This window comes from Heterodontus francisci, unplaced genomic scaffold, assembly GCF_036365525.1.
Source record: "Heterodontus francisci isolate sHetFra1 unplaced genomic scaffold, sHetFra1.hap1 HAP1_SCAFFOLD_43, whole genome shotgun sequence".
Classification (NCBI taxonomy): Eukaryota; Metazoa; Chordata; class Chondrichthyes; order Heterodontiformes; family Heterodontidae; genus Heterodontus; species Heterodontus francisci.
Window position 1 is genome coordinate 21,749,457 of NW_027141852.1, and position 72,089 is coordinate 21,821,545.

Below are 72,089 nucleotides of genomic sequence, written 5' to 3' on the forward strand. Positions count from 1 at the left end.
TCCCGTACGTAGGCGATCGTATCCTTGAGTAGCGGGAGACTATCAGAGATCTTCCTGCCGGGTACAGTACAGGTCTGATCGGGGTGAATCACCAACTCCAGAGCAGACTTGACTCGACTGGCTATGACTTTGGACAGAATCTTGTAATCAACATTAAGCAGTGAGATGGGCCGCCAATTTCTGATTTCTGCCCTGTCCCCCTTCTGCTTGTAAATGAGGGTGATGATGCCTTTTCTCATGGATTCTGACATGCTGCCGGCCAGGAACATACTCTCGTATACTTCCAGCAGGTCCGGGCCGACCCAGTCCCACAGGGCCGAGTGCAACTCGACCGGTAAGCCGTCGCTCCCGGGAGTTTTACTCGTCTCGAAAGACTCGACGGCCTTTGTCAGCTCGTCCAGAGTTAGCGGCTTGTCCAGTCTCTCCCTCCTGCTGTCATCTAAGACCTCTGTGATAGATGACAGGAAGGACTGGGAGGCTCTGCTGTCTGTGGGCTTCGCGTCATGCAGCCCAGCATAAAAGGATTTGCTGATCCTTAGTAAATCGGACTGCGAAGACGTTACCGAGCCATCTTCTTCCTTCAGGCTGCTGATAACAGAGCTCTCTCTGTGTACCTTTTGGAAGAAGTAACACGAGCACGTCTCATCCTGCTCGATGGAGCGGACTCTGGACCGGAAGATGATCTTGGAGGCCTCCTTGGCAAAGAACGAGGCCTGCTGGCTCTTCACCTCTTGGAGGTCCTCCTTGACCTCGACCCCCATTGACTGCAACCGGAGTAGATATTGCATAATTTTCTGGAGTCGGGACACTTCCCTCTGTCTCTCTCTCGCCTTCTGAACACCTTTGTGGATGAAGAACCTCTTGATGTTCTCCTTAATCGCTTCCCACCAGTGAACTGGAGACTCAAAGAGGGGTTTCACGGTCCTCCAACCATTGTAATCCCTTTTGAGTTCCTCAACGTTCTCTGGGGTCAGCAGTGTCGCATTGAGCTTCCACGTCCCTCTGCCAACCCGCTGGTCGTCCTGCAAGTGACAGTCGGCCAGTAAGAGGCAGTGGTCGGAGAAGAACACCGGCTTGACGTCGGTGGATCCGACCGTGACAGCACGGGACACAAACAGGAAGTCAATCCTGGAACGGGCAGACCCGTCCGATCTTGACCATGTGTCTCTGCGCTGCGCTCCGTCTGCAGGTTTGCTGAAGACGTCGTGCAGTTTGGCATCTTTAACTGTTTCTATTAGGAATCTGGACGTAGCGTCCAGTTTGCTGTCGTCACTGCCGGATCGTCCAGCCGCATCGATGATGCAGTTGAAGTCACCGCCTAGGATGACCGGCCTGGACGTCGCCAGCAGCAGTGGGAGCTGCTGGAAGACGGTCAGCCGCTCGCTGCGTTGTACCGGGGCGTACACGTTGATCAACCGGAGCGGAGCGTTGTTGTACATCACGTCTGCTACGAGGAGGCGGCCGCCCACCACCTCCTTAACTTCGGAGATGGTGAAGTTACCTCCCCGCAGCAGAATACCCAGGCCGGAGGAACGGCAGTCATTACCCCCCGACCAGATCGATGGCCCATGGGACCACCATCGCGACCACTGCCTGTAGGTGCTGAGGTGTGGTATTCCACACTCCTGCAGAAACAGTAGGTCAGCTTTGACCTTGGCAAGGCAATCCAAGGTTGAAACACATCGCGTAGTAGATTTAATGCTACGCACATTAATGGAAGCAATTCGTACACCCATTTTTTACTAAAAATTAGTTGTTGCTTCCCATACCATTTGTCCTCGCTAGTCCCAGTCCTTCGGGATGTTCCTGCATACCCATCGTGTGCGCAAGCAGTTTCACGTTGGTTGGGCTCAGAAACCCCTCCTGATTTTTCATGCAGGGTTTGTGCCGCTCGGGTGACATCGGGTGGGGGGGGTCTTGTAGGCAGAGAGGATTGGGTTGTCCTCAGCTGCTTCCATCTGTTCCTCCTCGAAAACATCACAGCTCCCGGTCACCAGGAGCTCAGGTGCGCCAGACGTGTCTTTGCTCCCGGTGTCCCGGAGCTGAGATGCGTTGGCCACGTCGTTACGTGTGGGGCATTGGGGTTGGGGCACGCTGGGCCCATCACAGCTTCCAGTGCCCGGGGGCTGGGATGCTCTATCATGCATCAAGGAGTTCTGCCGCCTCTTTTGAAGGGGTTGTCGCTCCAGCATTTCCCCGTCCAGTGAAGAGGAATTGTTGCAGTCTGATTCAGCAGAGAGCCTCCTCTTGCCACTGGTTTGGGTGGTGGCTTTGGGATGTTTTTTCTTTGTGGTTTTCCTCTGGACCACTTGCCACTGACCTGTTTGTCCATCTGTTGCCTCCTCCTCCATTGATTCTGTCTGTGGAGGAGGGGTTTCCGGGCGCTGGATAGGTGCTGGGTCGTTGGTTTCAGCTGCCTCCCCTTCCTTCTCAGGTTGAAGTTCCTCTCTGCGGAGAAGGTTGCTGGTCTCCTTCCGAACAGCGGACGCCTTCGTCGAACCTTCTCCCGGCCTTTCCTTGGACCTTGCCGCCTGAGCATAGCTGAGGCAACGTTTGGGGCAGGTCTTGTAGAGATGGCCTGCCGCACCGCACAAGTTGCAACACTTAGTCTGCTTACAGTCCTTGGTCTGATGGCCTTCCTCCTTGAAGTTCTTGCAAACAACCGTGCTGCAGTTGGCTGCCATGTGACCAGATTTGCCACAGGTGCGGCAAACTCTGGGCTGCCCAGCGTAGACCAAGAAGCCTCGACTTCCCCCGATAGCGAAGCTGGAGGGAGGGTGGATGATGGCTCCACTGGGATCTACCTTCAAGGTCACCTTGACCTGCCGCTTGCTGGTCCAGATCCCAAAGGGGTCCTTGACATCAGTGCTGCTGCCGGCCACCTCGACGTACCTGGCGAGAAAGGTGAGTACATCCACCACCGGAACATGGGGGTTGTAGAGGTGAATCGTCACCACCCGGTACCGTTGTGACGGAAGCGTGAAGAGCGGCTCCGCTGTGAGGATCGACAGTGGCGCCCGGTCCCCTTTCACCTTGAACGCCTTCAGAAACTTGATGCATCCCGCCACGTTCCGGAACGTCACGTCGAAGTATCCACTGCTGGGGAAATCCTGCAGGCAGAAGACGTCCGTCGCTTGAAATCCGCAGCAATCGAAGAGAAATTTCTTGATGAAGAAGGTGCGATCGACCGGTGCATCTCCTTCCTTGTCCTTCACGACCACCCGAACAGTGTTGCGCACTCCCTGGCCCGAAACTCGAAAATTGGTTATAGCCATTTTACTCAAAGTTCCCCCAGGATCAAAAGGCAATGATCATGGTCTCTTCTCAATCAAATAAGCACTGATAAGAACAGATACTGCACTTGCTGCAGATGTGTTTGCTCTGGATCACACTGGCATCCAGGAGCTCCCACATGCTGCAGCTGTGACACATCACCTGTCCTGTCATCCTTAACGTGTTTCAATTAACTACTTAATTATTTTATTCAATTGTTTATTTTATTGTATATTTTATTAAGCTTACTACTAGTTTGTTTACTATTTTAAACATTAGGACTAAAATGGACCTTAATCACTTACCAGATACTCATCAAACATGCAGCTTTTTCCAAACCAATCAACTACCTGCTTGCCTGTGATGTCACAGCTTACCAGATCCTCACCAAACAGCTCCTTCCACTGCACCGAAGCAAGAACCAAATCCTGGAAACTCACCCCAGCGGCTCTCTGTTTCCCTGCTCTCACTCTCCATTGTGATGTCACCCCTTGATTTTTTTACCCCTGCTCCGCTCCTGCCGTGCTCCTCTCTCTCTCGCTCTGTCTCTGAGTCGGTGCTTTTGACACACTTGTTAACTCTGTTCCGTTGTGCTCTTCTGTCTCTGGTCCAAAATCTGACTCTGGTGGGATTTGAATCCACAACCTTTGAATGCCTTCTTTATCATTATTTAGAAGCCCAACACGCTATCCATTGCGCCACAGAGCCACACATATTTTGAATGACATCACCAAGGCCTTTGATCTTGTCAGCAGAGACTGACTCTTCAAACGGCGATGGAAACTCGGCTGCCCTCCAGAACTCTTGGGCATCATCTCTTCTTTCCACGAGAACATGCACAGTTCAATCAGTTACAATGGAGCAACATCAGACACTTTCAAGATCAGCAGTGGGGTAAAGCAGGGCTGCACGCTGGCGCCAACTCTCTTAGGAAAAGAGGAACATAGGAGTAGGCCATTCAGCCCATCGAGCCTGATGATCATGGCTGATCATCTACCTCTATCTGCCCCTTTCCCGTGCTATCCCCATATCCCTTGATGTCATGAGTATCAAGATTTCTAACAATTTCTGTCTTGAACATGCTCAATGATTGAACTGCCACAGCTCTCTGGGGTAGAGAATTCCAATGATTCACCACCGTCTGAGTGTAGAAATTCAACCCTATCTCAGTTTTAAATGGCCTACTCCTTATTCTGAGACTTGGTCCCCTGATTTTAGACTCACCAACCAGGGCAAACATCCTATCTACATCCACACTGTCACACCCTGTAAGAATTTTATCAGTTTCAATGAGATCACCTCTCATTCTTCGAAACTTTAAGGAATACAGGCCCAGTTTCAGTCCCACCATCCCAGGGATTAGTCTGGTGACCCTCTGTTTCACTCCCTCTATGGCAAGTATATCCTTCCTTAGATGAGGATACCAAACTCTACACAATACTCCAGCGCGGTTTCACCAAGGCTCTATACAATTGCAACAAGACATCATTACTCCCGTACTCAAGACCCCTCGTGTGAAGGCCAACATACCATTTGCATTCCTAATTGATTGCTGCACCTGCACAAGAGCTTTTAGTGTCTCATGAACAAGGACACCCAGGTCCCTTTGGACATCAACACTTCCCAACCTCTCACCATTTAAGAAATACTCTGTCTTTCTGTTTATTCCACCAAAGTGGAAGTGGAGGGGTTTCCGGTATCGAGGCTTCTTGGTCTACGCTGGGCAGCCCAGAGTTTGCCGCACCTGTGGCAAATCTGGTCACATGGCAGCCAACTGCACTTATTCACACTTATTCACATTATATTCCATCTGCCATGTTCTTTCCCATTCACTTAGCCTCTCCAGGTTCCCTGGAAGCCTCTCTGCATCCTTCTCACAGCTCACACTTCACCTAGCTTTGTGTCATCTGCAAACTTGGAAATATTACATTTAATCCCCACATCCAAATCATTTATTTCGGTTGTTAACAGCTGTGGCTCCAACACTGATCCTTGCAGTACCCCAATAGTAACAGCCTGCCATCCTGAGGAGGACCCGTTATTCCTGCTCTCTGTTTTCGGTCTGTTAACCAATTCTCAATCCACACCAGTATATTATCCCCAATCCTATGTGCTCTAATTTTGTTTACTCACCTCCTGTGTGGGACATTACCAAAGCATCCATTGGTTCTCCTTTATCTGTTCTCCAGGTAACATCCTCAAAAAACTCAACGGGTTTTTTCAAACCTGTTTTCCTTTTCATAAATCTATGTTGACTCTGCCCAATCATATCATTATTTTCTAACTGTCTAGTTATCACATCCTTTATAATTGGTGTATTCTTCTCCATGCTGCTATTGTACACTTTCAGTGACTCAGATGGGGGTGTTCACCTGCATATCAGAGCTGACGACAAGCTGTTCATCTTGGCAAGACTCCACTTGGACGTAGAGACTTGGACGTAGAGACTCCACTTTCCATCAACATTGACAACCTCACTTTGGAGGTTGTCAACAGTTCACATACCTTGGATCAACAATCACCAGCAATCTGTCCCTTGATGCTGAAATCAGCACCAGGATTGCCAATGCTGCAGCTGTCATGTCAAAGTTGAGAAGACGGGTGTGAACCGACAGCAAACTGACCGAAAATACAAAACTCCATGTGTACCAGGCTTGTGTTCTCAGCACCCTCCTTTATAGTAGAGAAGCATCAACAACTTATACAAGCCAAGAAAAGCAGCTGAACAGCTTCCACCTCCACTGCCTCAGATGGATATTGGACATCTCCTGGCAGGACAGAGTGCCGAATGAGGAAGTACACCAGCGTGCAGGGATCCGCAGCATGTTTGCCCTCTTGAGTCAGAGGCGGCTCTGTTGACTGGGCCTAATGAATGACAGTCACATTGCCAAATACATGCTCTGTGGTGAGCTTGCTATAAGCACAAGACCAACAGGTCAGGGAAAAAATCAAGTCATTTGGAGAGGTTTGAGTTAATTAAGGAGAGTGGGCATGGATTTATAAATGGAAGTTCATGCTTGATGAATCTAACTGCATTTTTTGATAAACTATCTGAGAAAGTTGATGAAGGGAATGCAGTGGATGTTGTTTATGTGGATTTTACAAAAGCATTTTCTAAAGTACCACATAAAAGGGTGGTTAACAAAATTGAGGTTCATGGATTAGGAGGGTCAGTGTCCATTTGGATAGGAAATTGGTTTAAGGACAGAAAACAGCGAGTCATATGAAATGGTTCTTGGTCAGACCGGAGGATAGTCGACAGTGGTGTTCCCCAAGGGTCAGTGCTAGAACCATTGCTTTTTTTTGCTACAGATTAATGACTTGGATCTTGGAATATCGAGTAGAATCTCAAAATATGCCGATGACACCAAACTTGGAGGAGTGGCAAACAGTGAGGATGATATGAACTGCCTGAAACAGGATCGTTATCGGCTAGTAGGTTGGGCAGACAGGTGGCAGATGGAATTTAATAGTGACAAGTGTGAGGTGATGCATTTTAGCAGAAGAAATAGGGAGAGGCAATATATACTCAATGCTACAGTTCTGAAGAGTGTGCTGGAATAGAGGGACCTGGAGTACATGTCCATCATTCTTTGAAGTTGGCAAGACATATTGCGAGAGTGGTTAGCAAAGCATGTGGGATCTTGGGCTTTATAAATAGAGGCATTGAGTACAAAAGCAGGGTTGTTATGCTGAACTCTGGTTAGGCCCCAATTGGAGTGTTGCATCCAGATCTGCTCACCAATCTTTCGAAAGGATGTGCGGATTCTTGAGAGGATGCAGAGGAGATTTACCAGAATAGTTCCAGGGATGGAGGGTTTTAGTTTCAAGGTTAGGTTAGAAAAACAGGGTTTTTTCTGCCTGTATCAAAGGAGATTGAGGGGAGAATGGATGGAGGTGTCGAAGGCTCTGACAGTTTTAGATAAGTTGGCAAGGAAACATTGTTCCCATTAACTATTGGCACAAGGACTAGGGGATTCAGATTGAAGGTTTTGGACAAGAGACGCAGGGGGAATGTGCGGAAGAGCTTTTTTACACAGTGATTGGTAATGATCTGTAACTCGCTGCCCCCGAGGGCGGAGGAAGTGGAGACAATCGTTGGTTACAAAAGAAATTTCGATGGGCATTTGAAGGAAATAAATTTACAGGGCTAGGGGGATCGAGCAGATGAGTGGGACTGACTGGATCGCTCCATGGAGAGCTGGCCTGTACTCGATGGGGCGAATGGCCTCCTTCTATACCACAAATGACCCAATGACTCGATGAGTCTATGTCACTCTCAGATTCAAGACAACAGAGTGACAGATTTAACACAACATTATAACATATGTTTGGTTTGACAAATTCAATAATAACTCGTCTCCACTCCTAGTATTTCTAAATCCCACACATTCACTATAATGTGAACAATTATTTCCTGTTGTGTCTCTCTCACATTTGTAAACTTCACTATATTGGAGTGAGGTGACATCTACTGGCGGGAAGCAAGAACTGCAATCAAGCAGCAGAAACTCCACAGTCTGTCAGGGTTAAAGAAACATTGCAATATGAGGAAATAGTGAAGGGGTTTGATCGGGTTGATGGAAACAAGATTCCACTTGTGGTATCGTATGAAGCAAGGGCCGGAAATATAAAATTGTCATTAATAAAAGAAATGAGGAATTCATGAAAAATGCATTTGCTTAGAGAATGGTTATCGAGATATACAGCACTGATATAGGCCCTTTGGCCCACTGAGTCTGCACTGACCATCAACCACCCATTTATACTAATCCTATGTTGACCCAGAATTCCCTAACACATCCCCACATTTCTCCTATCACCTACCCTGGGGCCAATTTACAACAGTCAATTTATCTATCAACCCACAAGTCTTTCGTTGTGGGAGGAAACCAGAGTACCTTGTGGAAGCCCACATAAACAACTTGCAAACTCCACACAGGCAGTATACAGAACTGAATCGGGGTCATTGAAGTTGTGAAGCTACAGTGCTCACCACTGCACCACCCTTAGAATATGGATAGAGTAAAAAGTGAGATTGGATGGACAGAAGCAGTCTGAAAAGATGGCTCAAACAAAAGGTGAAAACCCTGAAATGTTAACTCTGTTTCTCTCTCCACAGATGCTGTCAGAGGTGCTGAGTATTTCCAGCACTTTCTGTTTTTATTTCAGCTTTGTAGGATATTGTTTTGATCTGAAAAAAATGCATGATCGGCTGTGGGTGCCAGTGAAATTCCACAGGAGCGAATAAAAACCATGCCAACAGTGGCTCGTTGGTCTAGGGGTATGATTCTCGCTTTGGGTATATAAGTGATTAATATGTGAGAGGTCCTGGGTTCAAATCGCAGATGAGCCCTTCTCTGTTGCCATTTTTAGTTTAAGGTCATCGATTGCTTTCAGCCTTCCAGAAAGCGGAATCGATTTGCAAACTGAGCCTGCTTGAGGACCGGGGAACTGGATTCAAAGAGCTTGTCGACAAAATTGAAATGAACAAAATATACAGATTGTCAAGTGGGAATATAAGGTTGCAACAGTAACTAAAGGCCTGCTCGTGTCAGCAAATGAAACCCGACCCAAGCCTGACAGCACCACATCTGACCTGGTCCGAGTCCTTTCATTTTTTTCCCGTGCCCGAACTGACCACCAGAATGTTCAGTTAAACTTGCTTCCGTTTTTCACTTTTTAAGCTTGTGCAGGGAAGGCAACAAAAACTGTAACTGGACTTGAAAGGTTGTTTAAATGTGCATTAAGATTAGAGCTACGTACCGGAGGTGATGAGCTGAAGATTGTTACCATTGACTTTAGTGATTGTGAGATCACTAGTTAAAGAGAAAGTCATGGAGTTGTGCCCAGACAGGTTGTCCCACACTGTACTGATTAAAATATTGCCCGAAGGCTAGAAAATATCATTATACATTCCCTGGACTCCTGCTTTACAGGTTGAAATACTTTCTGCAAGTTTATCCAGAGAGCAGGTGAGATGCAGAGACCAGGAAAGTCTTGAGTGATTAATTATTATAAAATATACATTCTTATATTAAAGAGATTGTGCTCTACCTTCGATGGAATCGCTCACTGCAGACTAGTGCGGAGTGTTTCCCGCCTTGACGTCCTGGCTGTCACTGGATCTTGAGTCCAGGCCTCTGGATTACTGGTCCAGTAGTCTTTGAAATTTCTCCCTTGATCTAATATTTTAATCTGGTAAGTCAGATTTTACAAAAAAAAATTAAATGATTTAAGACTGCTTCGTGTTCAACAGTGCCAAATGAATAAAGAAATTCAAATATATTCAAAATTATATATCAACTATTAAATACTAATGCCCAGCTTTGAATACAAAAAATGCCTCTAATTGTGTTCTGGTCTGGAATGGAATTCTTCAGTGTTTCTGTTTAGCTTGGATTGACTCATTGATTTTCGTGTTTTTCACTTTGTCGATGCCTTTGAATAATTGTGGATCCTTCTTCAGGGTGTCTTCTTTCACCAGGTAGTTCTGACCTCTGATGATGTTGATCGTAATCAGCTTCAATTTGCTGATAGTTTTGGAAGTGAGCAGATTTCCTTTGCTTCAGTTTACAACATGGAACTTAGTCTGACGTGTGGACCCATGGGAGGATTTGAAAGCTGCCCTTGCATACAGTTGCCTCCATCCAAACAGAGGTACAGTAGAAGTGACATATTCAGTTCAGTCTGTCGATCATGGGACTTTTAATCTCAGGGTTGTGAGTTTGAGCGCCATTTAGTTTTTCAATTTTTAGGCTTCATTAGCAGAGAGTACAAGGAGTGTTAGAAATGAAATTCAACAACAGTATGAGAAACGCTCTCTTTCATTCGGGACTCTTAACTCTCTGCAGCATCTCGCTGTGAAAGATTGAACTTTATCTCATTTCTTTTTCAGCTGGGAGTCAGTGCGGCTCAGTGGGACTTCTGGCTGTCTCCCACCTCACAATCCATCAGTGCTGAGAAAGCAATGGGAAATATTACTCATGGCTGAGTAAGCAGAGGACACCGATTTAAGGTGAATGGGAAAAGAACCAAAGGCAACATGAGGAAAAACCTTTTTTATGCAGCAAATGGTTAAGATCTGATATGTACTGCCTGAGAGTGTGACGGAGGAAGATTCAACCACAGCTTTCAAAAGGATATATGATAATTATCTGAAGGGAAAAAAAATTCAGGTTTTCATGGAATACATGAGGATGTGGCATGAGCTGAGTTGCTTGTGCAGAGAGGCAGCACAAGCACGATGAGCTGAAACCTCCTTTTGTACTGTAAGTATTCTGTGATCTATGATTCTACACAAAGTGAAACCAACACTCACATCTGAGAAACTGACAGGTACAGTGTAAACCCCACACTAACAAACCAGCAAATGCCAGGGACAGAGTAAAACCAACAGTCCTAGACAACAAACTGACAGATACTGTGTGAAACCCAAAAATCACTTATCAGGATTTGGCAGTTAATGTGTAAAAACCTCTCTTCAATATCCATACTGCAAGGTACAAAGAAAATTAGGTCCAAACCCAGGCTCATCCTTCGAAGACTGAGAGATAAAGAGCAAATCACAGACTCACCTACAAGAGGCTGACAAGTACAGAGAATAAAATAGACGGGGTGCAGATTAAAAACACATGCATGTAACGGATACTGATAGGGATAGAATCAAACCCTTTCTCACACATGACACGAAAATTGGTGGTGTCGTAAATAGTGAGGAGGAAAGCCTTAGATTGCAGGCCAATATAGATCGTCCGAGGCAGAGAATATAAGAGCAGGGAGGTTATGACGGAGCTGTATAAAATGCTAGTTAGGCCACAGCTGGAGTACTGTGTACTGTTCTGGGCACCACACGATAGGAAGGATGTGATTGCACTGGAGAGGGTGCAGAAGAGAGTCACCAGGATGTTGCCTGGGCTGGAGCATTTCAGCTATGAAGAGAGACTGAAAAGGCTAGGGTTGTTTTCCTTAGAGCAGAGAAGGCTGAGGGGAGATAAGATTGAGGTTTACAAAATTATGAGGGGCATTGATGGGTTAGATAGGAAGAAACATTTTACCTTAGCGGAGGGGTCAATAACCAGGTGGCATAGATTTAAGGTAAGGGGCAGGAGGTTTAGATGGGATTTGAGGAAAAAAATTTTACCCAGAGGGTGGTTGGAATCTGGAACGCACTCCCTGAAGAGGTGGTAGAGGCCGGAACCCTCACAACATTTAAGAAGTATTTACATGAGCACTTGAAATGCTATAGCATACAAGGCTACGGGCCAAATACTGGAAAATGGGATTAGAATAGTTAGGTGCTTGATGGCCAGCACAGACACAATGGGCTGAAGGGCCTGTTTCTGTGCTGTATAACTCTATGACTCTATATCAGAAACTGATAGATCTGGACAAAAGCTGATGTTCACATAATGTTGTTGACAGATATGTGGTGAAACTCGCTTTTTTTTTTATTTCCAAAATATACTATGTTCATAAAAATCTGTAAAAATTACATTCCCAAACAGTTTAAAACAGCATCAAGTCAAAGAATACAAACAGTGCAAAGGTGATCAGTTACCTTCTGTACAATCATGGGTTGCCTCACAACCCTTCCATTTCATTGTCATGCCATATACATTTTTACATTTACAGCACACAAAATTTCTCCCATACAGTTCGAGGGGTTTCCCATGGATCCAGCCCCTCAGTTCAGCTTGGTGGGGGGACCTTACACTGTGGTCTTTCCCCATTGAGCCTTTGCTGCGGCTGCCCCAAGTTTTAGGGCGTCCCTCAGCACGTAGTCCTGGACCTTGGAATGTGCCAGTCTGCAACATTCGGTGGTGGACAACTCTTTTCGCTGGAAGACCAGCAAGTTTCGGGCAGACCAAAGGGCGTCTTTCACCGAATTGATAGTCCTCCAGCAGCAGTTGACGTTTGTCTCGGTGTGCGTCCCTGGGAATAGCCCGTAGAGCACAGACTCCTGTGCTACAGAGCTGCTTGGGATGAACATCGACAAAAACCACTGCATCTCTTTCCACAAAGTTAACTCACATAGCAATAGCAGAAACAGTCACAAACCAAAAACTGAAACATACAGAGTAAAAACCCACATTCTCACACCAGAAATTCACGGCTACAAAGTGAAGCTGACTCTCTCCTCCCAGGCACTGACAGGTACAAAAGAAAACACGCACTAACATACCAGGAAATGAAATGTAGGAAATAAAACCTGATTATCATGTCAGAGATTGGCATTAATGACAGTTGTGGTACCCAGAATGCTCTGCGCTCCTGAATTTGCCTTGTCTCTGATAAGGAGCAGGCGCGGTAGTGGCTGACCTCCATCTGCAGCTGGAGCGGAATATTCACAAAGTGCAGGGAGACCGCGCCCGTAGCGGGTGCACACAGCTGGAGCAGGGCGTCAAAGCCACAATAGGATGGAACAATCCCGTTTGTGTCCCTGCGGGTGGCGGTGAAGCTTTTCCCTGTGAGGCGTCCCGAAACTGCCCGCCAGCAAGGTCAACTGGTCAGAGAGCGTCTGTAAATGGATAGGAATTGGGGATTGGGCAGGGAGCATCTCTAAATGAATAAGAATTGGGGATTTGGCAGGGAGCGTTTTTTTATCCATTCGTGGGATGTGGGCGTCGCTGGCTCGATCTCAGCTGCAGTAATGTGTCCTGTTCTGGGCACCAGGTTTCAGAAAGGACATCAAAGCTTTTGAGACAGTTCGGAGGAGATTTACGAGAATGATACCAGAGATGAGGGGTTTCAGTTCTCTGGACAGGGTGGTGAAGCTGGAATTGTTGGCCAACAATGTCAAGGGGAGGTGAGGAGAGATCTTTTTACCCAGTAACTGATTCGGATTTGGAATGAATTGTCTGACAGGGTGCTGGAAACAGATTCAATTATAACTTTCATAAAGGAATTAGACAAATATTTAAAAGTGAATTTCTCCAGGACTATGGGGAAATAGGCAGGGGGTTGGACTAATTGCATCATTTTTTTCACAGATTCAGCACAGGCACAAAAGACCGATTGGCCTCCTTCTGTGCTGTATGATTCTATGAAATAGTGACAGTCAGGGCAAGTCTGTATAAGAAGGAGAAATGGAGACAGGTCAGGGAGAGCACATCACCAAAACTGGGAGATACTACATTGGACAGGGAGGGTCGGAGGGGGAGAGAGCACGTACATACAGTCAGAATCAGCACCTTCAGGGGAGGAGAGAGAGAGGAACCAGTGAGTGTAGAACTGAACCCAGCCAGAGTCAACCTGCTGAAACACCAGTGAGTTCACACTGGGGAGAGATCATTTACCTGCTCCGTGTGTGGGAAGGGGTTCACTCAGTCATCCAACCTCACTGAACATCAACTTGTTCACACTGATCAGAGACCTTTTCAATGTCCTGACTGTGAGAAGAGCTTGAAAAGCAGTAATGATCTGCTGAAACACCAACACATTCACTCTGGGGAGAGGCTGTTCCCCTGCCATGTGTGTGGGAAGGGATTCACTCAGTCATTCAATCTGCTGCAACATCAGCAAGTTCACATGTAACTGCAGGGGTTGGATTCTGCTGTTGTTGCTGCTATTCATCACTTTCAGAGACAAAGTTGGGTCTTACTTTATAACCAGTGTAGTCCAGAGCAAAAGCGTCTTCTTAATGTTTAGATAAACGGGAGAAGAAACCGGGAAGTGGCGGCGAGGATGGGGGAGGTGCTGCACCATCACTTTAATGGTACACCCTCCCTCCCCCGGGGTCCTTGCTGCACGTCCGTCAGGCCTGGCAGCTCTGATTGGGGTCGTGAGAGCCCCTGAGACTCGGTGCAGCTGAGGCTGCGCTCACCCCCGCTCAGCTCTGTTGTGATATTTAAAATACGAAAGGCCTGTTGGACTGAGAGCTGATCTGGAATTTCGAAAGCAGCATTACTGGAGGCTCATTGTTGCTCAGCACAATCTCACCCCCGATCCTGGGAATTGTTGATTCTACACCCTGTAGTTCAGTTCTTCACTTAACTAGAGGGGGAGATGTGTGAGCAGAAAAACAGAGCAAATTAAAAAACACAGCTGGACAGATGTGCAACAGGTCAATCCACTGTTACAATAACTCCATCACTGACTCCCTCCTGACAGTAACCAACCCTTTCACAGAGACTGTGGGTGGCTCTGAAAAGAGCCTTTGGTTTATCAGATGACATTTTGGCTGCTTTACTTTTTCTGGGAGCTCTGAGCGCTGGTTTTCTTGGGCAGCAGCAAGGCCTGGATATTAGGCAGCACCCCGCCCTGAGCGATGGTCACGTCTCCCAGCAGCTTGATGAGCTCCTCGTTGTTGCGGACGGCCAGCTGCAGGTGTCTGGGGATGATGCGGGTCTTCATGTTGTCCCGGGCCACGTTACCGGCCAGCTCGAGGATTTCAGCGGTCAGATACTCCCGCATTTTGCAGCGCCAACATCATCACATTTCCGCAACAAATCCATCTTGGTGCATGCGTGAGAAAGCGTCATTGGGTATCTAGCCACCCCATCCCCCCACCACTTGGCTGGAGGAAGTGGCTGAATGGGAGATTTTGAAGCTGTAGCTCTCCCCCCTCGGCAACTCACTCCAGGCCTCGACGATTCCCCCCCTCAGCCGCTCGCTCCAGACCTCGCTGCTCCCCCACCCCCCCACTCCCCTGGCCAGTTGTTCCTCGCTTCGCACCACCCCACTCTCTGGCCACTCGCTCCAGGCCCTGCCGCTTCCCTCCTCTCAGCCACTCACTCCTACGTCGCCCTGTCACTCCTTGCGGCCCTCCTGCTTCTACAGGTGGCGCCTGGTGAAGAAATGTGGGAGCGAGTGTCACGGCCAGAGCTAGCAGCTGTGGGCTGGGCTGGGACAGGGTGGGGGGTGGGGGTGCGGAGAGCGAACAGCCAGAGTGCGGAATTTCGCCAGTAGGGAGGAGGGGGAGAAAGCGAGTTGCAGAGGGGGGAGAGTGGTCAGTGGGGTGGGAGCTAGTAGCTGCGTTCGGGTGAAGTCAGTCCTGGTCAGTTATATAAACAAATCACAATAACGAATTGGCAGCACATTTTATCCTCTGCCCGATTTTCCTTTCCATCGATCGGGGTGCTAATTCACTATCTTCCAATGGAAATTCAATCATAAAATTCCTTTTGTATTTAATAGGATTACTGAAATGTTAAATGGATCTGAGGATTACAGTTAGTATTGGCAAACGCACCCGAGTGAATTAGCACCCCAATCGATGGAAAGGAAAATCGGGGAAAGTATAAAATGTGCTGCCAATTCGTTATTGAGATTCGTTGAGTAATTCGATTCTGCCCAACACTGAAATTGGCGGCTTTTTTGAATTCAACCTTTCTGCCAGGACGACAATTTAAGCCAATGATTTGCTGTATTTTCTAATTCGAGGCTCGGCAATTGGTTAAGACAAACGAATGGGAAGAGGGTGACCAATCAGAAGTGGGCTCTGGATAGCGCGGGCTCAAACTGCGGGAATTCCAGGTCCCTGAATGAATGAGCTGAAACTGATCAGTTTCACAAACCCTGTCAGTTTCAGTGCAGGAAACACCGTCTCGGGGGAAATAACATCACAAGTGGGTCTGGTTCCAGTGACCGATTTAACGGCTGCTGCAAAACTCCCGGATTCCCTCATTGCAGCGAAATCATTTTGAAATTCTATGAAAACAATGAGTGATTCTGGAGGAGTGATGTGGCTTTTCACTGAGGGTATGTGTGGACTGGGGAAATAACTAACTGTTGAGCCTCGGGCACTGTTCACACAGCCCGTTTAGAAAATCAAATCCACTGCACATCCTTGCTGCAAATGAAATGTCAAATTTGGGGATTCTAGTTTTGTATCTCGAACACAGCACAGATTTATTCCAGACAGTTCTAAACAGCCTATCCCAGCTCCCGTTTCTAGGTCACTGCTCTCTCTGTGAGGCGGTGGGTGGCTCTTAGAAGAGCCTTTGTTGTGTTTGCTGGAAAGGGTCGAGTTGTTCAGCCGCTGAATCCGCAGAGAGTGCGGCCCTGCCGTTTCAGAGCGTACACCACATCCATGGCAGTGACCGTCTTGCGCTTGGCGTGTTCAGTGTAGGTGACCGCATCCCTGATCACATTCTCCAGCAAAACCTTCAACACCCCGCGAGTCTCCTCATCGATCAAACCCGAGATCCGCTTGATCCCGCCACGGCGAGCCAGGCGGCGGATTGCTGGTTTGGTGATGCCCTGGATATTATCAGGAAGCACTTTGCGGTGCCGCTTTGCTCCGCCTTTGCCCAGTCCTTTCCCTCCTTTACCTCTGCCAGACTTTCTTTTATTAATTTCCAAAATATACTTTATTCATAAAAATCAGTAAAAAAAAAAACATTACAAAACAGTTCCAAAAAGCACCAAGTCAAACAATACAAAGAGTGCAAAGGAGATCAGTTTCCTTCTTCAATACAGGAGTGAGTTGCCTCACAACCCTTCCATTTCATTGTCATGCCATGTACATTTTACAGCAAACAAATATTTTCTGGCTACAGTTCGAGTGGTTTCCCATGGATCCAGCTCCTCCGTTCAGCTTGGTGAGGGGACCTTACACTGTGGTCTTTCCACATTGAGCCTTTGCTGCGGCTGCCCCAAGTTTTAGTGCGTCCCTCAGCACGTAGTCCTGGACCTTGGAATGTGCCAGTCTGCAACATTCGGTCATGGACAACTCTTTGTGCTGGAAGACTAGCAAGTTTCGGGCAGACCAAAGAGCGTCTTTCAACGAATTAATAGTCCTCCAGCAGCAGTTGATGTTTATCTCGGTGTGCGTCCCTGGGAACAGCCCATAGAGCACAGACTCCTGTGCTACAGAGCTGCTTGGGATGAACCTCGACAAAAACCACTGCATCTCTTCCACACCTGCTTTGCAAAGACACATTCCAGAAAGAGGTGGGCAACGTCTCTTTTCCACCACAGCCACCTCGAGGGCCGCGTGTGGATGGGGTGAGACTTCGGGTGTGCAGGAAGGATCTGACATGGAGGGCTCTTCTCACCATCAGCCAGGCTACATCTTGGTGCTTGTTTGAAAGTTCTGGTGATGAGGCATTCTGCCAGGGGACCATCCGACAGGATCCACCATCTCCTTTTCCCGTAGGGCCTTGAGGATATTCCGTGCAGACCACTGCCTGATGGATTGGTGGTCAAAGGTGTTTTTCCACAGAAACTTTTCCATGAAGGATAGGCAGTACGGCACAGTCCAACTGGATGGAGCATTCCGCGGCAATATGACCAGGCCCATCCTTTGCAACACTGGGGACAGATAGAACAACAGCACGTAGTGACACTTGAAGTTTGCAAACTGGGGATCTACACACAGCTTGATGCAGCCGCACACAAAGGTAGCCATAAGGATGAAGGCGACGTTGGGTACATTTTTCCCGCCCTTATCCAGAGGTTTGAACATCGTGTCCCTCCGGACTCGGATCATTTTGGATCCCCAGATGAAGCGGAAAATGGCTCAGGTGATCGCCACAGCGCAGGAATGCGGTATGGGCCAGACCTGCACCACGTACAGCAATGTGAGCGCCTCGCACCTGATGACCAGGTTCTTACCCATAATGGAGAGAGATCGCTGCTCCCGCATGCTCAGCTTCTGTTGTACCCTGGCTACTCGCTGCTTCCAGGTTTTGGTGCACGTCTCAGCCCTTCCAAACCATATCCCCAGCACCTTCAGGTAATCTGACCGAACGGTGAAGGGGACAAAGGATCGGTCAGCCGAGTTCCCAAAGAACATGGCCTCGCTCTTGCCGTGTTTAACATTGGCTCCCAAGGCCAGTTCGAGCTGGTCGCAGATGCTCATCACTCTGCGCACAGACAGTGGATCCGAGCATAAAACGGCGACGTCATCCATGCACAGGGAGGTTTTAATCTGAGTGCCTCCGCTGCTTGGGATTGTCACCCCTCTGATGCTCGCATTCTTCCTAATAGACACAGCAAAGGGTTCAATACTGCAAACAAACAAGACAGGGGAGAGAGGACAGCCTTGTCTGACTCCAGATTGGATCGGGAAACTTTCTGATTCCCACCCATTGATTGAGACTGCAGTACTGATGTTTGTGGAGAGTAGTTTGATCCAATTGCAGATTCCCTCCCCAAACCCCATTTTGGAATGTACATCCATCATGTTAGTGTGCGATATCCTGTCAAAAGCCTTCTCCTGGTCCAGGCTGATGAGGCAGGTGTCCACCCTCCTGTCCCGTACATCGGTGATCATATCCCTGAGTAGCGCAAAGCTATCAGAGATTGTCCTGCCTGGTATAGTACAGGTCTGATCAGGGTGAATCACCAACTCCAGAGCAGACTTGAATCGACTGGCTATGTCTTTTGACAGAATCTTGTAGTGAGCATTAAGCAGAAATTGGGCCACCAATTTCTGATTTCTGTCCTCTCCCCCTTCTGCTTGTCGATGAGGGTGATGATGCCTTTCCTCATGGATTCTAACATGCTGCCAGCCTGGAGCATACTCTTGTTTACTGGCAGACATGTCGATTCTTTCCTCAAATCAGTGCACAATAAAAGAGACTGATTCTGTCAGGCTCCTTTTTATACAGGCCACCTGGACCTGGCTGAGAAAGGCAGAGTGAGAGCAGGGAGGGGAGGAGACAAGAGTGAAGATTAAACAGAGAGCTAGATGGAGGAGACACCCAGAGTGACAGACAGAGAGAGAACGGCCCCTCATCTTTCAGCTCCACCTCCAGTTTCCTCCGGGCTGCCAATTTCAAACCCTTTATTAACAGTAGAACCAAAACCCAGCTCTCCACACAAACCCTTCCAGACTCGGCCTTCATAGTCAAGGCATTCCAGAAAGCCGGAACTTTTAAATATGGTCCCGATGCAATTAACACTCAGTAATATTCCCACCAAAACACAGTCCATTCTTTTCTAAGAAACCTCCTCAGTAACATCACCATTTCCTCACACATCCGCTTCCTGCAGTTTACAAACACCCTACTGCAGCTGTTTGGGGAATCTCCTGTGTTAAGATTGGAGTTGGAAAGCGGCCTTTACCCGGCAGTGTTATCGTCTCACACTGAATCTGCCAGACATCCTGTTCTCTTTATTGCGAGAGAGAAAGCACGGATTTAGGAAATGCTCATTTGAAATGATCTCTATTGAGAACGAGCCCGGCCGTGGGACAGGTATTCCAGTGCAAAGAGCTGTCCATGACCGAGTGTTGCAGAATGGCACATTGCAACGTCCAAGACTATGTGCTGTGGGACGGCATTAAAGCTTGGGGAAGCCACCATGGAGACTCAATGGGGAAAGTCTGCAGTCTGAGGCCCTAGTAGGCCATAGTACAGTGAGGGGCTGGAACCTGTGTAAAACCCCTCGGGCTGTTTGCACCAGAGAATGTTTGATGTGTAATGTAAATACTGTAAATATAACCTGTGCAGGCAGGGATAGTGAGATACATCATGTACATTATTGAAGGAAGCTGATCTGTATTGTACCTTATGTAATATTAAATTTGAACTGCTTTGCAATGTAATTGCACAAATTATATGAATAAAATACATATTGTGCAAAAGAGAGCAGCTTTCCTGTCAACACACACCTTGTCTCAGGGCACAACTTTCCTGTGATCTTGTCACACCCAACTTCGCTCTATATCTTCTGACACACACACTTTACAGTCTGTCATTTCCAAAAACAAGCATTCTAAAATCAAAAGATCTTTTGTTTATTTCTCCTTTCTTTTCATTTCTCCTCTATTCTTCTCAATCACTCCCTTCAACAGTCCTATTCAGATCAAGGTGGAATGTGAATAGTGTCACAACTCACCTGACACTATTATTACCCTTCTTTTCTCTTGTCTCATTCAATGGGAAAGTTTTATTCACCAGTCTGTTGCTGTTTTACACTCTTGCCATACCATCTGGTATTGCATCCATCTGAATTCTGTGCTTTCATGGCCTTACATATCTTTTCCGCTTCTGGATGATTTGTTTGCTTCAGTTCCATTCAACCAGGCTGGACCACAGGGAAGCTTAGAACCTTTGCCTTGGACGGGTCCACGTTGATCCATTACATTCAGAATCACCTCCGTGAAATAACTCCATAGTACAACTACAGTAACCACACAGAATCTGCTTCAAACACTCCTCCACATTTTATCTGTTCTGACCGTCAACACCTCCAGCTCTTTTGTTTAAGTGGAACCCATCAGGTGTGTATAGGCTCCTTCTATTCTGAAAGCTGCAGCACTGGTTCAGGGAATTCAGCCCTGTTTCTCTACTCGAAAGGATCAGCCATGCTTGATCTGCCTCGTATTTTGCTTTTATTGCAACGTTACAAGACCTCCAATCCTCTGGCACCACACCTGTATCCAGTGAGGGATTGGAAAATGATGGTCAGACCTTCCACTATTTCTTAAAAGCAAAATACTGCGGATGCTGGAAATCTGAAACAAAAACAAGAAATGCCGGATTCACTCAGCAGGTCTGGCAGCATCTGTGGAAAGAGAAGCAGAGTTAACGTTTCGGGTCAGTGACGTTAACTCTGATTCTCTTTCCACAGATGCTGCCAGACCTGCTGAGTGAATGCGGCATTTCTTGTTTTTGTTCCACTATTTCTTCCCTGGCTTCTTTCAACAGCCTGGGGTACATTTCATCTGGTCCTGATGAATTATCCACATTCAAGGATGCTCATCCCATTAAGACTTCCTCTCTCCTTAAGTTATCACGTCCAATACTTCACACTCCTCCTCCTTAATAACAATATCTGCATCACCCTCTCATTCGGGAAAACAGTAAAGTATTCATTAAGGATATTGGCAACATCTTCCACCCCGATACAAAGGTTACATTTTTGATCTTTTATGTGCCCTGCTGTTTGTTTAGTTGCCTCTTACTCTAATGTTTTAATGCAACATCTTTGGGTCCATTGTTATTTTGTTTGTCCATGTTCTTTCCTGCTTTTTCTTTGCTTTTTGCCGCTGCTCCCAAACGCCTCCAGTTCAGTCAAAACACAACTTGTCAGAAGTGGAACTCGAACCCACGCCTCCACTGGGGAATGCGACCTGAACGCAGCACCTCAGACCGCTCGACCATCCTGACTGCCTGCGATGTACTATCAATGCTAAGGAAATTATTCATTCTTTGTGAAAGTATTTGTGAGATTGTGGAAATGTCTGGAAGAGGGAAGACCAGCGGGAAAGCTCGGGCCAAGGCCAAGTCTCACTCCTCCCGGGCTGGACCGCAGTTCCCGGTGGGCCGTGTTCACAGGCTCCTGAGAAAGGGTAACTATGCTGAGCGTGTGGGTGCCGGAGCCCCGGTCGATCTGGCTGCTGTGCTCGAGTATCTGACCGCTGAAATCCTCGAGCTGGCCGGTAACGCGGCCCGGGACAACAAGAAGACCCGCATCATCCCCAGACACCTGCAGCTGGCCGTCCGCAACGACGAGGAGCTCAGCAAGCTGCTGGGAGGAGTGACCATCGCTCAGGGCGGGGTGCTGCCTAATATCCAGGCCGTGCTGCTGCCCAAGAAAACCAGCACTCAAGAGCTCCCAGAAAAAGTAAAGCGGCCAAAATGTCATCTAATAAACCAAAGGCTCTTTTCAGAGCCACTCACAGTCTCTGTGAAAGGGCTGGTTACTGTCAGGAGGGAGTCAGAGATGGAGTTATTGGAACAGTGGATTGACCTGTTTCACATCTGTCCAGGTGTGTTTTCAGTTCCCTCTCTGGATTTCGCTCTGTTACTCTGCTCACACATCTCCCCCGTCTAGTTAAGTGAAGAAGTGAACTGCAGGGTGTCAGAATCAACAATTTAATAAATCCCGCTGCCTTCGATTTGATAAATCCCGAGATTATCCCGGCACATTAACGGGAACTGGTTCGGAGCTGATGAATTAATTTAATAATGGAAGTGTCCGGGTTAATTCTCTGTTTTTCATTTGGACAGTTTGAATTGTGTTTTTTTTTCTTCTCTCTGGTGATCTGAGCGCCGCTTCTCAATGAGAATCTGCTCCCGGAACAGAGTAAATGCAGGAAGGAAGAGGCCATTCTCGGGATGTGTGTTTCTCTCCTAACCTGATCTGTTTAGACCGCACTGTTCCCAGAGGACGGAATCAGTGCGAGTTGTGCACACACAGGAGCTGAGTCTACTGCAGCGCTTTAATATGTACCTTCTCCCCGGCCCTCCCTATTCTCCGGACACAGAGCTGTCTGTTTCCCCCGGCGGCGGGAGAGAGTCGGGGATTCTCTCCCCGCAGTGTCAGGGTCTGCAAACCCGGGGAACTGGCGGTTTCAGTCAGAGTGACCGAGCTGCCTTACATATCCTGTGTACTAATCTCCAATTGATTCAAATATTAGTGAACTCATTGGGTAATGTTTGGAAATAACCCTCATGTGAACGGACCCGGCTCCATTAATGCCTTCCAAATAAAACTGGGATCCATTTCTTTTCCCCAAATGCCAGCTAACGGATCCCAGGAGCGGGGTTGAGATTGTGTTGAGCAGCAATGAGTCTCCGGTAATGCTGCTTTCTAAATTCCAGATCAGCTCTCAGTCCGACAGGCCTTTCGGGAAAGTGATGTGACAAAACAGAAACCATGTGGCCGCCCCTCCAATCTAATGGGTTTGATGATGAACAGAGATGGCAGCTCTTTCCTTTGCTGATTTGGTGGCTCTGAAAAGAGCCCTTGTTACACTTGTTACTGAAGCTGGGTTTTAGGTGCGTTCCCCGCGGATGCGGCGGGCCAGCTGGATGTCTTTGGCCATGATGGACCGGGATCATTCTGGTGAATCTGCTCATTTTCCGGCAGAAGCATCAGTCGCTGTTTGAACTGTTTAAAGTCAGGGGTGTATTAGCAGCCAGAAAGTGAAGGGCAGTTCATTGCTCCCTGCAGCATTATCCGCCTCTTTCAGGAGAAAAGATCAGAAACCGCTCGTTTCTGTCAGTCCCCGAGAAGCCTGTGAGAAGCGGTTAGTCGCTAATTTGTTCCTTTTACAGAGTGGAAGCTGATATTTGTCCCGTTTTAAATTGCTGAACCGGACCTTCCTCCCGCCGCTTACAGTTAACAGATTGACAAATGAAAACGATTCCTAACATCGCGTCAGGATTTTGTGACGGTAAATACAGTAAAACAGAACATAAAATGAGAGGTTTTGAAATTGTTGCCTGAAAATTGAAATTTTCCATCACTTCAATTCCTTCCTGCTCTGGAATTGCCGGGCTTTTTCCAATTGGAAATTCTAAGCCAATGAGAACTTCTATTTACTTATATGTGATTCTCCTATTGGTTAAGAATTGGATTGAGAAGCGGGTGACCAATCAGAGACAGAGTCAAACTGTGGGGATTCCAGGCCCCCAGTAACTGAGCTGAAACTGTTCAGATTGACAAACCCTGGCAGTAGCTTCACACATTGGACACTTCACACTGAGTCATTCAAGGGCTGGTGTGAGAGAAGCTTCAGATCCTGTCATTACTCTCTGACTCATTATTTATCCAGAACCAAACAATTAGTAAATGTGAAGCAGTGAAGAGACTTTTCACTCTCACTGCAGAATGTGTCATCTGGGGAAATAAGGAACTATTATATTCGGAGATTCCAGGTACATTCCTCCCTGAACAAATCCATTCCTAACATTCCCGATCACAGCCTATCCCAGCTCCTGTTGTCACCCGACTCCAGCTGAATTGGAGAAACTCATGTGTTGGGGTTTGAGTTGTGAGGTGGGGTTTCTCCGCCAGTGTTACTGTCTTACAGACTCTCCCCCTGAATTTGTGAACTGAGACTGCACCGAACACATCCCCAGTTAGAGTGAGGGCCGGATATCCCTCTGTTCTTTAACAGAGAGTGGGGAAAGGGCTGGGTGGAGGGGAGTCACCAGGGATCCTGGATTTACTCCAAATCATTTTCATGTGGAATCTGCAGGCGGGACCGGGACAGGGATCATTTGATCAGGGGATCAGCTCTTTCCTGAGAGATGTGGGTGGCTCTGAGAAGAGCCTTTGTGTTCAGATGTTTACAAGTTTCCCGCGCTTTCACTTCTTTCCAGACCCTGCTTTCTGAGACTTCGCTGCTTTCGGCTTGACCTTGCTCTTCCATGTCTGCACTTTCTTCAGCGCCTTTCCGCCCGCCGCACTCTTGCCTTTTTTGACCTTCTTCGCAGGAGACTTTTTCTGAAGCACTGCTTTCTTCACCGCCTTATTTGGTGTTGCCGCCGCCTTGCTGCTCGTTTTCTTGGCTGTTACTTTCTTTGTTGTCACTTTCTTGTCTGCTGGTTTCTTCACTAAAGATTTCTTGTCTGCTGGTTTCTTCACTGAAGATTTCTTGTCTGCTGGTTTCTTCACTAAAGATTTCTTGGCTGCTGGTTTCTTCACCTTCTTTCCCACTTTTCCCTGGGTTTTCCTTCTTGCTGATTTTGAAGGAGCCGGAGGCGCCCTGTCCCTTGCTCTGCACCAGGGAGCCTTTGTTCACATTCCTCTTGATACTTTGCTTGATCTGGGTCTTGAGCTTCTCCTGAGCGGTGGCAGACCAGCAAGGAATCAACTACCAGCTAGCGTATAAAGGGAGACCAAGGCTCAGGGCCTTCAGTTGCCTGGAGGGGAGTCGGACAGGCAGCGGAACCTGTGAGGAACCACAATCCAGGAAGGATGAGAAGGTCATTGTCAGGGTACAGAGGAGATTAAGTTAAAGATTTACCAGTTTATAAGCAAGCGCAGAGCCAAGGAACGGTGCTGGGGCAGATCAAATAATAGGAAGCTGTGATCAGTTAGAAGGCAAGAGTGATTAAATGACAGAAGAGATGATGGTGCAAGGCAAAAGTCAGGGAAAGAATAAGTAACATTTTGTAAGCACAGATACCAGGAGTAGGGTTTGACTCCACGCAGACACATGTCTATTGGATCTTAAGTCCAACTCCTTAACCACTCGGCCATCCTGTTACATTAACCCACCACTGAAAATGAAATTTAATGTGATCCGGGTGCCATCTGGCCTTTTCCAATATAAAGTTTTGACTCCTCTCCCATGCTAAATTGGACCCTTCATTATTTATGAACCTCAATCGGATCACCCCTCAGTCTAGGTTTCTCTAAGGTGTAGGGTTCCAACTCTTTTAGTCTAACTTGATAACCAAGATGTCTTATACTGGGAATTCGTCGAATGTCTCTCCTCTGTACCCTTTTCAAAGCCTCAATATCACCCATCATGTGAGGAGACCAAGACTGGATACAATATTCCAAGTGAGTCCTGACCAAGGTTTCATAAAAGGACAAATTCGGGACATCTCAGATACTGAAGGAGTCCGTGTCCAGAAGCAGCAAGACCTGGACAACATTCAGACTTGGGCTGCTAAGTGGCAAGTAACATTCACACCACATAAGTACCAGGCAATGACCATCTCCAACAAGAGAGAATGTAACCATCTCCCTTTGACGATCAACAGCATTACCATCGCTGAATCCCCCCACCATCAACATCCTGGGGGATACCATTGACAAAAGCTTAACTGGACCATTCATATACATACTCTGGCTACAAGAGTAAATCAGATCGTGGGAATTCTGTGATGAGTAACTCAGCTCAAGGCACGTGGTGAAATGCTCATTAGGAGAGCTGGAGAAATGGACTGGTCAGGTGGGCAGAAAAGTGGCAAATGGAACTCAACTTGGAGAAGTGTGAGGTGATGCCTTTGGTGAGGTCAAACACAGCAAAGGAATACACAATTAATGGGTGAATGCTGAGAGGTGTAGAGGAAGTGAGGGACCTTGAAGTGAATGTCCACAAATCCCTGAAAGTAGCAGGACAGGTTGATAAGTTGGTTGAGAAGGCTTATGGAATCCTTTCCTTTATTAGCCGATGTATAGAATATAAGAGCAGGGAGGTTATGCTGGAACTGTATCAATCATTAGTTAGGCCACAACTTGAGTTCTGTGTGCAGTTCTGGTCACCTCATTCCAGAAAGGATGTAATTGCACTAGAGAGGTTACAGAGGAGATTTACGAGGTTGTTGCCAGGACTGGAAAAATGCAGCTATGAGGAAAGATTGGATAGACTGGGGTTGTTCTCCTTGGAATAGAAGAGGCTGAGGGGAGATATGATTGAAATGTACAAAGTTGTGAGGGCTCTGGATAGAATGGATGGGAAGGGTCTATTTACCTTAGTAGGGAGGTCAGTGACTAGGGGGCATAGATTTAAAGTGATGTGTTGAACAATTAGAGGGGAGAAGAGGAAAGGTTTTTTCACCCAGAGGGCTGTGGGAGTCTGGAACTCACTGCCTGGAAGGGTAGCTGAGGTAGAAACCCTCAACTCATTTAAAAGGAGTCTGGATGTGCACCTCAAGTAACTGAACCTGCAGGGCTACGGTCCAAATGCTGGACAATGGGATACAGCTGGGTGGCTCGTTTTTTGGCCTGCCTGTGCTGTAAACTTTCTATGTTCTATGATTCTATGCAGACACAATGGGCCGAATGGCCTCCTTCTGCACTGCAATAATTTTGTGATTTTTGACTCTCCAAAACTTGTCAACCATCGACAAGGCACAAACCAGGATGAGTGCAGCACCAACAATACTCTAGAAACTCGACACTGTTCAGGACAAAGCAGCCACCTTGATTGTCACCCCATTCAACACCTTAAACATTCACTCCCTTCATCACTGACACACAGTGGCAGTAGTGTGTACCATCTACCAGATGCACTGCTGCAACTCACCAAGGCTCCGCAGACAGCACCTTCCAAACCGAAGACCTCCACCACCTTGAAGGACAAGGGCTGCAGATGCATGGAAACACCACCATGTGCAAGCTCCCCTCCAAGTCACACACCATCTGATCTGCAAATATATCGCTGTTCATTCACTGATGTTGGGTCAAAATCCTGGATCTCCCTTCCTAACAGCACTGTGGGTGTACCTACACCACATGGAGTGCAGCAATTCAAGAAGGGAGCTCACCGCCACCTTGTCAAGGACAATTAGGGATGGGTAACAAATTCTGGCCTTGCCCGTGTCGCTCACATCCCATGAAAGAATATGCCTCATTTTATATTCAATTGTCCTCTGAATGCAGCCCAACCCTCTATTTGCTCCAACTATCACTTCACAGCATTGCTGCTGTAACTTTCGAGATCTGTGCACTAGAACATCCAGATCTCTGCTCAAAATTATTTTCTTTTTTCCACCTACTTTAATGTTTTTCCCTGAAGGGTGTATGAATGTTGAGCAATCGCCCTGTCCACATGAATAACACTGCACTTACCCAAATTAAACATCATTTACCAGTCATGAACCCAATCTCCCAACACATTAAGATCAGCCTGAAACAGTCGAGCATCGTCTACAGTCTAAACACTCGCACAGATCTTCAAATCATCTGTAAATTTACAGATGGTGCGCCCTACACCTACATCCAGATCATTAATAAAAATAGTAAAGAGCAACAGACCCAACACCGATCCCTGTGGGACACCACTGGTAACTGGTCTCCAAACAGATCCAGATCCATCTGTAACTACTTTCTGCCTACATCTGCCAGTCAGTTCCCAATCCAGATCAATATATTACCACTGATACCAGGGACTTTAATCTTATAGAGAAGCGTCTTGTGTGGAACCTTATCAAAATCTTTTGGCTGAGATCTGCTAATTGAACACAGGCCGGGGATGAGGCCTAGGCCTGTCCTGCTTTGTGTGTGGGTCTCAGGACCACACAAGGTGAGATCAGCTCACTGAGCACAGGCCCATCCTGCTCTATATGGTGCTCAGTACCTCACCAAATGAAAATAACTAACACACCACAGGCCATGGAGCCTCGGCCCATCCTTCCCCGATTGCTGTTCAGTGCCAACCAGGTCAGATCAGCTAATTCAGCACAGGCCGGAGATGGAAGCTGGACCTTTCCTGCTCTTGGGACTCCGTACCATACCAGGTGCGATGAAGTAAAATACCACAGGCCGGGGATGGAGCCTGAGATTTCCCTGTTCTGTGTGGGGCTCTGTGCAACAACGTGTGAGAAGAACTATCATCCCACAGGCTGAGGAAGGAGCCTGGGCCCATTCTGTTCTGTGTGGCTCCGACCACACTGAGTGGGATCAGTTAACTCAACACAGGCCATGAATACAACCAGGCCCTTTCCTGCTCCGTGTGGCTCAGTATCACACCAGGTGGCATCAGCTAATACAGCACAGGCTGGGGCTGGAGCCTGGGTCCGTCCTGCTCTGTGGGCTCAGTAACAACCCGTAAGATGAACTTTTTTCAAAAGACTTCAGTGCATTTATCTCTGTCAACACTGTGAGGCAGCTTTCTGTGTTTATAAAGAGTGTAATTTATTGACTGGTCTCTTGGATCAAACAGGGTAAGAGACACAGGTCTGTGTGCAGAGGGTTTGGGGGTGAGCTCTGATTCCTAACCCTTTCTGGACTGTGAGGAATAAAGAATGAATGAGAGAGAGAGAAAGTGGGAGAAGGGATGATGGAAGAATTTGTCCGTGAACCTGATTAAAAGTGTCTCAAACGCAAGATAATATTAAGATATCAAGAGCAGAACATTAACATAATCTGAGTTCCGCGATCTGGTCGGGTCCCATTCCCCTGAAGTGAGGAATGAACGGGTGGGGAAATTCCACCTGGAGTTATATTTGTCTCCAATGAAGATGAGTTCACAGTGAGGATGGAATAGCTCAGTTGGGAGAACACTAGATTGAAGAACCAGGATACAATCCCTGGTTTCATCAGTTTTAATTTGGTGTCTCCATCAGTTTAAGTAGAGAGAATCAGAGGGGAGATTTTCCACTCTTGACCCCATGGGCTGAATTTTAAACTAACGGTGCGGCTCTCGGCAGAGGCACCGGAAGCGGGTGTCATCACCACACGAGTGAAATGTGGCCGGCCGACCCCGATCACGGAGCAGCCGACCAATTAATGAAGGGGAGGCGTGGGGCCCATGTAAACAAGGACCAGAGGTAGGGAACGAGGCACCGATGGCACCGACATCTGACACAACGGCAGGTGCTGGCACCATATTGAAAGGACTGCCAGACCTGCATTCACTGCTGCCTGGTTTAAAGGAGTGTCTTCCTGAGAGCCCCCTACTGCCCCAGGACCTGTTCTGCTGCCTCTGCTGTCCCAGGATCCGTTCTGCTGCCTCTGCTGTCCCAGGACCCGTTCTGCTGCCCCAAGACCCGTTCTGCTGCCTCTGATGCCCCAGGACCCGTTCTGCTGCCTCTGCTGCTCCAGGACCCGTTCTGCTGCATCTGCTGCCCCAGGACCCGTTCTGCTGCCCCAAGACCCGTTCTGCTGCCCCTGATGCCCCAGGACCCGTTCTGCTGCCCCAGGACCCGTTCTGCTGCCTCTGCTGCTCCAGGACCCGTTCTGCTGCCCCAGGACCCGTTCTGCTGCCTCTGCTGCCCCAGGACCCGTTCTGCTGCCTCTGCTGCCCCAGAACCTGTTCTGTTGCCTCTGCTGCCCCAGGACCAGTTCTGCTGCATCTGCTGCCCCAGGACCTGTTCTGCTGCCTCTGCTGCCCCAGGACCAGTTCTGCTGCATCTGCTGCCCCAGGACCTGTTCTGCTGCATCTGCTGCCCCAGGATGTGTTCTGCTGCCTCTGCTGCCCAGGACCCGTTCTGCTGTCACTGATGCCCCAGGACCCGTTCTGCTGTCACTGATGCCCCAGGGCCCGTTCTGCTGTCTCTGCTGCCTGAGAGGTAAGGAGCTGAATGCGAGCCTGCAGTGACCATGGTCCAATGGTTTGGCGATGCCTTCCTGCAGGTTCGCCTCCAGGTGACAACAGATAGGTGGAAGATCCTCTTCCCCAGGGATGGGAGGTGGAGACCTGTCCACCTGACCAAGCAAAGCTGCTTTGAGATAGTAGGTGAAGTCAGCAGCCTTGGGGTCAACCCCAAGACATGGATCCAGTGCACGAAGTGGGTCAATGACCGGATCCAGGCTGCTCAGGCACAAACTCAAAACAGTTTGGACCCTTTGGACATTGCGCATGGCAGAGTGAGAGGGAGTGTTTGGTGGAAAGGGAGTGACCACCCAGTCATGTGTATTGGGGAAGGGCAGCAGGACACGCTGCCTGAGGCTTGGCTGCATCTCGGTGGGAGGTGCACGTCAGTCATTGTCTAAACTCACACAGTCCCTCGAGAGGGGCCACATGCAGGAGGAATACGTGTGTCCACATCATGGACTGCTGGACTATCACCATCAGAGATATTGGGCTTGTCCCCGCTGGGAGACGAACTTTGTTGATCATAGTGGCTGCAATAGAAGACAGCCCACAATCGGAATGAGCGTGTCAAGACTGGCAGTGGATGCCTTATCTCCATGTCCTCATCCCGATGGAGGAGGAGGCCATGGAACAGGCCGGGCAGCAAAGCAGCTGCTCCATAGCTGATGGAGAGACAGGGACACCTACCTAAGAGAGTGAGTGAACATCTCCTGGGGCACAAAGGTGCATCTGCTGCAAAGGAGCCACACTGCTCATCTGTTCACCACTGCATCAATGGAGCTGCACAGTAGGGGTGGTTGGAATGTCACGATGGGCAGACCCTAACCCTTCAATGTCCCTGTTTTCACATGCAGGCTAGGATGAAAGTCAAGAGCGAAGAGCTGGAGAGACTGGGGGACAGCCAGACACCTCTGAGGAGGAGGAGGGAGCCTCAGATGGTGCACCATCACCTCATTCCCCTGCACCCCCCACCAGCACAGAAACCCTCACTCGGTGGGTATCCACTCGCTGTTAGATTTGGGCACACAAGCTGGTGAGCACTTCACAGACAGGCCCGGGCAGCTGACGGAGGCTGTGACAGCCGAGGCCACTGGCAGTTGGAAGTCTGTGGGAGGCCAGGCCCATTCTGAGTCCCAGGCTGATGACGTGCCTCTGGTGTCACCAGCAACACGGGAAATGCTGCAGCTGCAGCAAGAGGTCAGGCAACATCTGGCAGAGTTGCCGGAGGTTATGTGTACCCAAGTTCGGATGATGGAGGAGTCCATCCAGGCCTTGCATGCTGCACTGTCTCTGATGGGGGTGTGTCTGGCTTCCTTCCTTGAGAGATTGGTGACTCTGATGGAGAGCCAGATCCAGCCGACCAATCAGTGGCTGCCGGAGATGTGTGCAGACCTGCACTCCATCGCTTTGTCCATGAGCTCCATCCAGCGGTGACAAGGCGAGAGGGGGGACGAGGCACCTGAACTCTTCACCAGGTCCACATCCCTCTCAGGTCAGCAGCGAGGTACAAGTGTGTCTTATAAGGGGGAGGAGCAACTGGCTGCTACATCTGGGGTCTCCTCTCAGGGTGCTCCTGGTGTGGACAGTAGCTCCAAAGCCCCTCTGCGAGTGACACAAGTGATGCCAGTGCCTGCCTCCATCACCCTCGATGACAGAGGGGGGGTCCCTGTACCTGTGCAGGAGGCCCTCAGTGTGCCGGGGCCCTCCAGGCCTCAGGCAGCAAGAGGACGGCCACCAATGTCATCCCAAGCCATGGGGCAGCAAGGTCAGCAGCCTGTCTCCACCTCAGCTGACAGAGCAGGGGGAGCACCACGTAGGAGCATGCGGAAAAGATTTCAGAAGAGCACCTAGATTCACTTGGGTTCATGGTGAATGTGCATTCCAGATGGATAGGGTTGCATTTGATGTCACACGGAAGAAAGAAATGATGTTCTCTCACTATGTCTCCTTCCTATTGTTGATGCCCTTTGGGACTTCATTTAAAACCTTCCTCCCAAGGGGCTGGAAGTGAGGGACCAAGCCCTGAGTTCACAAAGCTTCGGTCTTGTCACTGTGCGATGTGTACCTGGACGCTGCAGTGCAGAAGGAAGCAGGCGACAACAGGGCTGCTTAAAGCTAAGACTTTATTGCTGTGGTTCCAGAAGATGGTAAGGCTCAAAGGAAACTTGAATGTATAAGGGTGTCTCATGTCTCCCTTGTGTGTATCTCATTGCCCCTTTCCTGCTGTGCATGAGGTTCTTCATCAGGCACTGCTTGGGCAGCATCCTCCTCCACATCCTCATCATCAGAGGAGACATCACACTCCACGATATCCTCACTTGTCAACACCTCACCCCTCTGTAATGCCAGATTGTGCTGTGCACAGCAAACCACCACGATATGTGAGACCCTCGCCGGGACATACTGAAGGGCTCCACTGGATCGATCTAGGCACCTGAATCTCATCTTCAGGAGACCAATGGCCTCCTTGATGGTCGCTCGGGTTGACCCGCAGCAGGTGTTGTACCTCTCCTCTGCATCCGTGCGTGGGTTCCTCACAGACGTCAGTAGTCATGTCCTCAGTGGGTAGCCCTTGTCTCCAAGGATCCATCTCTGAAAGCGGATGGGGCCACGGAAAGGTTCTGGCACCTGGGAGTGCCTTGGTATGCAGGCGTTGTGGCTGCTTCCCGGGATTTGTGCACACACCTATGGGATCCATTTGCAGTGGTTGCAGACCAATTGCACACTGAGCAAGTGGAAGCCCTTCCTGTTGAAGGCTGCTGGCTGATCTGCAGGAGCCTTGATGGTCACATGGGGTGACACCCTACACCTGGGGGAATCCAGTGATGGCCCCGAATCCTATAGTCCTCTCAGCTTGACTGTTTGGATCGATGTGCACATAGTCACCGGCCCTCCTGAACAGGACATTGGTGACCTCCTTGATGCACTGATTCACCAAAGACTGTGAGATTCCACACATATCTCCAGTGGATCCCTGCAATGATCTGCTGGTGCAGAAGTTCAGTGGCACAGTGATCTTCAGTGACACTGGTATCAGGTGCCCACCAAGTCCCATGGGGCACAGCTGCATCATGGCAGAGAGATCAGTGACGACCTCCGTGCAGAGGCGCAGTCTGTGGAGACACTGTCAGTCAGACATCTGCAGGTAGTTGAACCTCAGCTGACGTGTTCCACTGCCTCCTTCTCCAGCCTCCTGTTCGAGGCTGGACTTGCTGTGGGCCCCCAAGCTGCTGTGGTGCCCCTGCTGGTGCCTGCGCCTCCCTCCCTTCCTCTCTACTCCTCCTCCTCCTCAATGTGAGCCTTGAATGAGGCCCATGACAGGTTGCCCCTCCCTGAGTGCAATGCCTTCTCAGTAAACAACACCCAGCCACATTTACCTCACTTGTCACCCTCAATGAGGTGGCACTGCCCCAATGGTACCCTGGTGTGGCTCCCCCTGCAGAGCTGGCACATTGGCCCCCACACCTGACAGTGTTTCCCGATGCCCTTTCCCCCTCCACCCTTACTGCCAAGTTACGCTGCCTCACCCGATAGCTTCCCAGTGAAGCCAACACTCAGCTCCCACCTCCCAGTCACCTCCTTTAACCAGGCGAGGCTCTGAAGCCCCGTGGTTCCCGTGCACTATGAGTTCAATTGGATCCAGTGAATAAAATTGCTGACAATTGGACTCATAAATACTTTAAATACCTTCTTGCCGAGTGGATGTGCGAAGTCTGACCTCCATGTCAGCCGCCAACAGACAAATCCGGTCCGACGTCTTCCATCCCTATTTTATACTCCCCCCCCTCCCCCTCCCCAGCCTCCATTCCCGTCTCCAACGGTCCCTTAAAATTCTGGCCCATGTCTCTAAGACTAATGGGAGTGAAACTACATCTGCTCCTTAGCCTGAACAGGGAGAGCTGCTCTCTCTGTGTTCAAAGTGAATGAATCTGCTCTTTACCTTGTCTTACTGGAACGTTCACTGTCTGGAAATGTCTGTTTGAAAATGTTTTCCTGTTATATTAATGGAGCAGAGGAGCAGATGTGAGGTGCTGTTGAACAGAGAGGTTTGGAAGTGGGTGAAGGGGTGGAGTGATGGTGTGAGTGAGAGGTGCAGTGAGTTGGCCATTCTCAATAGAGTGTCAGGAATGAAGGTCAGAGGAACAGACCAGGCAGGAAACACAGAAAGAGCGAGGAGAACCTGGTGTGAAAAACAGAGATTAAACAACAGGCTTGTTCAGTTGGTTTGGGTCTGGTGTTCAGAATACCCGGAATCTGGGTTCACTTCCCTTCCAACTCAGCACATTGTATCAACATTATGTTCATAAAACCATAGAATGATACCCAAAGAAGGAGACAATTTGGTCCATTGCGTCAGTGCTGTCTCTTTGGTTATGTTATCCAATTAGTTCTGCTGCTCAGCTTTTTCCTGTAATCTGTACATTTTTCCTTCCAGTATTTATCCCAATTGCTTTTCAAAGTTACGACTGAATCTGCTTTCAAGTCCTGATCAGACAGTGCATTCCAGATCACAACACATCACTGTATAAAAAATCATTCCTCATTTCGCCTCTGGTTCTTTTCTCAATTACCTGATAAATACATCCTCTGGTTACTGACCCTTTTGCCACTGGAAACAATTTCTCCTTATTTAACTTATTGAAAACCTTCTTGATGATGTCACATACTAGACTGCCAGTAAAACTGAAGCCCATGGAATAAAAGAGACAATGACAGCATGGATATGAAGTTTGCAGACTGATAGGAACATAGAAGCAGGAGTAGGCCATTCAGCCCATCGAGACCACCCCACCATTCAATATGATGATGACTGATCATCCACTTCAATGCCTTTTTCCCACACTATCTCCATATCCCTTATGTCATTTGTATTTAGAAATCTGTCAATCTCTGCTTTAAACATACTCAATGACTGAGCTTCCACAGCTCTCTGGTGTAGAGATTTCCAAAGATTCACAACCCTCTGAGGAAAGAAATTTCTCCTCGTCTCTGTCCAAACTGGCTTTCCCCTTATGTTGAAATTGTGTCCCCTGGTTCTAGATTCCTCAACCGGAGGAAAAACTTCATCTACCCTGTCTATCCCTTTAAATATTTTGTAAGTTTCAATGAGATCACCTCTCATTCTTTGAAACGCTAGAGAATACAGTCCCAGTTTCCCCAATCTCTCTTCATAGGACATTCCTGCCATCCCGGGAACAGGTCTGGTGAACCTTCATTGCACTCCCTCGATGGCAATGATATCCTTCCTCAGGTAAGGGGACCAAAACTGCACACAGTATTCCAAAGTGCAGTCCAACCAAGGTTATCTACAATTGAAGCAAGATTTCACTACTCCTGTACTCAAATCGTCTTGTGATAGAGGCTAACATATCATTCGTCTTCTGAATTGCTTGCTGCACCTGCATGTTAGCTTTCAGTCGCTTATTGACAAGGACACCCAGGCCCCTTTGTACATCTACACTTTCTAATCTCTTACCATTTAAGAAATAATCTGCACATCTGTTTCTCCTACCAAAGTGGATAACCTCACATTTTTACACATTATATTCCATGTGCCACTTTCTTGTCCACTCACTAAGTCTGTCCAAATCCCCTTGAAGCTGCTTTGCATCTTTCTCACAACACACATTACCACCTAGTTTTGTGTCATCTGCGAACTTGGAAATACGACATTTGGTTCCCACCTCCGAATCATTGATATATATTGTGAACAGCTGGGTCACAGTGTGGTGGTGAACAGTTGTATTTCTGTCTGGAGGAAGGTTTACAGTGGGTTCCCCATGGTTCCTCATAACTTCAGTTATGTGCAGAGACTGGAAAAGCTGGGGTTGTTCTCCTTGGAGCAGAGCAAGTTCAGAACAACTTTGACAGAGTTAGAATCAAGGAATCAAATTGTTACAGTAGAGAAGGAGACCATTCAGTCCATCATGTCCATGACAGCTCTTTGCAAGAGCAAATCAGCTAATTCCACTCCTCTGCCCTTTCATTGTAACCCTGCAAATTTTCTCTATTCAGGTGTTTATCCAATTCCCTTTTGAAAGCCACGATTGAATCTGCCTCCAGCACACTCTCAGGCAGTGTATTCCAGATCCGAACCACTCACTCTGTCCCACACCCCTGGTAGCATTGCAGAAAATCTCTTCTGTTCATTTCATCCCTCATAAATAATTGAAATGAAATGTTTATTAGGAAATGCACAATATAAAAAAGAGAGAGAAATAATGCTGAGAAAAATAGAAGTCAATGTTTGGAAGGTAAAAAGAGCAAAAGATGTAACTTTTATTCTGGTTGAGTGAGAGGAATATATCACACTCTGGGGCTTTTTAAGAGGATTTACTGATAAACCTGGGATTTGAGAGGAAGCTGGTTCATGGTTTACAGAACAAATTCAGTCCCTGGGGTGGAGCCAACAGCTGCGCCGTCCAATAACAGACAGGATGGGGACACTGTCTCAGGCCTGGTGAGCTCAGTCGATGAAAGCATGAAACTCTGAATCTCAAGTTTTTGAGTTTGAGCCTCACGGTGGGTGTCTTTTATTTCCTTTTTAGGCTGATTTTACAGCCATTCTCCAGCTCTGAATTCCTTGGCAGAGAGTTCAAGGAGTGTTTGAAATGAGATTCAACAGCAGTATGAGAAAGTCTCTCCTTGATTCAGGACTCTTACCTCTCTGCAGCATCTCGCTGCTGAAGATTGAACTTTATCTCATTTCATTCTCAGCTCATGGTCAGTGTGGATCACTGGGACTTCTGGCTGTCTCCCACTTCACAATCCATCAGTGCTGAGAAATCAATGGGGAATACTACTCACATGTTGTAATGCTTTATAAATACTTGAATGTATTTCACACTGTGTCTAACAGTGTGAATCTCCCCTGGTATATCAGCTCACCAATACTTCAACAGAACATTCACATAATGTGAGCTCTGAGATCTGTTCAGATCCCATTCCCAAGACCTGGAAAGTGGGATTGGGCTGGATCGCTCTTTTTCAGCTGGCACAGACACGATTGCTAAATGGTCTCAGTCTGTGCCATAAATTTTCTCCATTTTCTATGTTCTATGAAGTGAGGTGTGATTGGGAGGGGCAATTCCACCAGGGTTATATTTTCCACCAAAACAATGACACAAGGGATACTTCACTTTTTTATTCATTCATTCATGCGATGTGGGCATCGCTGGCTAGGCCAGCATTTATTGCCCATGAGAAGGTGGTGGTGAGCTGCCTTCTTGAACCATTGCAGTCCATGTGGGGTAGGTACACCCACAGTGCTGTGAGAAAGGGAGTTCCAGGATTTTGACCCAGCGACAGTGAAGGAACGGCGATATAGTTCCAAGTCAGGATGGTGTGTGGCTTGGAGGGGAACTTGCATGTGGTGGTATCCCCTGTATTTGCTGCCCTTGCCCTTCTAGGTGGTAAAGGTCACTGGTTTGGAAGGTGCTGTCTAAGGATTGTGGTGCATTGCTGCCGTGGATTTTGTAGACGGTACACACTCTGCAACTGTGCGTCGATGGTGGAGGGAGTGAATGTATGCAGATGGGGTGCCAATCAAGCGGGCTGCTTTGTCCTGGCGGTGTTGAGATTCTTGAGTTGGAATTGCACCCATCCAGGCAAGTGGAGAATATTCCATCACACTCTTGACTTGTGCCTTGTGGATGGTGGACAGGCTTTGGGGAGTCAGGAGGCATGGATGAGTGAGAGGAATATATCACACTTTGGGGCTTTTGTAAAAGGATTTATTAATAAACCTGGGATTTGAGAGGAAGCTGCTTCATGGTTTACAGAACAAATTTAGCCCCTGGGGTGGAGCCAACAGGTGCACTGCAATTACTCACCTCAGGATTCCAAGCCTCTGACCTGCTCTTCTAGACACGTTATTTGTATGGCTACCCATGGTAACCTCCATGATGTTGATGGTGGGGGATTCAGTGATTGTAATGCTATTGAATGTCAAGGGGAGATGGTTAGATTCTCTCTTGTTGGAGATATTCATTGCCTGGCACTTGTGTGGTGCGAATGTTACTTGCCACTTATCATCCCAAGCCTGTGAGACTGAAATAGCTCAGTTGGGAGTGTGTTAGACTGAAGATCCCTGGTTCAATCTGGGGTTTTGGCAGTTCTCCTTTATTCTGCATCACCCTTTGGTTTTGACTCTTGAGCTGCACAATTTACACTGAAATTATTTACCCAACTCTGAAGGTTGGATTGGAATAGAGAGATATCAAGGATGGGAAATATTTACATTGTCTGCTTTAGCTTATTCTCTATCTCCCTGTGTCCTTTTCCCCAGTTGTTGAATCTTTCGGGGCCGGGTGAACATTTGATTTGCTGCATTTGTCCCAAACTGAAGCCTTTTCCACATCTCTGGGTGGTCAGACTCGCTCTGTCTGTTTTTGTTGCTCGTGACCATTAACGAGAACAGGCCACGAGTTCAACGTTTATCAGCAAACGGAAGATAATTGGAAAGAATTCTGTGTTACTCCAGATCAGTGACAAAGATACAATGGATGTTATTCAAAATAAATTCCCTTTGACATTTTATGTAAACTTGTTTGCATCCAAAAGTTGGATTTTATGTGTAACAAAAATGTGTCAAATTATTGACTGACCATGTGACAGCGCACATGGGGATCAAATCCACAGCCTTGTTGTTATCAACACTGCGTCCTAACCAACTGAACTAAGCGGCCTATAGACAGAGCCAGGTATGGGTTTGAGCCGCACGCTGGGCGGTTTGTGTTTTATTTCTCACACTGGGTGACAGAGCGATTGTACAAACAATGGACACATCACATCCCTGAAACATTGTTCTGATATAAAACAGTGTGAAATAAGAACTGAGCATGGAAGTGGAACGGAACCAGAAATCAGGACTTTAATCTATTAAAGTTGATCTTGAAATTCAACCATTCACTGAACATTCCAATGGATCCATCTCTCTTCTGATATAAAATCCAGGAACTTGAGCTGCTGTAAAACACAACTGAGCCTGACGTGATTTGAACACGCAACCTTCTGATCTGGAGTCAGACGCGCTACCGTTGTGCCACAAGCTCGCAGATAAAGCAAAGAGTTCCATTCCTGACAGATTTACTTCTTGTTTAGATTCAGTGATTGAAATTAATTCAATCCTCATCTGACCTCCACTCTGTGAAGGCCTGCAATCCGACCTGAACCCGACGACCTGTGTCGGGTTCGGGTCATGTCGGGTCGCTCTTCCGGTTCTGGCTTTCGGGCTCGGGTCAGGTTTGGTCAGTTTCAGGTCAGGCTGGGTCCAGGTTGGTCTGAGTCCGTGTCGGACACACACAGTAAGTATTACATTTAACTTTGCTGGGAAGTTGAGTTTAATAAGTGTCAAAAGTTGAAAAGCCAACCAAAGCCGGGAGTCCGGGTCATGAAGGAGGGAAACTCTGAGTCTGCGCAGTGAGCAAGTGAGCATCTCTATGACGTCATTGCGCTCATGCTGCAGCTTCCTGCAGATTCGGAATTGGGAGGTAGACAAAGTGAACATTCCGGTGGTCGGGTTAGGCTCGGGTTAGTTTGGGCGTGGGAATAAATGGAGATACTCGGGCCGGGTCAGGCTCGGGTCCAATGTGGTTCTGTCAGGTTCGTGTCGGGTTTTTTTTCCTGACCTGAGCAGGCCTTTTCTGCTCTGTCAGTTCAGTGCCTTATTTAAACTATTACTTGGAGTTCTGTTTTACAGGGTCTCGGCTGTTTAAGTGTTTCCCAGACCCACTACTCTGATTAATCAGACATTTTGCTGCTAACTGCTGCTGCTACAATTGAAATGTAAAAAAGAATTTCCAGTGACCTGCAACCAATGGACAAATACATTTCAGAAAGATAAAGTTCATTCGCCAATCCACAAATGTGTCTTTCTGCTTATATTTATAAACAACTCCTTCTCTCCACTATGGGAACTATACAATCACGACAGTTATTTGAAAGTTAGTATAAGATGTTCCAGTTCATCAATTTTAAAACTGCAGCAGGTATTTTCCAGAAAACTTCTCTGTTGGAACCTCAGTCCCATTTAGATTGAAAGTGGACAATTAATGTATTCACTTGTTCATTGTGGACAGGTGTCTGACTTCGAATAAATCTCATTAACTTTCAATGAGGTGGCAGTATTTCTGTGCTCCCATTTTACACAGTCTGTCCTGTTCATGCACCATGTTTTTATTCTCCACTCCCATTCTCCACAGGATACAGATTACAAGCATCATCAATCTAGCTGTTGAAAAGCATTGGAAGAATCTGGTCACACAGGTATTGAAACATTCATTTTCTGCCATTTTCCAAGTTGGTTGCTTGAAACACAGTACAATGTGTAATCATCTTGAAAAGAGATTCTCTTCAATATCCAATACAAATTGAATTACAAACCTGACAGACAAACACAGGAGAACAAGTGACTAGTGAACACAAACCTCATGGTGCTCATTTTCAGATTTATTGCAGTCATCCGACAAAACAAGTGAAAGAATATTCCAGTGAAATGATTTCGAAAGTAGGGGTGACTTTTGTTGGTGCCTTTCTTTGCTCTGTTGGTGAAACTTTCTTGCACCTGACTCCTGTTCATGTCTCTGTTTCCTCTATTGAATGAGGAAGGAGGTATTTGATCAGAAATCAACTGAATTGTGTACCTTTGAGAGGGGATTTCTGCACCATCAGGGCTGGAAACAGGAGTGAGTGAAAGACAATGTGTGGAGTTTGATTTTGTACAGAGGGAGAGCAAATCGAACAGGACTGTGAGATATTGGCCTGGACTTTGCAGCCCAATAGTTGTGAACTCTGAGACTTTCACTGCTATTGAGGGTCTGAACAGCACTGCAACTGCTGGTACATGCACACACTAACACCAGCATCTGGAAGTTGTGGTGGTGAGAAATGTGCTTAGAAGGAGCCTCTGATCATAATCGCACCAGCCCACTCTTTAAAGTGACAGGGACCTGTAGTTCAGCAATTTGGGCTCATTGCCCACAATGTACCCTGATTTTTACCTGGGTTGGATTAAAGCCGGTACCAACAGTGAACAGGTCCCTCTATTCCTGCAAACTCTTTAGAACTGTGCCATTAAGTATATATTGCCTCTCCCTATTCCTTCTGCTAAAATGCATCACCTCACACTAGTCACTATTAAAATCCATCTGCACCTGTCTGCCCATTCTGCTAGCCTATCACTGTCTTGTTGCAGGTGATTCATTTCATCCTCACTGTTTGCCACTTCTCCAAGTTTGGTGTTATCGGCATATTTTGAGATTCTACTCTATATTCCAAGATCCAAGTCATTTATCTGTCGCAAGTAAAAAGCAGTGGTTCCAGCAGTGACCCTTGGGGAACAGCACTGTCGACAACCTTCCAGTCTGAGAATGAATCATTTATTACGCCTTGCTGTTTTCTGTCCTTCAGCCAATTTTCTATCCAATTGGACACTGACCCTCCTATTCCATGAACCTCAATGTTGTTAATCACCCTATTATGTGTCGTTTCTTAAAATCCATAGAAACAACATCCACTGCATGCCCTTCATAAACCTTCTCTGTTAGTTCATCAAAAAATGCAGTTAGATTAGTCAAGCATGAACTCCCATGTATAAATCCATGCTCACTCTCCTTAATTAACTCAAACCTCTACAAGTGACTGTTGATTTTTTCCCTGATTGTTCTTTCTAAAACCTTACCCACCACTGCTGTTAATCTAACTGGCCTGTAGTTAGCCGGACTGTCCTTACACCCTTTCTTGAATAAGGGTGTCACATTTGCAACTGTTTAATCCTCTGACACCTCCCCCGTATCCAGGGAAGATTGGAAGATTACAGCAAGCCTTTCTGTTATCTGCATCCACATTTCCTTTCGCAATCTGGGATGAAAACCATCCGGACCAGGTAATTTATCTTCCTGAAGCATAACCAGCCTTTTCAGTATCTCCCTCTCTCAATTTGTACCCTCTCCATTGCCTCTACACTCTCCACTTCTCCTGATATTTTGTCAAATTCCACTTCCTTAGTGATCATTGGTACAAGGTACTTATTAACTAGATTAACATTGCCCTGCAGCTCTAAGTATATATTACCCTCTTTGTCCCTAATGGGGCCCACTTCACCGCTGACTACCTGCTTATTATTTATATACTGCTCGAAGATTTTTGGGTTCCCTTTCATGTTGACTGCCATTCTATTCTCGTAGGGATAGAGAATAAGCTAAATATAGAAGATATAAATATTTCCCATCCTTGGGTGAGGTGGAATTTTTTTATGCTGTGAGTGGTAATGTCCTGACCCACGAGTGTGGTGGAAGTAGAGACAATCAATGATTTGAAAAGGAAATTGGATGGATACTTGAAGCAAAGGAACTTGCAGGAGGAAAGGGATCGAGCAGGTGAGTGGAACTGAGCAGCTGGCTCCGATAATTGCTGCAGTCACTGCGATCCCCCTTAATTTTGTACAAGGTGACAATGTTTGCATCACGCATGCTTTGAGCCCTTGTTGAGCTGGACTATGGTGGGCTCACTGTCCAGTTCCTCCATGACAGGGAAGTCTGGAATGGCACTGAGAGCTACTTCAATGACAATGTTCTCCGTTATGTAGAGTTCAAGATAATGCTGCACTCACCTTTCCATCTGCTTGTTAGGTTCAGTGATGATCACCCCTCTCTTTGTCTTCAAAAGGTGCTGATTTAGTTACTACTGGGCCCATTGCTTTCTTCATTCCTTCATACATCCCTCTTGCATCCCCGGATTCATCAGCAGAGTTTTAAACAGTATTGATTGGTGCAGTGCCGAGCAGTCTGCAGAGACTTGTTTCTGGCAGCTCTGACAGCAATTAGATGTTGTTTGCTGGGGACTTGTTTGTAGTTCATGAGGGCTCTCCTCTTAGTTACAGTAACTGACTCCATTTCAGTCCAATAAGCCTCAAACCAGTCAGCATTCCTCCCATCTCTTTTCCTATACACAGTGAGTGCAGAGATATAGATGGTGGTGTGCAGATGATTCCACTTTGACACTGCACTGAGGCCTTGAGCATTGTTGTCTGAAAGAGCCTGATCGAGGATGTTGAGGAACTCCTGGGTCCTTTCTGGATCAGTGGTTCGGCAAGTGTTGATCAGAAGACGAGCTTTCATCATGGATGGATGAAGCTTCCTTGGCTGAAGCCTGACCTTGTTACACACCAGGGAGTGGTCAGTGTCACAGTCAGCGCTGTGATAGCTGCGAGTGATGAGGACACTGCTGAGGGTGTTATGTCTGGTGAAGAATAGGTCTAGCTGGTGCCAATGGCATGATCTCGGATGTCTCCAGGACACCTTGTAGCACAGCTTGACCTGGAAGTAGCTGTTCATCACACAGAATCCATGGTGACAGCATAGCTCCAGCAACCTCTGTCCATTTTCGTTCATCTTGCAAATCCCCTGGTGCTCTATGCACATTGGCAAAGCTGTGTAGTCAGTACCCAAGCTTGTGTTGAAGTCTCCTAGAAGGTACAGTCCCTCAGTGCTGGGAATTCTACTGATGGCAGTGTCAAGTGTCACATAGAATTGATCCTTGACATCTGGGGTGGAGGTGAGTGTCGGGACATAGATGCACATGAGATTAACTGGGCCCACACTTGTTGACAAGTGAAGAGTAAGAAGTCTCTCTGAGCCTACTGTGGGTGGTTCACTCATCTCAAGTGGCGTGTATTTTACTGTGAAACCCACTCCATGCTCACGAGTTGCCTCTTGGGCTTTCCCCTGCCAGAAGAAGGTGTAGTGTTTCTCTTTGAGGGATCCACTTTGAACGAGTCTAGTTTCTTGCAGCACAGCAATGTCCGCATTGAGCCTTGTGAGTTCTTTGTCGATCACAACTGTCTTGTGTGTGTCATCAACCTGCAGAAGGTTGTCGGTAAGGCCAGGACACATGGTCCTTACATTCCAGCTTGTGATGCGAAGGACTGGTGTCTTCTTTGTTGAGTTTGTTTTTCTTGGTGCATAGATTATCGATCCGCCTGTTGAGAGATGACTCTCTAAGCTCCAAGCACCCATTGAAGCAAGCAGGTCGTGGCTTCACAGCACCTAACTGACTGGGGGCTGCCCAGCTTGGAGTGAATGGTAGCTATCCAATGAGACACTAAGAGCTCTCCCACTGTCCGAAGTAACCCCTGGCGCTCATACTCTACACCAATTGAATGAGAGCTTATAATCAGTAACTGTTTATTCCCGGGTTGTGCTCATGTTTAACCACGAAGCTGGAGTGTCCTCTCCAGGGCACAGGCCTGGGCAAACAGTATGGAGACCCTGAGCATCAGGACCCCCTCTCAGCATTGCTCGTATTGTCCAAAGGAAAGGAAAAACCAGTACTGTTTGTTACCAGTTTTGCTGTCGGAGTTGCTGGAAAACTGCCTGATAAGTAACAGGTAACTGCCTCCAGGACTCCACTCCGGATTTACTGTCCAGGTTTACTGCCTCAGCCTTCTTATTTATTTATTTAGAGATACAGTACTGAAACAGGCCCTTCCAGCCCACCGAGTCTGTGCCGACCATCAACCACCCATTTATACTAATCCTACATTAATCCCATATTCCTACCACATCCCCTCAATTCCCCTACCACCTACCTACACTAGGGGAAATTTACAATGGCCAATTTACCTATCAACCTGCAAGTCTTTGGCTGTGGGAGGAAACCAGAGCACCCGGCAGAAACCCACGCACTCACAGGGAGAACTTGTAAACTCTGCACAGGCAGTAACCAGAATCGAACGCGGGTCACTAGAGGTGTGAGGCTGCGGTGCTAACCACTGCGCCACTGTGTCTTCTCGAGACACCCCTTGAGAAGTGAGACTTTTTGCCCAGAGATGGGGCTCTGTTTCTTGGCATCAGGATGGAACCACACACCAATGGGCCTGTATGACATGCACAAGGATATCACACACTGCCCCATCTCTGGTACAGATCAGAGTCAGACACTGAACAGATTGCAACCCACAAGGACATCACAACCTTCCCGCTCTCTGGGACAGGTCAGTGTGATACACCAAACAAACAGCACCCCACAGGGACCTCATAAATGCCACGTCCCTGTGACAGATCAAGGTCAGACACTGCAAATATTTCAACCACAGGAACATCACAAATTGCCCCATCCCTCGGACAGCTCGGGGTCTGACATTGAACATATTGCAACAACAAGGACATTACTGTATTACTCCCTCCATTCTGAAAAACAAGCATTCACACTACTTTTTACCCTGCAGCCAATTTTGGATCCACACTGCCACTGCCCCTTTAATCCCATCTGCTTGAATTTTGTTAGCAAGTCATAGAGACATGCAAAACTGAAACAGGCCCTACGGCCCACTGAGTCTGTGCTGACCAACCACCACCCATTTATAGTAATCCTACACCATAATCCCATATTCCCTACCACGTCCCCACCATTCTCTTACCTACACTAGGAGCAATTTACAACAGCCAATTTACCTATCAACCTGCAGTCTTTGCGTGTGGGAGGAAACCGGAGCACCCAGCAGAAACACACACAGTCACAGGGAGAACTTGCAAACTCTGCACAGGCAGTACCCAGAACTGAACCTGGGGTGTGAGAGCTGTGAGATTGCAGTGCCAACCGCTGTGTCATTGTGCTGCCCCAAGTCTAGTTCATGGTATCTTTTCAAACACAATTTTGATGACCAGACACGTACCATCAACCTCACCACCCTCGTCAACTCTCTCTGAAACTTCATCAAAGAAATTAATTCATTAATTATTTCAGACACAATCTTCTGTTAACCAATCTGTACTGGCTGTCATTTATTAGCCCATGTTCTACCAAGTGACAGTTAATTTCCTCTTGGATAATTGTCTCTAAAAGTTTCCCCACCACCGACATTAGACTAATTGGTCTGTCGTTCCTGGGTTTATCTCTCTTTTTAAACAGGCTGTAATATTCACAACCCTTGCAGACTTATCTTTTAATTCTGGAAAGTCTATTGTAGACAATCACTTTGGGAATGACTTTAACCAATTAAAGCAACAGGATACTTGATTAATAAGTCCAGAACTTTTATTGAGAGTAAAATAGTACTTAATAATTGAAAGTAAAATTATACTTAACAAACGTGGGGAATATAACTTTACAGCTCTGGGGACTGGTCGAGCTTGGTCTCAGAGTGTCACGGTCCTCTTTGTCCAGTCTAGATCCCTCGTCAGATGGAGAACTTGGTTGATGATCTGAGTCTTTACCCCTGAGATCTTCTAGTGTTCCTGCACACTGAAACCTTACAAGATCCCTACTTTTAACCCCTGGATGGCCATCACACCACCATGTAAAATACTAATTGGTCCTAGCTGTTGCTAGGTACATTTAATTAGTTCTTAATAATGTCTTCCACTAACAGTCACCTGTCCTCAGAATCTCAGACATGAGTACAATGGAGTGGTTTCACACTGTCTCCCAATCTGATCTGAAACAAGTTTCCTGTTCATTAAATCTAGAGTCTTGAAGGTCACGATGTACCATACCATTGGTTTTATCAGGGGTCCGAGAAAGGTCCATTGTTTGAATACATATAGCTGAAACTGTCCTTTCCCACACAGACACAGAAACTCACAGTAATTAGATTGAACTAACTTTAAATGAAAACCCATTCTCTCTAAAATGTTTATTGATTCATTAATTATAACTCAATCAAGGTTCATTACTTTTACAATCATCTGTTTCAGGATGGGTAGCTACTCATTAATTATACAGGATATAAACGTTAGTACTGAACACAAAATGGTTCCTTTGGTCATGTGTTCATTATAAAATGGCTTTCTTAACGTTGTTAGTTATGACAATGGATACATGATAAAAATGGTCAAGTTAAACTGAGATCGAACTACCCAAGCTTACCTCCATCCTCCAGTCCTCTGGCATCATTCCCATATTCAAGGAGGATTGAAAGATTGTGGTTCGAGTCTCTGCTATTTCCACCCTGACTTCTCTCAGCAACCCAGGATGCAGCCCATCCAGACCGGGTGACCTGTAGACAGGTGTGAGCACTGCTAACCTTGTAATTGTCTCCTCTTTATCTATTTTCATCCCCTCCAAATTATCCACTTCCTCCTCCTTTACTGTGACATTTGCAGCACCCGTTTGTTTTGTGATGACAGATGAAATGTACTTAATTAGTACCTCAGCCACACCCTCTGCCTCCACAGGATCTCCTAATTGACCCACCCTTTCATTGACTGTCCATATGTTGGTAAAAGACTTCAGTGTTCCCAGTTATGTGACCTGCTAATCTTTTCTCATACATTCTCTTGCTAATCTCATTTCCTTTTTCAGCTCTCCTCTGTACTTTCTGTATTCTGCTTGTTTCTCTACTGCATATGAATCCTCACATGATTTTTCAGTGAATGATTTTTGAACTATTTTGTAAAAGGATTTAATTTTGTTAATTTCTCCCGAGCTCCCCTCATGGTCAGGCAGAAAGTTTAACTGCTGTGTTTTCAAACAGCAACAGCTTTATTTGAAAAGCCATTTTGACAGGATCCCGGGTTTTAATCCAGTCACAAATCTGGTTCTGATGTCTTGTGGCTCCAGCTGTCGTGTGACCTGTCAGAGGATGACCTCATAATTGACCCAGTCATGGAGCTGTGGGTTGATGTTTAAATTGTTTCAAAATAATTTTCCAGAAGGACAATCAAAATGAATCGATATCTCAAAGGTAGATTTTGTGAATTTGTGCTCCCAGTGGAAATTCTTGCAGAGTCTGCTGGTTTTCATATCCCCAATTCCCCACAGGAAGCTCTGTGCTCGGAGTCTGTATTCATTACATCAACATTATACAGAATCATTTCATGGGAGACCCCAGTGTGAATTGTAAACAGGTGGGTCAGTTTTAACTTTCAAAGTAACACAGAAGCAAAATACTGCTGATACTGGAAATCTGAAATAAAAACAGAAAATGCTGGAAATACTCAGCAGGTCTGGCAGCATCTGTGGAGAGAGAGACAGAGTTAACGTTTCAGATCTGTGACCTTTCATCAGAACTGAGCTGAAATTGTCTGAGGGACTGCGATTGTGGAATCAATTTCAGGGTCAAAGACATTGTACTTGGTAAGGATAGGAAGATGGAGATTATTAAGTACAGTGCAAAAATATAGATGCTTTTACATTATTTTAATCAAAATTGATTTAAACTTTGTGCTCATGAATCCTATCTTTTGATCACAATGACACTGATAACAATGTAAAAAGCAAGACTTGCATTTCACGACCACAGGACATTGCAAACCCTTTTGCAGCCAATGAAGGAAGGACTTTTAAAGTGTAGTCACTCAACAGTGCAATAGAGTACCCTACAATAAAGATGTATAAGATTCTCACCACACAACTGCCAGACAATGACCATCCCAAACAAGAGAGAATCTAACCATCTCCCTTTGACATTCAATGGCATTACCATCGCTGAATCCCCCACTCTCAACAACCTGGGGGTTACCATTGAGCAGAAACTGAACTGCAGTAGCCATATAAATATTATGGCTACAAGAGCAGGTCAGAGACTAGGAATCCTGCGGCAAGTAACTCACCTCCTGACTCCCCAAAGCCTGGACATTAGTCAGGGGTATGATGGAATACTCTCCACTTGTCTGGCTGGGTGCAGCTCCAACAATACTCAAGAAACTCAACAGGACAAAGCAGCCCGCTTGATTGGCACCCCATTTACAACATTCATGCCCTCCTTCACTGGCACACAGTGGCAGCAGTGTGTACCATCCACAAGATGCACTGCAGCAATGTGCCAAGGCTCCTGAGACAGCACCTTCCAAATCCGCGACCTTTATCACCTAGAAGGACAAGGGCAGCAGATGCATGGGAACACTACAACCTGCAAGTTCCCCTCCAAGCCACACACCATCCTGAATTGTAACTGTATCACCGTTCCTTCACTGTTGCTGGGTCAAAATCCTGGAACTCTCTTCATAACAGCAGCACATGGACTGCAGTGGTTCAAGAAGGCAGCTCAGCACCACCTTCTCAAGACAATTAGGGATGGATAATAAATGCTGGCCTAGCCAGCGACACCCACCTCCCATGAATGAATTAAAAAAATGATAATATCCTGTAATCCTCCAAAGTAGAAAATACAGATGGAAATGAAAAATAATAAAACAGTCAGCATGGATTTCATAAAGAAAGACTTGATGAACCTTATCTTTGAAAAATCAACAGCAAGAGTAATATGGTAGATGTAGAAGAGTTTAAGTTAATAAAGCCTCATCCATTTATGTGCTTGAACCATCAAATTGTGGGTTAACAAACAAACATACTAACTGACAGAGCTGCATGTTGTGCTTTCTAAATTACCCTAAAGTAGGGTGTTAATGAGTTAAAGCTTCAGGTTGCTGCAACCAGGATAGCCATTGTCCACTATCAGTTTTACTGTTATAAATAAAGATGGAACATTCATTGTGAATCTATAGAAACAGTCTGGTCCTGCTCACTGCAGACACATCCACGTCATCACCAACCAGCTCTCCTATAATTGGTGCAGTTATTTGACTTTGCCCCATTCGCTCCATGGAATTACTTTTAAAAGATTTTAAATTACAAGCAGTTTTGTTAATGTTCAGCCTTTGAGAAGAAATCATTCCCTGGCCACAGTGGAGACAGCATTGAATATAAAACAGTGGACTACCAGGTAACACAATGAAAGCTGATCAGCTAATCTATAATTACTTACATTTCTTAATTTTGCTCTTGCTATTCGGTTTTTCATCATTTTCAGCTCCTGACTGTGGATATTATTGTGATTAAATGTGAAAAGATGCACTGTGTCTCAGCCCCGGTATATTGGCTCTTTCTCTGGACAGTGCTGTATACACGCAGATACTGACAGTGTCTCTCCCTCCCTCAACTTTCCAGCCCTGACGGTGCAGAAAGCGCTGCTCAAAGTTACACATTCTGACTGTTTGCAGTTGATTAGTGAGAGATTATTAACGTATCCTTCTGCAGCGCTGCCTCGGTTAATAACAGTCGATCTAACCCACATTTCAGATACAGAAACAGATGCATCAATTATTCACTCTTTCCCAGAGTGAGTGAGGCCGGGACAAGCAGCAACATTCCGGCCCCACACTCTGCAATTACCCAGCACCAGTGGAAAGCAGTGAAAACAGATTCAATCCGTGGGTTAATGTCCATTACAGGGATGCAAGATTCCACAGCCCAGGATATCCCCATACACCGAGAACAAGCTCAGGAAAACCCGGGGGAGTTAATATCCCAGTCACTGAGCATTCCAGCAACATTGAACAAGTTCCTGAACTGAGTGAACCTTTCAAAGTACAGAAGTGAGGACGAGGTCAAAAAGGTCTGAACAGTTGAGGTGACTGAGCGGTTTCAGCTTCTCTGTTCAGGTTGCAGCTTTCACTGGAGGCATGTGTTTAAATCCCACTTCTGACAACTTGATTTTCAGTTACTTTGCAGAGCTTCCTTGACGTTTTGAGGTAGAGTAAATACTGAGGAACTGTTTCTAACTGCTGAAAGGTCAATAACCGAAGGTTACAGATTTAAGGTGACTCACAAAACCAGAAGGAACTTGAGGAAAAATCGATTTCTGCAACATGTGGTTAGGATTTCAGTTATGTGGATAGGTTGGAGAAGCTGGGGTTGTTCTCTTTAGAGGGGAGATTTGATAGAGGTGTTCACAATCATGAGGGGTCGTGACAGACCCGATAGAAATTGTTGGTAGAAGGATTGAGACTCAGGTAAAAGCTGTGGCTCAGTTGGTCACACTCACCTCGAAATCACAAGCTTCTGGGTTCAGATTTCACAGCTGACACTCCAGTGCAGCACTGAGGGTGTTGAAGGTGCTGCCTTTCAGGTGTGATGTTAAACCAAGACCTGGTCTGCATGTTTGGGTGAATGTAAAAGATCCCATGCTGCAATGTCAAACAAGTGAAGAGCAATTCTCCCTGGTGCTGTGATCAATATTTGCCCCTCAATCAGATCAGTTGGTCATTATCACATTGCTGTTTGTGGGTATTAGCTGCTGCATTTCTGACATTACAACAGTGATTACACTTCAAAAGTATTTCATTGTCTACAAAGTGCTTTGATATGTCCAGTGGTCTTGAAAGGTGCTATATAAATACAAGTCTTTTCTTTCTTTATCACAACACATTGCTGTGTAAACAATGGTTCTTCATGTCACCTCTGGTTCTTCTGCCAATCACCTGATATCTGTGTCCTCTGCTTACTGACCCTTTTACCACTGGAAACAGTTTCTCCTGATTTAAACTATTGAAGAACTTCATGACTTTGAACAAATGCGTCAAATCTTTTCTGAATTTTCTCTGCTGCAAGGAGAACAACACCAGCTTCTCCAATCTCTCCACATAACTGAAATCCCTCACCCTGCTACCATTGTGGTAAATCTCTTTTTTATTCTTTCATGGGATGTGGGCACTGCTGACACAATGTGATTCCTGTCAATGGAGCGGCCCGGTGACATCATCGGACTGTGCCAAGCTGTGCATAGGCACAGCTACATCTTGCCAGGATTAAGTGGCACATGTGGAGGATGATGTCATTGCGCAGCGCCAACATCATCGCATATCCGCGCTTGGTCCATCTTCGCACATGTGCGCTAAAGCGTCATCAGGTATCCAGCCCCTCACTCAGCTGGAGGAAGCGGCTGAATAGGAGACTTTGAGGCTGGAGCTCTCCCCCGTCGGCAACTCGCTCCAGGCCTCGACGCTTCCTCCCCTCAGCCGCTCGCTGTACACCTCGATGCTCCCCTGGACAATTGTTCCCCACTCGCGTCATCCAGCTCTATGGCCGCTTGCTCTCTGCCCCCCAACCCCCGCTCCAGCCGCCAGCTCTAGGCCATGCCACTTCCCTCCTCTAGGCCACTCTCTACTCACTCCTACGTCACACTTTGCAGCCCACCTTGCTTCTTCGGTCGGCGCGTGGAGACTGGACAAACGTGGGAGCAAGTGGCCGAGAGAAGGGAAGCAGCGCAGCCTAGAGCTAGTGGCTGGAGGGGAGGGGGGGTGGGGAGTGAGCGAACGACTGGAGAATGGGGTGACATGATCGGGAGACAATCGGCCAGGGAAGTAGGGGGGTAGCAGCGAGGTCTGGAGCGAGCGACTATGGAGGGTGGAAGCGGCCGGTGCAAAGCAGGGGGAGACAGCGAGTTGTGCCACCTAGTGGTTGCGTTGTCAGCAAATGCAGCCTTTATTGTCCATCCTTAATTGCCCTTGAGAAGGTGGTGGTGAGCTGCCTTTTTGGAGCTGCTGCAGTCCATGTGTTGTACGTAAACCCACAGTGCTGTTAGGAAGGGAGTTCCAAGATTTTGATCCAGTGACAGTGAAGGAATGGTGATATAGTTCCCAGTCAGGACAGCGTGTAACTTGGAGGGGAGCTTGCAGATGGTGGTGTTCCCATTCATCCAATGTCCTTCTAGGTGGTCGAGGTTGGGGGTTTGGAAGGTGCTGTCGAAGGAGGCTTGGTGAGTTGCTGCAGTGCATCTTGTAGATGGTACACACTGCTGCCACTGTTCACTGGTGGTGCAGGAAGTGAATATTTAAAGTAGTGGATGGAGTGCTGATCAAGTGATCTGCTTTGTCCTGGATGGTGTTGAGTTTCTTTGGTGTTGTTGGAGCTCCACTCATCCAGGCAAGTGGGGAGTATTACATCACACTCCTGACTTGTGCCTTGTAGATGGTGGACAGGAGGTGAGTTACTTGCAGCAGAATTCCCAGATTCTGACCTGCTCTTGCAGCTACGGTATTTATATGACTGATCCAATTCAGTTTCTGCTCATTGGTAAACCCCCGGATGTTGATTGTGAAGGATTCAGCAATGGTAATGTCATTGACTGTCAAGGGGAGATGGTTAGTTTCACTCTTGTTGGAAATGGTCATTGCCTGGCATTTTTGTGGCGTGCATGTTACTTGCCACTTATCAGTCCAAGCCCAATCTTGCCCATGTCTCTCTACATGTGGACACGGACTGCTTCAGTATCTGAGGAGTTACTAATACAACTGAACATTTTGCAATCATCAGTGAACATTTCCACTTCTGACCTTATGATGGAAGGAAGTTTATTGATTCTAGACAGATACATGAATGGGCAGGAAGAAAAGAGATACAGACCCTTAGAAAATAGGCGACATGTTTAGATAGAGGATCTGGATCAGCGCAGGCTTGGAGGGCCGAAGGGCCTGTTCCTGTGCTGTAATTTTCTTGGTTCTTTGTTTGTTCTTTGATGAAGCAACTGAAGACGGTTGGGGCCGAGGACACTATCCTGAGGAACTCCTGAGCGATGTCTGGTACTGAGATGATTGGCCACCAACAACCAGCACCATATTCCTTTGCGCAAGGTATGACTCCAACCAGTGGAGATTTTTCTCCGTGATTGCCATTGACTTCAATTTTGCAAGGGCTCCTTGATGCCCTTGGCAAGAGCAGTCACTGTCACTCACCTCACCTCCCGAATTCAGCTCTTCTGTCCATATTTGGGCCAAGGCCATAATGAGGTCAGGAACTAAGTGGCCCTGGCAGAACCCAAAATGAGCATTGGTGAGTAGGTTATGGCTGTGTAAGTGCTGCTTGATAGCACTGTCAACGACACCTTCCATCACTTTACTGATGATCAAGAGGAGGCTGATCGGGTAGGAATTGACCGGGTTGGATTTGTCCTGCCTTTTGTATACAGAACATACCTGGGCAACTTTCCACATTGCTGGGTAGATGCCAGTGTTGTAGCTTGGCGGGCGGTGTGGCTAGTTCTGGAGCACAAGTCTTTAGCACTGCAGCCAGGATGTTGTCAGTATCCAGAGCCTTCAGCCATTTCTTGATATCATGTGGAGTGAAGTGGATTTAGCTGAAGATTGGCACCTGTGATGCTGGGGACCTCAGGAGGAGGCCGAGATTGATCATCTACTTGGCACTTCTGGCTGAAGATGGTTGCAAATGATTCAACCTTGTATTTTGCACTGATATACTGGTCTCCCTTATCATTAAGGATGGGGATATTTGTGGAGCCTCGTCCTCCTGTTAATTGTTTAATTATCCACCACCATTCAGGACTGGATGTGACAGGACTGCAGAGCTTTGATCTGATCTGTTGGTTGTGAGATCACTCAGCTCTGTCTATTGCATGCTGCTTCCGCTATATGACATGCAAGTAATCCTGTGTTGTCGCTTCACTCATTTTTAGGTCTGCTTGGTGCTGTTCCTGACATGCCCTCCTGCACACTTCATTGAACCACTATTGCTCCCTTGGCTTGATGGTAATGGTAGAGTGAGGGATATGCCAGGCCATGAGGTAACATATTGTGTTTAAATACAATTCTGCTGCTGCTGATGACCCACAGTGCCTCATGGATGTCCAGTTTTGAGCTGCCAGATCTGTTCATTTCTTCCCTCAGATATAATTGAAAAAAAAATTCTGAAGAAATGCATGAACTAAATAAAAAGAGAGAGAAATAAATACTGACAAAATGGATGGCAGAATTTGGAAGGTAAAAAGATTTCAGTTTTATTATTGATGAGTGAGAGGAATATATCACACTTTGGGGCTTCTGGAAGTGGATTTACTGATAATCTGGGGAATTGATAGGAAACTGCTTCATAGTTGGTGGAACAAATTCCCGCCCTTGGGGTGGAGCCAACAGCTGCATCCGTCCAATAACAGACAGAGTAGAAGGACTGTATCAGGCCTTGTTAGCTCAGTTGGTAGAGCATGGGACTTTTAATCTCAGGGTCTTGGATGTGAGACCCTTGTTGTGTGGTTGTTCTTCCCTTTTTCAGTCTTCATCAGCAGAGAGTTCAAGGAGTGTTTGAAATTAAATTCAACAACATCACCAGATTTCAACTACTCCCACCCGCCCCCTCCCAGTGTCGTTGACAGGACTCTCAACCTCTGCCTTCCCCCTTCCCCTCCCTCCCAGATCTGCGACAGGGTTCCCCTTGTCCTCACTTTCCACCCCACCTGCCTCCACATCTAAAGGATCATCCTCCACCATTTCCGCCACCTCCAGCGTGATGCCACCACCAAACGCATCCTCCCCTCCCCTGTCAGCATTCCGAAGGGATTGTTCCCTCCGCGCCACCCTGGTCCACTCCTCCATTACCCCCAATACCTCGTCCCCTTCCCAAGGCACCTTCCCATGCAATCGCAGGAGATATAATACCTGCCCTTTTACCTCCTCTCTGCTCATTATCTGAAGCCCCAAACACTCCTTTCAGGTGAAGCAGCGATTTACTTGTACTTCTTTCAATTATGTATACTGTATTCACTGCTCACAATGCGGTCTCCTCTAAACTGGGGAGACCAAACGCAGATTAGATGGAACACCTCTGCTCAGGCCGAAAGCATGATCCTGAGCTTCGGGTTGCTTGCCATTTCAACACTCTCCCCTGCTCTCATGTCAACATTTCTGTCTTTGGCCTGTTCCAGTGTTCCAGTGAAAATCAACCCAAGCTCGAGGAGCAGCACCTGACCTTTTGATTCGGCACTCTCCAGCCTTGTGAATTGAACATTGTGTTCAATAACATCAGAGCATGACTGGTGTCAGGCAACCACAAGCATAAACACACTCTTTGCCTTTGTCCCAGGACAGCTTTGTTATTTAATCTCTCCTTCCCTCTGCACTATCAAACACCTTCCCCTTTGTTCTCTCCCACATGCCCCTCCACGTCACTTGTTTAAAACCTAATTCTTTTCTAACCTGTGTCAGTTCTGATGAAAGGTCACAGACCAGAAACGTTAACTCTGTTTCTCTCACCACAGATGCTGCCAGAGCTATTGAGTATTTCCAGCACTTTTTGTTTTTATTTCAGATTTCCAGCATCTGCAGTATTTTGCTTTTGTTGTGTCAGAAAGTCTTTCCTTGATTCAGGACTCTTACCTCTCTCCAGAATCTCTCTGCTAAAGATTGAACTTTATCTCATTTCACTCACAGCTCAGGGTCAGTGTGGCACAGTGGGACTTCTGGCTGTGTCCCACTTCACAATCCCTCAGTACTGAGAAAACAATGGGGAATATTACTCACATGTTGTGTTCTGTAACTTTTTACAAACACTTTAATGTATATATTGTCTTCCAAAGCAGTGACAGAATGGTGGCTTTTTTGTGTTGTTGAAATAGCTTTGTTGAGTTCGTGCTGCACTAACAGTTAAACAGTTCTTGGTTCAATACCAGGTTTTGGCACTTTCAACCTCTCCTGTGTCTTTTTCTTTGTCTCCAATTGTCAAGCTGCATGATTTACTCTGAAATTAGCACCAGAGAACCAAGGCACCAGCGAGCATGAGGAGCTGAAATTAGCACAGATCAAATCCACTTAATATTTCTGACTGAAGATGGTTGCAAATGCTTCAGCTTCATCTTTTGCACTGACGTGCTCAGCACCACCATCATTGAGGATGTGAATGTTTTTGGAGCCTCCTCATCTTGTTAGTTATTTAATTATCCACCACCATTCACGACTGGATGTGGCAGGACTGTGGAGCTGTGATCTGATCCTGAGGGAGATATCCGTGTGTGGAGTGGCGGGATGTATGGAGAGTGATCCTGAAGAGGGTGTCCGAGCCTGGAGTGGAAGCTTTCCGTGGAGGTACAGGAGTAGGTCATTCAGCCCCAGTGTTTTATAAAGGTTTAGCATAACTTATTTGCTTTTACTCTATGCCTCGATTAATAAAGCCAAGTGTCCTGTTTGCTCTTAGCAACCTTTTCAAACCTTGATCAAAAAAGATTGGTGTACATTGTCTCATTCTTCCTCCCAAACTGTATCACTTCACAAGTCTCTGTGTAAAATTTTATCTGTTGTGTGAAAGCCCATTTTACCAGTGTGTTTAAGTTCCTCTGAAGTGTGTTACTGTCACTGGCATAGGACGAAATTCACGAGCATTCTTTGATGCTATCTCCGTGGAAAGAACAATCTTACACACTAGCTCAAATTGGGATTTTGTGTGTTTAGTATCTTTCCTCATCCACCAATATAAGCACAAATCTGTCTCATAATGTACGGTCTAAGAATGTGCCAATGTTGCAATGTGGTGATAAATTCTTCAGTGTCACTATGTACTCACCAACTGTTTCACTACTTTTCTGATTTCTGGATCCAAGTTTGTAGCTTTCCGCGATCTCTAGTGGCTTAGGGTTGAGCCTCACTTCAACGAAGAAACGGAAAATTATGATTTAAAGATTACACTGTCAATCATTCACATCTCTGTCTTCTCCTGAACTTCGAGTTCAAATTTGTTTGTGAAGTTGATTCACACGTTAAGACAGCACAGTCGTTGTCTTTGTGAAGGAAGTGATTTGGGAATGGCTGGTTGGAACTGTCCCTTCTTGCACAGAAATTCAGTGCAAATACTTGATCACTCACAATTTCCTTGAGAGAAATTTGTTCACAATCGCATTCGACACAGAAACGGCCTCAGCATTAATCTCACTGCAGCAGAATGTGACCGTGTTGTATGTTTGAGAATGTTGTTGCCGTTATTTGCCGCTTTTAACCAAGACTGGGAGACAGGGCAAGGTTGATCCGAGGTTGGAATATATTAACATTCAGGAGCAAGAAAAATCAAAAGGAACAAAATAAGAAAACCCAGTCTCCGGATTTGAGAATCTGTCGATCCGCTTTGGGAAAGTGAATCAGAGCAGAATGAAGGGTGAACTGTCCAGAAGAGATGAAGACACAGCTCAGTCAACACGTTCCCCTGGTTTATGATGCTGGAAGTTTCCTCACACAGAAATGATTCAACCCAATGACAAACATTCTTCCAGCTGATAATTTATGCTACTGATTTAAGGTCTGTCTCATGTGGTTACCGAGTGACGACGAGAAGATATTAACCTTTGTTCTATTCAATCTAGCTGTGATAAGGTTTGAATTTTTCTCCCTTTTATAAACAGTATTTGAAGGGTCTCGGTAACAATGTTCAGTGTTGATGAGAGTGCGGTCTGGGTGAGAAGCTGCTGAGTGTGACAGGGTCAGGACTGGATGCAGGAAGTTCTCTGACAGTCTCCCTCTATCTCTCTAATGGGTTTGAGTTGATTTACGACTGGTAGCTTTTATTTTACTTTTCTTATTTAGAGATATAGCCCCTTCGGCCCACCGAGTCTGTGCCAACCAGCAACCACCCATTTATACTAAGCCTACATTAATCCCATATTCTCGACCACATCCCCACTATTCTCCTACCACGTACCTACACGAGGGACAATTTACAATGGCCAATTTACCTATCAACCTGCAAGTCTTTTGGAGGTGGGAGGAAACCAGAGCACCCAGCGGAAACCCACACAGACATAGGGAGAACTTGCAAACTCCACACAGGCAGTACCCAGAACTGAATCCTGGTCGCTGGAGCTGTGAGGCTGCGGTGCTAACCATTGCACCACTGTGCTGCTGTTGGTGTTTTGATAAATGAAGGAAGTTCCCTCCACCCATTTTTTTTGGACAGACAGTGTGGTATAAGGATGTAAAGGGTTAATGCTGAAGATAATGGGATCAACCCCTCCCACTGTCAGAGTGATGATGGGACAGTCACATGAGATGAAGTTTGGGAGAAGAGAGAGCAGCACCAAAGATGCTAGCTTAGCAGGCTTGATGAGTGTGTATAGAGTATTGTGCAAATTAGAAAAGAGTTCTTAGTTCTTTCAGCAGGAACTGTGTCCAGAAAATATCGAGAAACTCACAATTTTATTATTCAGGAGTCGGAACACAGATATTAATTCCAAGTGACAGTTCTGGGACCAATTAACAAAAAAAGTAGAGAATAATATTGCTCACTGATTGAAATCCCCTCGTCAGGAGACAGTTAAACAGGTGATCTTTTGGGGCATCCTTCGATCCAAGGTTTCAGCAACATTTAATCTCCCTTTTTGGTGAAATTCTCTGTTATTTGCAACTTTTTTTTATCAGCTTTGATGGGCGAGTGAAAAAACTGAAAAGATTGAACAGTTCCATCCTTTCTTTTCTTCCTTCTTCTCTTCTTTCCATCAGTTTCTCTTTTCTGTCCCAGATCAATATAATGATGAGAATCCCACTTTAATCTGCTGTTTCTGGTGTTTTATCCATTTCAATCAAAATTTCAACATTCCAATCAAATCTATTTGTTATTCCACAGTGTCTCTCCATGTGTTTTATTCTGTTGTATTCTCTCACAGTCTGTTTGATGATCAATGTTACATCTCACTCTCTGTTCTGGTGACGATCAGAAGCAGTGATATCTGTTTACACCACCCGACAAGTCGGCCTGATGCTGTGCCTCGCTGATCATGTGGGGTTAAAGCAATTCTTCCAGTCAGTTAGTTCAGTTTTCATTTCATGAGAAATTCGGTCATCATGACTTCATCAGTGACCTAATGGTTCAGGTGTCTGAGTGATGTTAATAATGATGTGATGAAATGATTGTCTGTTCCAGTCTTTCCGTGGTGGGTTTTCACACTGAGTAGAAACGTGTTGGACATGGTCTGGAAATGTTTCACACTGCTCCATTCCCAACTTAATTTACTTACAGAAGATATATTTCCATCATTCCACAGCTGGCTGCACAGCCAGAAGCTGTGCTGAAGGTGACAGTTATGTCTCTGCAACTGACAAGGTGGCCGAGAGGTTAAGGTGGTGGACTGCTAATCCATTGTGCTTTGCACACGTGGGTTCGAATCCCATCCTTGTCGCGAGTTTATGAGCTGTTTCGTGTATTATTTATGTTGGGTGAGCTGATGTGTAAAGTCAGCCTCGAAATCTGTTCTTGTCAGTATCTTGACAGTGATTCCAGAATTGGTTATACTTTTTTAAAATTGAGACAGACAATTGGAATTCTTCACCCAAACTGCAGTGGAATGAAGATCAAATAGGGATCACGAAACGGAGCAGGATTTTTCCTCCCCTCCTTCCTTCCATCATTACTTTCTCTGGATTTGCACCAAGTGAAAGACAAATGGGAAAAGCAAATGGCGAGGGAGCAGATGCAGAAAATTATCCTTTGGCAAGAAATTTATTTTCAAATCTTCTTGATAGATTAAGTGAGTGAGCAATGCTTTGGCAGATGGAGTTTAAAATGAGGGGTCATCGACTACCGACGATAGATCAGAGTGTTTTTTTGTAAGAGGTGAGATGTTAGAAACGGTTGAGGAGCAGAGACCCGAATACTGAATTAATAAAAGCTCGTGGACTGGTAGAAAATAATGTGAAAAGTGAACAGAATATGAAGATTGGAACTCATGTTGCATGGATATAAAGCTCTGTGCTCCAGAAGTAAATGTCCAAGCCCAGATTGTGGGGAATCTGTGGAGAGTGATTTGGTTTTTATTCATTCTTGGGTGTGAGTATCGCTGATAAGGCGGGCATTTATTACCCATTCCTATTGCCGTTGAGAAGGTGGTGGAGAGCTGCCTTCGTGAACTGCTGCAGTCCATATGGTGCAGGAACACCCACACTGCCGTTGGGGAGGGAGTTCCAGGATTGTGACCCAACAACAGTGAATAAATGGCGATATCGTTCCAAGTCAGGATGGTGAGTGACTTGGAGGGGAACCTGCAGGTAGTGAGTTCCCATGCATCTGCTGCCCTTGTCCTTCGAGGTGGTAGTGGTCACGAGTTTGGAAGGTGCTGTTGAAGGATACTTGGCGAGTTGCTGCAGTGCATATGGAGATGGTACACACTGCAGACTCTGTGTACTGGTGGTGGAGAGAGTGAATGTTTAAGGTGGTGGGTTAGGTGGCGATTAAGTGGGCTGCTTTGTCCTGGATGGTATTGAGCTTCTTGAGTGGGATGTATTCCATCACACCCCTGACTTGTGCCTTGTCGATGGTGGACAGGTTTTGGTGTATCAGGAGGTGAGATACTTAGTTTAGTTTAGAGATACAGCACTGAAACAGGCCCTTCGGCCCACCGAGTCTGTGCCGACCATCAACCACCCATTTATATTAATCCTACACTAATCCCATATTCCTACCACATACCCACCTGTCCCTATATTTCCCTACCACCTACCTATACTGTAGGACAATTTATAACGGCCAATTTACCTACCAACCTGCAAGTCTTTTGGCTTGTGGGAGGAAACCGGAGCACCCGGAGAAAACCCACACAGACACAGGGAGAACTTGCAAACTCCACACAGGCAGTACCCAGAATTGAACCCGGGTTGCTGGAGCTGTGAGGCTGCGGTGCTAACCACTGCGCCACTGTGCCGCCCCTAGAATTCCTAATTTTTCCCACTTGCTGCAGAATTCCTAATCTCTGACCTACGCTTGTAGCCGCAGCATAGATCTGACTGGTCCCGTTTAGTTTCTGGTCAATGGTAACCCCCAACATATTGATGGTGGGGGATTCAGCGATGATAATGCTCTGAATATCAAAAGGTAGATTTTTTTCTCTCTCTCATTGGAGATGTTCACTGCTTGGCACTTGTGTGGCCAGAAGGTTGCTTGTCACTTATCAGCTCAAGCCTGAATATTGTTCAGGTCTTGCTGCTTGTCGGCACAGACTGCTTCAACTGAGGAGTTGTGAATCATCACATAACATTCCCACTTCTGACTTATTTTGAAGGGAAAGTCGTCAATGAAACAGCTGAGGATGTTTGGGTCTACGACACTACCCTGAGAAACTACTGAAGCAATGTCCTGGGCTGAGATGATTGGCCTCCACGAACCACAACCATCTTGTTTTGTGTGAGGTACAACTCCAGCAAGTGGAGAGTATTCCCCCTGATTCCCATTGACTTCAATTTTGCTAGGGATCCTTGATGCCACACTCACTCAAGGGCAATCACTCTCACCTCTCCTCTGGAATTCCACTCTTTCATCTCTGTTTGGACCAAGCTGCAATGAGATCATAACAACATAAGATCAGAACAACTAGTAGCAGGAGTAGGCCATTTGGCCCCTCGAGCTTGCTCCGTCATTCAATAGGATCATGGCTGACCTGATCATGACCTCAACCCCACTTTCCTGCCTGCCCACATAACCCTTGGCTCTCTTGTAGATAAAAATCGTGAAGACATTCAATGACCCAGCCTCCACTGCTCTCTGCGGTAGAGAATTCCAAAGATTAATGACGCTCTGAGAGAAGAAATTCCTTCTTAAATGAAAAACCCCTAAATCTGAAACTGTGTCCCCGAGTTCTAGATTCCACCACGAGGGGAAACTTCCTCTCAGCATCTACCCTGTCAAGTCCCCTCAGAATCTTATAGGTCTCAATACGTTCACCTTTCATTTTTCTCAACTCCAATGAGTATCGGTCCAACCTGCTCAACTTTCCTCATACGACAACCCCTTCATCACTGGAATAAATCTGGTGAACCTTCTCTGAACTGCCTCCAATGCAAGTATATCCCTCCTTAAATAAGGAAACCAAAACTGTACACAGTACTCTAGGTGTGGTTTCACGAGCACCCTGTACATTTGTAGCAACACGTCTCTACTTTTATACTCCATTCCCCTTGCAATAAAGGGTAACATTCCATTTGCCTTCCTAATTATTTGCTGTACCTGCATGGTAACTTTTTGTGATTCATGTACGAAGACACCCAGATCCTTCTACTCCGCAGCATTCTGTAACCTCTCACAATTTGATTAATATTTTCCTGTTCTATTCTTCCTGCCAAAGTGGATAACCTTACATTTTCCCACATTCTACTCTATCTGCCAAATTATTTCCTGGAGCTGAGAGACCCTGGCAGAACCTAAACTGAGCATCGATGAGCAGATTATTGTTAAGTGTGTGGTGCTTGATAGCACTGTTGGTGACATCTTCCATCACTTTGTTGATGATTGATAGTAGACTGATGGGGCGGCAATTGGTCAGATTGGATTTGTCCTGCTTTTTTACGGACAGGGCACACCTGGGCAATTTTCCTCATTGTTGAGTAGATGCCTGTGTTGTCGCTCTACTGGAACAGCTTGGCTGAGGGCTCAGCTAGTTCTGGAGCACAAGTCTTCAGTACTCGAGCCGGAATGTTTTTAGGGCCCATAGTCTTTGATGTACTGAGTGCCTTCAGCTGTTTCTTGCTATCATGTGGAGTGAAGCGAATTGGCTGAAAACTGGAAGCTGTGATGCTGGGGACCTCAAGAGGCCGAGATGAATCATCCACTGAGCAATTTCTGACTGAAGGTGGTTTCAAATGCTTCAGCTTCATCTTTTGCACTGACGTGCTCGGCTCCACCAACATTGAGGATAGGGAAGTTTTTGGAGCCTCCTCATCTGGTTCGTTATTTAATTGTCCTCCACCTTTCATGACTGGATCCCTAGTTTCTCAGGGCAGTGCCCTAGGCCCAACCATCCTCAGCTGTTTCATTGATGGCTTTCTCTTCAACATAAGTCAGAAGTGGGCATGTTCGCTGATGATTCACAACTCCTCAGATACTGAAGCAGTCTGTGCCTGCAAGCAGCAAGACCTGAACAACATTCAGGCTTGAGCTGATAAGTGACAAGCAACATTCTTTGATCTGATCCTGAGGGAGATAACCGTGCGTGGAGCGGCGGGATGGATGGAGGGTGACTCTGAAGTGGGTGTCTGAGCCTGGAGGGAAGAATCTGTGGAGAGTGGTCCTCAAAGGATGTCCGTGTCTGGAGATTTAGGATCTCTGAAGAGGGTCTCCGAGCCCATAGTGCTGGGATGTATGGAGAGTGATCCTGAAGTGGGTGTCCGAACCTGGAATGGCGGGATCTGTGGAGAGTGATCCTGAAGTGGGTGTCCGAGCCTGGAGTGGCAGGATCTGTGGAGAGTGGTCCTCAAAGAATGTCCGTGTCTGGAGATTTAGGATCTCCGAAGAGGGTCTCCGAGCCTGTAGTGCTGGGATGTATGGAGAGTGATCCTGAAGTGGGTGTCCGAACCTGGAATGGCGGGATCTGTGGAGAGTGATCCTGAAGTTGGTGTCCGAGCCTGGAGTGGCAGGATCTGTGGAGAGTGATCCTGATGAGTCTGTGTAAACCTGGAATGGAAGCTTTCTGTGGAGGTACAGGAAGAGGCCATTCATTCCCAGCATTTTGCAAAGGTTTAGCATAACTTATATGCTTTTACTCTATGCCTATATTAATAAATCCAAGTGTCCTGTTTGCTCTTAGTTTCCTTTTCAATCCTTCTAACATTGGTGCACATTGTCTCTCTGCTCCTGCACCCACTTTAGAATTGTCATGTTTCATTTATATGGCCTCTCCTCATACTTCCTTTCAAATTGTATCACTTCACACTTCTCTGTGCAAAATTTCATCTGTTATGTGAAAGCCGATTTTACCAGTTTTTTTTTAAGTTCCCCTGAAGTGTGTTACTATCACTGGCATTGGACAAAATTCCTGAGCATTCTTTGATGCTATCTCCATAGACAGAGCAATCTTCCGCGAGCTCAAATGTAGGATTTTGTGTGTTTAGTATCTTATTTCACCCACCAATATAAGCACAAATATGTCACGTAAATCTTGTTCACTGCAGTCCCTGCTGCTGTTTGCTGCCTATATTTACAGACTTTTATCTCAACCTCGTCACCATGTTCTCTAATATATTCAGGGGGCGTCAGCAGAGAAAATGTTCACCAAGCGTGGCAAGTGCAAGGAAGTGTTTATTTACATCATAATGTCATGAATATAATATACAAATACATTACATGTGTGAATCATCAAGATGTGTCTGAATAAATGGAACCCCGTTACTATAAACACTGTCACCTTTCAATGTTTAGCAGGCAGGTTTGACGGCTTGATGTGTGTGAGTCCCTCATTAATGTGTTTGCACAAAGTTCGGGGAAAGACGGAGATATGAATAATTTATAGGGAAGTTTTTTAAGCATATCTCCACATCTCTCACTCACAAAGATCTGCAAACACATGGATTCCAAAAGAACCTGAGTACAAAATCAGCTAAAATAAACACAGCCAGAGAGTCTTTCAACAACCTGTAGCTCAGGGAAAGTACATGATGTTATGGAAGTGATTCTGTTTCTTCTGTTAAAATATTTTTTGAAGAAGTCATAATCAAACTGAATAAATGTAGGACCAGTTCTTTTTCAAGAGAGCACCAAAAGAGCCAATTTGGCAACTATGTTTACTGTTTTTCACATAATTCAAGTTAAAAATAGAACAGAAACCATGGGAACAGGGAGATGTGGTTAGTGAAGGCATTTGCGCCTCTTGATTGGACAAGCTCGGCAGCAGCAACGTACACCTAAGACAGCAGAAAACTCACAAGCTTTTGGTTGTAGAGTCAGTGTGTTTTACCTGCTGGAGTGAGCAGCTGATAAAGTTAGCCTGAAGAAGTGTCAAGGAAGGAGAGAAGACCACAACCCAGCTTGTTTTCCAGAAAATCTTTAAAAGATCCTGAGAAGTCCAGTGTGTTAATTCATCTTGTCGCATGTCTTTGAAGAAGGCCTGCTAAAATTAATTCTCAGTGCCTTCTGAAAAGAACTGTTCTAAAATACCCTAGTGACCTGTCTACGTATACTCAGAACTTAGACTGTATTCCAATTTTGGAGCAACGTATCTCATCTGATGTTTTCTTCAAAAATGAGCAAGTAAACAGCCCAAGAGATTTTTTTTTGTGTTTGTAACAAAATTTAAAAATTTTTTAAAAAACATCCCTTTTATCTTTTCTGTTAACCGGTGTATGTGTGTGTGCGCATGTGGCTCGAAGATTTTTTAAAAAGACTTTAAAAGTAAAGGTGAAAAGGGAACTTTTAAAATTTCCACCTGTGTGTTTATGCTTTACTTCATGACTAGTTAAAACTTGTTCTACAATAAATGAATCATTTTGTTGTTCATTAAAGAAATCTGGTCAGTGTCTTCTATTCTGGGAAAAATAGAGTATATGATTGACTGTTTCAGTAAGTGGGAAAAGTTGAAATAGATGTTGTGACCAGTGGAGAAGTGGGATGAGAATAAAGAGTGCCCTCCTCTACCCTTAGTTGTCACAGCATTTGTGATCTGGCTCAGTAGCTTCGTTAGCTCGAGTGTTTGTCCAATAATCAGAAAATCGTGGATTCATATCCTTGCTTCAAAAGTTTAGCTATCAATCGTTTACATCTGTTTTCTTGTGAACTTTAACTTTTCTTATGAATTTTATTCACACAAGAAAACAGCTCAGTGGTTGCCTTTGTGAAGGATGTCAGTTTGGAATGGCTGTTCCTCCTTGTACAAATGTTCAGTGCTAATATTTCAACGGCAACTCAATCCACTACAATTTCTTTGAGAGCAATGTGTTTGCAGTTGCATTTAACCTGGAAAACAGCTCAACATTAATCTCACTGAAGGAAAGTGTGACCGTGTTGTCTATTTCAGACTGTTCGTGCCGTTTTGTGTCATTTTTAACCAAGACTATGACACGACGCAAAGGGGAGGGTTGATCCGAGGTTTAGAATATATTATTCAGTCAGGAGCAAGAAAAATCAAAAGGAACAAAATAAGAAAACCCAGTCCACAGATTTGAGAATCTGTAGATCCGCTTTGGGAAAGTGAATCAGAGCAGAATGAAGGGTGAACTGTCCGACTGCCCAGAAGAGATGAAGACACAGCTCAGTCAGCACGTTCCCCTGGTTTATGATGCTGGAACATTCCTCACATAGAAATTATTCAATCAATACTCATCTGCCAAGTCGGTCTGAGGCTGTGCCTCTCTGATCGTGTGGAGTTAAAGCAATTCTTCCAGTCAGTTAGTTCAGTTGTCATTTCATGAGAAATTCGGTCATCATGACTTCGTCAGTGACCTCATGGTTCAGGTGTCTGAGTGATGTTAATCATGATGTGATCAAATGATTGTATGTTCCAGTCTTTCCGTGGTGGATTTTCACACTGAGTCGAAAGGTGTTGGACATGGTCTGGAAATGTTTCACACCGCTCCATTCCCAACAGGCCATGACCTGATGTGATGGAAATTGCATTTACTTACAGAAGCTGAATTTCCATCATTGCACATCTGGCTGCACAGCCAGGATCTGTACTGTGCAAACAGCTGACAAGGTGGTCGAGAGGTTAAGACGGTGGCGTGCTAATGCATTGCGTGCTTTGCATGTGTGGGTTCGGATCCCAATTTTGTCGTTAGTTTATGAAGTGTCTAGTACATTGTTGTGGGGGAGCTTTTGTGGAAAGTTGGCCTGGAAACATGTTCTTATCAATATCTCGCTGGTGATTCCAGAATTGTTTATCCTTTATTAAAATTGAGACAGACAATCGGAATTCTTCACCCAAATTGGACTGGAATGAAGATCAAATAGGGGTCACGAAAAGGAGCAAGATTTTTGCCTCCCTCCTTCCTTCCATCTTTACTTTCTCTGGATTTACACCAAATGAAAGACTAACGGGAAAAGCAAATGGCGAGGGAGCAGAAGCAGAACATTATCCTTTGGCAAGAAATTTATGTTCAAATCTTCTTGATAGATTAAGTGAGTGAGCAATGCTTTGGCAGATGGAGTTTAACATGTGGGGTCATCTAGTACCTACGAAAGATAGATCAGAGTGTTTTTTATAAGTGGTGAGATGTTAGAAACTGGAGAAGCAGAGACCCGAGTGCTGAATCACTAAAAGCTAGTGGACTGGTAGAAAATAATGTGAAAGGCTAATGGAATCTGAAGATTGGAACTCATGTTGTAGTTATATAAAGCTCTGTGCTCGTGAAGTAAATGTCCAAGCCTGGATTGTGGGGAATCTGTGGAGAATGATTTGTTTTTTATTCATTCTTGGATGTGAGTATCGCTGGCAAGGCTGGCATTTATTGCCCATCCCTAATTGCCCTTGAGAATGTGGTGGGGAGCTGCCTTCTTGAACTGCTGCAGTCAATGTTGTGTCGGAACACCCACAGTGCTATTGCGGAGGGAGTTCCAGGATTTTGACCCAGCAACAGTGAAGAAATGGTGATATAGTTCCAAGTCATGATGGTGAGTGACTTGGAGGTGAACCTGCAGGTGGTGGTGTTCCCATGCATCTGCTGCCCTTGTCCTTCGAGGTGGTAGTGATCACGGGTTTGGATGGTGCTGTCGAACGTTACTTAGCGAGTTACTGCAGTGCATCTTGTAGGTGGTACACACTGCTGCCACTGTGCTCTGGTGGTGGAGGGAGTGAATGTTTAAAGTGGTGGGTGAGGTACCGATGAAGAGGACTGCTTTGTCCTGGGTGGTGTTGAGCTCTTTATGTGTTGTTGGAGCTGCAGCTATCCAGAAAAGTGGACAGTATTCCATCACACTCCTGACTTGTGCCTTGTAGATAATGGACAGGCTTTGGCATGTCAGGAGGTGAGATACTTGCTGCAGAATTCCCAATTTCTGACCTACGCTAAAAGCCGCAGCATAGATGTGACTGGTCCAGTTTAGTTTCTGGTCAATGGTAACCCTCAAGATGTTGTTGGTGAGGCATTCAGTGATGATAATGCTGCTGAGTATTAAAAGGTAGATGGTTTGATTCTCTCTCATTGGAGATGTTCACTGCGTGGCACTTTTGTGGCAACCAAGTCACTTGTCACTTATCAGCTCAAGCCTGAATGTTGTTCAGGTCTCGCCCTTGCGGACATGGAATGCTTCAGTATCTGAGGAGTTGTGAATCATCACCTAACATTCCCACTTCTGACTTAAGTTGAGGGGAAACTCATTAATGAAAGAGCTGAGGATGGTTGAGCCCAGGACACTACCCTCAGAAACTCCTGAGGCAATGTCCTGGATTGAGATGATCGGCCTCCACCAACCATAATCATCTTGCTTTGTGCTAGGTAGGACTCCAACAAGTGGACAGTTTTCCCCTGATTCCCATTGATTTCAATTTTGCTAGGGATCCTTGATGCCACACTCACTCAAGGGTAATTACTCTCACCTCTCCTCTGGAATTCCACTCTTTTGTCTCTATTTGGAACAAGCTGCAATGAGATCATAAGAACAGAAATAGTAGCAGGAGGAGGCCATTTGGCCCCTCGAGCCTTCTCCGCCATTCAATAGGATCATGGCTGATCTGATCATGGCATCAACCCCACTTTCTTGCCTGCCCCCCATAACCCTTGACTTCCTTGTAGATAAAAATCCAAAGATGAATGACTGTCTGAGAGAAGAAATTCCTCCTCATTTCCTTCTTAAATGGAAAATCCCTAATTCTGAAACTGTGTCCCCTAGTTCTAGATTCCACCACGAGGGGGAACATCCTCTCAGCATCTACCCTGTCAAGACCCTTCAGAATCTTATATGTCTCAATACGATCACCTCTCATGTTTCTAAACTCCAATCAGTATAGGTCCAACCTGCTCAATCCTCCTCACAAGACAACCCCTTCATCACAGGAATAAATCTAGTGAACCTTCTCTGAGCTTTTTTTTAAATTTCCAACATATACTTTATTCGTTAAAAAAACTATAAAAAGATACATTACAAAACAGTTCAAAAACAGCACCAAGTCAACAATACAAAGATTGCAAAGGAGATCAGTTTCCTTCAGTGCAGGAATGAATTGCCTCACAAACCTTCCATTTCATTTTACCTGCCATGTACTTTTTGCAGCAAACAAATATTTTCTGGAATAAAAACAAGAAATACTGGAACCACTCAGCAGGTCTGGCAGCATCTGTGGAAAGAGAAGCAGAGTTAACGTTTCGGGTCAGTGACCCTTCTTCGGAACTGACAAATATTTAAAATGTCACAGGTTATAAGCAAGTGAGGTGGGGGTGGGGCAAGAGATAACAAAGGAGAAGGTGCAGGTTGGACAAGGCCACATAGCTGACCAAAAGGTCATGGAGCAAAGGCAAACAATATGTTAATGATGTGTTGAAAGACAAAGCATTAGTCCAGAATAGGTGTTAACGGACTGAATATTGAACAGCAGCAAGTGCAAACCTGAAAAAAACAGTGGGTACGCAAACTGAATAAACTAAGATGAAATGAAATAAATGCAATATAAAAGGTTGTAAAAAATGTAAAAAAGCAAAAAAGAAGAAAAAAGAAAAAACAACTAAAAATGAAAGTAAAAAGGTGGGCTGTCATGCTCTGAAATTATTGAACTCAATGTTCAGTCCGGCAGGCTGTAGTGTGCCTAATCGGAAGATGAGATGCTGTTCCTCGAGCTTGCGTTGATGTTCACTGGAACACTGCAGCAATCCCAGGACAGAGATGTGAGCATGAGAGCAGGGGGGAGTGTTGAAATGGCTTCCTCCAGCTGAGTGAGAGGCTGGATACCCGATGACGCTTTAGCGTGAATGTGCGAAGGTGGACCATGGGCGGATATGCGATGATGTTGGTGCTGAGCCATGACATCATCCTGTGCATGTGCCACTTAACCCTGGCAAGATGTAGCTGTGCCTATGTGCAGCTTGGCACAGTCCGATGATGTCAGCGGGCCGCTGCATTGACAGGAATCACATTGTGTTAGCAGTGCCCACAACCCAGGAAAGAATAAAAAAGAGATTTACCACAATGGTAGCAGGGTGAGGGATTTCAGTTGTGTGGAGAGATTGGAGAAGCTGGGGTTGTTCTCCTTGCAGCAGAGAAAATTCAGAAGAGATTTGACACATTTGTTCAAAATCATGGAGGTTTTCAATAGTTTAAATAAGGAGAAACTGTTTCCAGTGGTAAAAGGGTCAGTAAGCAGAGGACACAGATATCAGGTGATTGGCAGAAGAACCAGAGGTGACATGAAGAACCATTTTTTACACAGCAATGTGTTGTGATAAAGAAAGAAAAGACTTGCATTTATATAGCACCTTTCCTGACCACTGGATATATCAAAGCACTTTGTAGACAATGAAATACTTTTGAAGTGTAATCACTGTTGTAATGTCAGAAATGCAGCAGCTGATACCCACAAACAGCAATGTGATAATAACCAACTGATCTGATTGAGGGGCAAATATTGATCACAACACCAGGGAGAATTGCTCTTCACTTGTTTGAAATTGCAGCATGGGATCTTTTACATTCACCCAAACATGCAGACCAGGTCTTGGTTTAACATCACACCTGAAAGGCAGCACCTTCAACACCCTCAGTGCTGTACTGGAGTGTCAGCTGTGAAATCTGAACCCAGAAGCTTGTGATTTCGAGGTGAGTGTGACCAACTGAGCCACAGCTTTTACCTGAGTCTCAATCCTTCTACCAACAGTTTCTCTCCATCTGGTCTGCCACGACCCCTCATGATTGTGAACACCTCTATCAAATCTCCTCTTGAAGGAGAACAACCCCAACTTCTCCAATCTATCCACATAACTGAAATCCTCACCACATGTTGCAGAAATGAATTTTTCCTCATGTTCCTTCTGGTTTTGTGAGTCACTTTAAATCTGTAACCTTCGGTTATTGACCGTTCAGCAGTTAGAAACAGTTCCTCAGTATTTACTCTACCTCAAACCTTCAAGGAAACTCTGCAAAGCAACTGAAAATCAAGTTGTCAGAAGTGGGATTAAAACACATGCCTCCAGTGAAAGCTGCAACCTGAACAGAGAAGCTGACACCGCTCAGTCACCTCAACTGTTCAGACCTTTTTGACCTCGTCATCGCTTCTGTACTTTGAAAGGTTCACTCAGTTCTGGAACTTGTTCAATGTTACTGGAATGCTCAGTGATTGGGATATTAACTCCCCCGGGTTTTCCTGAGCTTGTTCTCGGTGTATGGGGATGTTTGTCCTGGGCCGTGGAATCTTGCATCCCTGTAATGGACATTAACCCACTGATTGAATCTGTATTCACTGCTTTCCACTGGTGCTGGGTAATTGCAGAGTGTGGGGCTGGAATGTTGCTGCTTGTCCCGGCCTCACTCACTCTGGGAAAGAGTGAATAATTGATGCATCTGTTTCTGTGTCTGAAATGTGACTTAGATCTGCTGTTATTAACCGAGGCAGCGCTGCAGAAGGATACGTTAATAATCTCTCACTAATCAACTGCAAACAGTCAGAATGTGTAACTTTGAACAGCACTTTCTGCAATGTCAGGGCTGGAAAATTGAGGGAGGGAGAGACACTGTCAGTATCTGAGTGGATACAGCACTGTACAGAGAAAGAGTCAATATAGCGGGGCTGAGACACAGTGCATCTTTTCACATTTAATCACAATAATATCCACAGTCAGGAACTGAAAAGGATGAAAAACCGAATAGCAAGAGCAAAAATAAGAAAAGTAAGTAATTATAGATTAGCTGATAAGCTTTCACTGTGTTACCTGGTAGTCTACTGTTTTATATTCAATGCTCTCTCCACTGTGGCCAG

General features: G+C 46.1%; 2 non-coding genes across 2 annotated transcripts; one reads left to right on the plus strand and one right to left on the minus strand.

Moving 5' to 3' along the window:
* Positions 1-38,931: 38,931 nt before the first annotated feature.
* Positions 38,932-39,003, minus strand: trnaw-cca (transfer RNA tryptophan (anticodon CCA)). Its single transcript has one exon. It is a non-coding gene; the product is annotated as a tRNA-Trp (tRNA).
* A 20,527-nt stretch (positions 39,004-59,530) lies between these two features.
* On the plus strand, positions 59,531-59,612 carry trnas-gcu (transfer RNA serine (anticodon GCU)). Its single transcript has one exon. It is a non-coding gene; the product is annotated as a tRNA-Ser (tRNA).
* The last annotated feature ends 12,477 nt before the right edge of the window (positions 59,613-72,089 follow it).